Genomic DNA, 70,196 nt, shown 5'->3' with positions numbered 1-70,196 from the left:
CGGGGCGAGCACCCCACATCTGAGCCCAGGAAGGCCTCGGCCCCCCGGGCCATGGGCTGGAGCTGGAGTACGAGATGGTGCTGAGCACCGGGGATTCCTGCCGGGCGCGGCACCTCTCGGCTGATGAGTTCGGTGCGGCCGCGGCTGGGGAAAGGCCGTGCAAGGGGGACTGGTGTGCATCCAGATCGGGGGGTATATTGGGGGTTATGGGGGTCTGAGGAGGCTTATTGGGCTCTGGAGGGGATGAGGGATTGGTGTACATCAGGGTCTGGGGCTACATGGGGAGTTATGGTGGTCTGGGGGGCTGCAGGGATTGGGGCACTTTGAGATGGCGATGTGTATGAGGGTCTGGAGGACTGTTTAGGGGTTTGGGGGGGTTGGAAGGATTGGGGTGCATCAGTATGGGGGATATATTTGAGGTTATTGAGGTGAGAGGAAGCTAAAGGGCTTGGGGTACATGGGGAATTGTGGTGGGGCTGCAATGCAGGGGTCATCTGTGGATACCCTGGTGGGTATTGGGGGCTTCATGGAGTGAAGCCCTTCTCACCCTGCCCCCCACCTTCCCCAGGTGTTCTGGAGACAGACATCACCCTCATCCCCATCATCATCCTCACGTTACTCATCAGTGAGCAGCTGGGGGAGATCTGAGCTTCAAGGGGGCCTGGGGGAGGCAGTGCTCTGAGAGATCCTGTGCTCCCCCCTCGAGTCCCCCCAGACCTGTCTAGGGTGGCAGCCGCTCCACACCACCTGAAGAGGCTCATGGTGGCTGCCAGCATGGAGCATGAAGGGGGAGCCTGTGGGGCTATGGGCAGGTTTGTGGGGTCCAGCAGCAGCTGCAGGGACTGGAGAGCATCGGGCTCTGGGGAAGTTACATTGGGATTTGGGGGATCTTCAGAGACTGGGAGATTCAAGGTCCAAGTGGCATATTGATATTTGATGGGGCTGGGGGTTCTGGGTGGGTTTGGGGGCCTTTCCCAGCAAAGTATAGGGGGTATGGGGGAGCACAGGGGCACTTTGAAGTCATGGGAGTTAATGAGGGGCTTGGGGGAGTACAGGAGGTGTAGGGGTGCACAGACCCTCATGTCGGGGATATGATGAAGGGGGGTGCCCAGCCCTCCCCATACCCCCATGCTGGCTGCTTCCTCCACCCCATCAGCTTCCTCATCTTCCTCCTTGTGCTCATCCTGCTGGGCAAGTGCTTTTCCATCACAGGTACCACGGAGGGTATGGGGAGGTGACTGGGGAGCACGGGGGCAGCTGTGGGTCACTATGGGGCAGTCAGGGGTCCCTATAGAACATTTGCAGGGGGTCTGTGGGGTAGTTTGGGGGTCTCTATGGGGCACCCAGAGGGTTGGTGCTTTCAGAGACCTCATTAGACTGGGGAACTCCATCCAGCTCTCCATGAACGTCACCCTGTACAGTGTCACCTATATCACCCTGCTCACCTACAAGGCCCAGGTGAGACCCCTACACCCACCTGTATTTTTGCTGTATATATAGGGTTTGTGGGTTATTTGGGGGGTATTTTGGGATGCAGGGGCAGTTCTTTGCCCACAAGGAGGTACATTTTGGGGGGCAGTTCTTTGACCACCATGAAGTGCTTTATAATTGAGGTTCAGGTGAGACCCATGTGCCCAGCTGTATTTGGGGAATATGGGAGGCATTTGAAGGGATATGGGGTATTTGGATGGTGTTTGCTTTGTGGAGTTTGTCTTTGGGGGGAGAGGCAGTTTTTTGACCCTGGTCAGGTGATGTACCCCTACAAGTTACCTGTGGGGCACAGGCTCATTGTGCTGCAGTTCAGGGCCTTCAGCTGGTTGTGCAGTGCCATTTCCATCACTGTCACCATTGTCCTTGAGCACCGCTACTTCTACCTGCCCTTCCTGGGGGCTTATGCCCTCTGGTGACTCCTGGAGTACCTGGAGGACACCTGAGGTCTCTCACACAAGGGTCTCTCAAGGGGGTCTCATGAGGGTCTCACAGGGGTGTCACAAGGTTCAGTCTCATAGAAGTCTCAAAGTGTTCTTGCAGTCAGAAAACTCTTTAAGGAAAAATGCCACTCAGTTTCCACTTGGCAAGTCCTCAGGCAGAATTGAAGGGCTGATGTTACTTCAGACCCTCTGGAAGGGACCTCCAGGTCATATTTACAAGAGGCGAGCAACAAGTACCATGATCAGAGCTGGAGGGGCCCTGGCTCCAGCCAGGTGTGGGAAAAGGACAATGGGGTCTGTTGGATTGTGTGGATCCATGGCCTGGCACAGCAGAGCCACAGGAGCACAAGGCCTTAGTTGACATGGGTGGATAATGTACCCTGATGCCATCATGCAGGGGCAGAATCCATCTCTGTTTCTGGGATGACAGGGGGTCCCAACAGGGACTATACTGGGGGCTGAAGTGCTCCTGACTGGGCATGAGTGGCAGAAAAATGCAGTTGTTACTGGATTAGAGGCTCCATGTATCCTTGGCATAGATCACCTCAGGAGAGGTATTTCAAAAACCCAAAAGGACACCGCCAGGCTTTGGGAGAGCTGCTGTGGAGAACGAAGAAATTAAGACAGCTGAATCCCTTGTTTGGTCTTTCAGAGGACCCTTCTGCTGTGGGACTGCTGAGGGTTGAAGAACAGCAGGTACTGATGGCCAGCCCAGCAGTGTCCCGTCGGCAACATGGCACCAAGTGGAACTTCAGGAGGCTGTCCATGAGCTGATCCGGGCGCTGGAGAGCTGGGCGTGCTCAGCAAGACTCGTTCACCCCTCAATAGCCCCACATGGCCCCTGCCTGAGTCCCGTGGAGAGTGGACACTGGCAGCGGACTGTCATGGCCTGAATGAAGTCCCACCATCACTGAGTGCTGCCATGCTGGACGTGTTGGAACTTCAGCGTGAGCTGGAGTCCAAGGCAGCAAAGTGGTGCCACAGCAGAGAAAGCTTTTGAGAAAGAGGATAAGATAATTCAGATCCTCCTGAAGGCTGGTTTTGCCATAAAACAGGGTAAAGTCAAGTGACCTGCCCAAGAAATTCAGTTTTTAGAAGTAAAATAGCAAGATGGACATTGTCAGATTCCAGCAGATGTGGTCAACAAAATAGCAGCCATATTCCCACTGACCCACAGGAAGGAAACACAGGCTTTCCTGGCACTGTGGTATTTTGGAATGTGCATATTCCAGGTTACAGTCAGATTGTAAACCCTCTCTATCATATGACAGACAAGGAAGAAGATTGATTTCAAGTGGGGTCCTTCACAGCAACAAGCTTTTGAACAAATTAAAGAGGAGATTCTTCCTTACAGTAGCCGTTGGAGCAGTCAGGAGAGGACAAGGTGTGGAAAAAATGCTCCACACTGCAGCCAGGGAGAATGGTCCACCCTGGAGCCTCCAGCAGAAGGGACCTGGGGAAGTTGGAGGACCACCCTATGGTTCTTGAGTCTGGGATACAAAGGATCTGAGGCCAGCTATACCCATACAGCACTCTGCAGCTTATGAGGAGGTTCCATCTGTTTCAGAAGGGACTGGCACTGAAGCACAGCTCCCACTGGCACCTGACTGCCAGTGCTGGGACGGGATGTTCAAAGGGAATGATATCTTGGAAGTCATTACAAACTGGCCCTGTGGCAAAATTTTCAGATTATCATCAGAAGGGGAAGAGGTGAAGGTGGCACGTGCTAGGGAGGCCCTGACTACCAGGAAATGAAAAGCGTCACTCTCTCTTTCCTGATGGTTCCTGCCATATTGTAGGGATGCATCAAAAATGGAAAGCTGCTGTATGGAGTCCTACTCCATTAACCCCTTTGCCTCCTAAGTGATAAAAAAAAGGGAAAACAATACAAAAAGGTGACTGTCACTAGGCTATACTCGCCACCTTGGTGTGTCAGAAAAAACTCTTCAGAGGAGGTTTCGCTGATTAGACTGGTCCTCAAAGCTTCGAGGGTTGACGGCCACCCCCAGAGAAATCCCCCAGAAAATTGGGGTTTTTCTCTCTGATAGTGATTTAGAATCCAGAGGAGATCCAATGGAGACACTTCCAAAAGGCTCAGTAAAGCCTCAAGGTCAGGGCCTAGTTGTGCATCAATTGAAAATGTGCGTGTTAGAGTAGTGGTTGCTGCTGCCTATAATCTGTCTCCTGCGGAAAAGCAAGTTGAGATAACCTTCAGGCAATGCAGTCAGACCCTCACTTAGCACCTACCACAGCTGGCTCAGTGACAGAGGCAAGAAAGGCTCTTTTTGCTCTTTTTGCAGGGTTTTATTCCAGTGGAGGATATCACATGTGGCTGAAGGGAGCTCAGCGAGATAAAAGAGGGGGACCACGTGGAAGAGACAGCTTGAGAAGGGGAAGGGGTGGGGGACAGGGCTAAGGGCTGGGCAGAGGGGTTTGGTCTCCAGGGAAAGGGGGGTGGCCACCAGGGCTACCGATCCTGTGAGGGGACAGGGAAAGGAGAAACCAGGGGAAGTTGCACAGGGGAAGTTGACACAGAGGCCCAAATGCGAGACTGCTTTTCCCCCCAGGAGGACTGGCTCTGTGGTGAGCAGTTACTGCTGTTGCCAAGGCTGAGGACTTGGGAGTGAGGTGGGAGAGTTCATGGGATGCTACATGGCAACTTACGGAAGCCACTGAAGGACAAGGTGGCTCCAGGCACGTTACAGAGCTTAAAGCCTAAAGCCGTCTAGCTAGCTTTGGACATGGCTGAATGAGAGAAATGGCCAACTCTGCCTAGGCACTGACTCATGGATGGTGGCAAGTGCTCTGTGGGGTGGTTGGAAGGATGGAAAAAGGACAATTGGCAGCACAAGGGAAACCCATTGGAGCTGCTGGGCTGGGGCAGGACATCACTGCCCAGGGGACAAGCTGGTTGTGAAAGTCCCTCCTGTGGGTGCTCACGTACCCAGGAGTCGGGCACTGAAGAGCATCACAGCAATGGACAGAGGGATGGGGCTGCCAGGATTAAAGTGTCCCAGGTGGGTCTGGACTGGCTACACTTGGCTGAGTTATTTCTGGCTCAGTGGGCCCACGATGCCTCAGGTAGCCAGTGTTTCAGGGGCAGATGAGAGGCTGTCCGGGCGAAGTAAAGACCTTCCTGTCCTGGAACATTTTGTGTGGGAGCAATCCGTGGATGGATCCAAATTTTGTGCTTAGTGCCAAATTTAGGAGGTTGGGCTCAGAAAGTGAATGAAAGCACATTTCCTTGGGAGGAGAAACACCTAGTCTTACTGTTAGTGCTGCAGATGATTGTTGGCCCAGGAAAGGAAAAGGCAAACAAGACCTATCTCTCAAGACACCTATTCTGTTGGAGAAATCCTTGGACATATTCGTTAGTAGAGATGGTTTCCAAATTCCTCATATGTGCTCCTGAAAGGGAATGACAATATTTTTCCTTGGAAAATAAAGCACTAGTCACAGTGTTTTAGGATGAAAACGTTTTGCTGGCCTTCACCTCCACCTGGCAGATGATCATCTGCAGCACCGTCAGTCAGACAAGGTGTTTCCCTTCACAAGAATAGGTGCTGTTATTCACGTTGAAGAACCTAGCTGCAGCATTTGGAGCTGAGTTCCAGTATTGAATACATCTAGGGCTCTAGACATTGCTCTCACACCAAACAGACTAGGGCAGGAAACTCTCACTGGCATTTTTCTCCCCTCTCCAGTTTATAATCTGAGGCTAACTGCTTTCCTTCCCATGTAAAAGCACTGTCATTCCATTTCAGGAGTCAAAACTTTTGTAAACCACCTCCAATATCAAATATGTCCAAGGATTGCTGCCAAACAAAGACTCCAGGACAGAAAGGTTTTGCTGACTTGTCTCTCTACTAGGCAATGATCATCTGTGGCACCAACATTAGGACTGGGAGTTTCATTTTCTAGGAAAGGTACTGTCATTCACTTGGAGGGCCTGGGTTCTGACATTTGGATTCAAGCTCCAATATTGAATGTCTAAGGATTGCTGCCACACAAAGCATGTGAGAACAGAAAGCTGTTGCTGGCTTTTACCTTTACTTTGCAGTCATGTGAACACCACCAGCAGGACTATGTGTTTGCCTTCCCAAAGAAAGGTACTGTCATTCATGTCCAGGAGCACAGTTACAGCATTTGGAGCCACATGCCAATACTAAATACTTCCAGTGGATGTCTAACACAGGACGATCCAGAGCAGAAAGGTCTTTGTGGCCTTTACCTCCCCTGAGAAGCATATCTGCGCTAGAAACAGTGGGTTAGGTCCTTTCCTTCCCGTGGAAAATCACTTTATTCCTCTTCAGGAGTCCACCATCTTACTTTGGATACAACTTTCCAACATGACATATATCCAAGGATTGCTCTCACACAATATGTGCCAGGTCAGAAAATTATTACTGAATTCTACCTCCCTGGGCAGCATGTAATCTGCACATTGAACCCTAGGCCTAGGGGCTTTCCTTCCCCTGTAAAAGTGTTTCAATCATCTTTAAGGAGCTCATCCACTGAAATCTGGATACCACCTCCAGCACTGAAAACATCCAAGGATTGCTCCCACACAAAATGTGGACAGACAGTGTGTTAGCATTCAGGAACACACATAATCACAGGATATGATCATCTGCAGGTGCTTTTATTGAGAACTCTGGCAATCAGGGGTACAGACCCAAATCTGACTCAGACATAGATTTCGAGCTGAATGTATTTTATATTCTATCGTTATATAACCTACATATTAATTATTAAACTTATATTGTTCCACTGTATACATTGAAATGAGTTTCTTGTGATCTTTCTGAGGCCCCTGACCACGGTTTCTCATGATTATTCTTACGATTAAACAGTAATTATATTTAATTACTAAACAATCATCACATCTAACAGTCATATCATTTATCATGTACTAGCTACACAGGTGCGGTTCTAGCAAGGTACAAGGCTTTCATGTACCTATTTATTTTTTTTCAGGGCCCACTAAGCTTAATTTTCCTTTTAACCCTAAATCCCCATGATTTTAAAACCCTTTTACTATCAAGATCAGTGAAAGCTTTCTGATCTGGCAGTTTTTGTATGAGAGTCATCTCTGGGCACATATAATATGGGAGGTGGTATCCACATTTGAATAATCGCTTCTGGATGAGAATGAGAGTTCTTTTCTGTAGGAAGGAAAGCACGTGGCCCCAGTGTTTGTGGTGCTGATGAGAGGCTGCACAGGGGAGCCAGGGAACGCCAGCCAAGACCTCTCTATCGTGGCACCTTTTTGGTGGGATCCATCCTTGGACATAATAATGGAAGTGTTACCTAATTTGGGTAATGGGTCAAATCCCTGGTCATACTCAATTAATTGCACTTACAACTGACAAGCACGTGTGGTGTAGAATGCATGTACTAAGTTACCTTACTTCCTAGCTTAAATAAAGAAGTAATTCTACCCTGTGGGTTGAACGTGTTAATTTAAACTTGTTAAATTTGTTTCCTGCTGGCAGGGATTGCTCCTGCAATAAGGATAAGCTGTCCTTCGATGGTTAGCTTGATCTTCAGTGGGGGTGTGCTGGAATTGTTACCGATACCATTCCTGGTTAGAAACAGTATGTGTCTCCTGGACAGGTTACCCCTTAGTGGCTCAAGTTGTTTAATCACTCAGAATAATGACAAAAGTCCTTTTCCCAACTCAGAATCCCTCTGTTCCATCTCTTTAAATGCAGTTGAGTTGAATGCTGAATCTTTCTTTGGTCTTTGTCCTGGTTTGTAAGATAAGCTTGTATTCTATCTGCCATCTGTTGGAGGTTGGGCAGGTTTCTTATCTCTTCCAAGAAGGATGGTTTGCTCGGAAGAGGTAATGGTTTGTTAATGGGCCATTGACTGACTCACTGCAGGGCTGGTAACGTAACATCATCCCATTGTGAGATGCTCCACCCAGAGGGGGAAGCCAAGCACTCTTTTATTGTATGAAGGGGTACCTTTTGGGGAGACAGAGCAGCTCTCTTTTTGCGGGATTTCCCAGAGAAGCAGCTCCTTCGGCAGGACACCTGAGAGAAGCGGCCGGAGCGCAGTGAGGCGGCGGCGGCGGAGCTCAGAGGCATCCCCGGCGCACAGGAAGACCGGCCCCACTGCCACCAGATCTTCAGAGAAAACTATACCCTTCTAAAGATCACCACTTCAGCTGCAATTCATCAGCCACTGCAAGGGGAGCAGCTATCATTTCAACCAGACTGCTACCAACACCCCGAATCCTCAGGTTGTGGACTTTTTCACTAGTTTTGTTTGTACCAATTGCATTTGCCTTTTTTTTAAATTGTTATCTAGTTTTCTCCTAGTAAAGAATTGTTACTCTCATTCCCACATCTTTGCCTGAGAGCCTTTTAATTTAAAAATCCTGGTAATTTGGAGGGAGGGGGTTTACCTTCTCCATTGCACAGGAGGCTTTTGCCCTCCTTCACAGACTCCTGTCTTGTCAAACCAAGACAGTCTTTCATGGTGCTAGGCCTTGATATCCTTCAGGAGGAATCTCAACCTCTATTTTATGAATTGCTTGTCCACTGCTGTTGCTGCTTCCAGTGTTTTCAGCAGGGTCTTCTGCAATGGCAATGTCAACAGCAAACACTGGCTAAACACTGGCAAGTTCTATGAGACTGGAGTGTGTTAAAATGATCACTGGCCCCTGTCTCAGACAGGAGAGATAGAAGTGGGACTGAGTGATAGTTCCTTTCTTCTCTTAACCTGTCACCACCCCATCAATGCCCAGGCACTTGGGTGCCATAATGTAGTTATAAAAACATTTTTATTCTCCTTCACAGAAGTGGCCTGGTTAAGTCCTAATTGACCTTTCACCGCTCTAATTTGCTTTCTGCATGACCTAATAACATCCTTAAACACGTCCTGAGTTTCCTGGTCCTCCCTCCCAAAGTGATGCATCCTAATTTTTCCCCTGAGTTCCTGGAAAAAGCCCCAAGCTCTGCCAATGCTGGTGCCTGTCACCTGCCACAGAGACCTGTGGCCCCGGGGGACTTGTGTGCCAGAGGACAGCCAAAGCCAACGTACCTTGCTGTCTATGTGATCCTTTCTGCAGGTGGCTGCAGGCAGGAGCACCTGGAGCAGCACTTGGTAGCCGCACTTGGTATCTGTCAAAAGCTGTTGCTCCTTCCTAGAATGATTTTTGCTTGGAAGTGATAATCTGCAACACAAAAACACCATCCACTGTTGACTTCCAGAGGACAATGACATTCTTACAGAGATACTGTCAAGTTTCCTTGTGTCCTTTTGTTTTTTCTTGCTTTCTGGGAAAGAACATCAGCCCAGCATCTGATGCCCAATGCTCCGGTTGCTGCCTGTCTGGCTGTGGCCAGCAGCTCATATCCAAAGACAAGTGGGTGCTGCCTTCTGAGCAAGGGAATGGACAGGCACGAGCAGAGAATTTCCCTGCTGAAGCTGGGAGGAACCTGGGGAAGTGCAGAAGATTGGGATAACGCTGGCATGAGAGAAGCCATTCCGTGTCTCTGATGATGGTGCCAGCAGTGTGAGGGAAGAGCCAAGCGCTGGAAGCAGACACATCCTGCTGCTTTCTGCTGTTCCCTGGACACGGAACACACTTGTTCCCATAGTTCCCGAAGGCTTGATGCAGGAAGAAAAACATTCAACAGGAGCACCAAAGGCCAGGGGGTTATTGGCCACTTTCCCTTGCCCACTGCACGCTTGGGCAACTAGCCAAGTGCAAGCGCCCTTTTTCCCTTCCTCCCCATTGGCCTGAAGAATCTGGGCACCAAGAGAAAGCTCCTGGACCTCCGGGTATGACAACAACCATTTATTAATGCTACTCTGGGGTGAAAGGAAGTGCTTGCAGAGGGCAGTTGTTCCTCACAGGCTCAGGTGGCCCCAGCAGACGCAGCCTGGCAGATCAGTTCTCCACAGCGCTGCAGCAGGACAGCCAGCCACGGCGGCACGGGAAAGGCCGTGACTTCCAGAGCCAGCGGAGTTGATCCTGCACATTCTGGAGTCGGGAGGAGGGAATGGCTTGTACAGCTAAATTGATGTACAGGGTTTGAAGGGCCAGGCATGAGATGGCAGGGCTGACGTCATCCGCCAGGTCCTGAAGGGCTGCGAGAGAGAGGAACAGAGCCACCGTCACAGCCTGCGTCTGCAGAAACATGGGGAGACCCTCCTGCCACGTCCATGCCAGGCAGCTCTTGCCATGGCCTGGAGGAAGCAGGAGACAAGAAGGGCTAGCTGGAAGGTGTTGGCCACGAATGTGCCACAGGCCCCCGAAAGGTCTGTGTGCTGTGCCCACGCTGCCCTTGGTGCGTGCCGGGCCAGGGAAGGCAGCTGCCAGCGGCAGCCCCCGCTGAGAGCCCGCTGGCCTCACTCACCCCTGCAGAGGATGCGGAACTCTTGCTGCTGTCCTCTGAGGCAGCGCCCGGCCATCCCTTGGGAACAGAGAGCGTGAGCTGGCTCCAGAGCCACAGCTGCCGCCCGCGGGCGCTGCCCGGCCCGAGGCCACACGGGCTCCTGGCCCAGCAGGGCTCAGCCCGGGCCCCTGGCGCATCCTGCCGCCCCAGGGCACGGCTGCCAGAGGGCGGCGGCAGCGCCGAGGCCAGGCGGGGCTCCAGATGGCCGCGCGCGGATGCTGCTGCCGGGGCAGCAGGCGGGGCTGGGGCCGAGCTGCGGCGGGGCGGGGAAGGAGCCGGGCTCGTGGCTCACCCATGAACCTGACGGCCGCCTCTCGCAGGGGCTCCTGTGGGCTCTGCACGTAGGGCAGGGCCCGGCGCAGGTGCTCGGCCGCTCGGCTCCTGTCCTCTGCCAGCTGCAGAGAGCGGTGGGGCACGAAGGGAAGGGTTGGTGCGGGCCCTGCCCCTCGGCCGGGCGCTCCCTCCGCCCGGCGCCGCTCCCCCTGCCCACACAGCGCCGAGGCCCGGCCAGCAGCCGCCGGCGCCGGGCTCTGCAGGGAGCAGAGGGCCCGGCGAGCCGCGGTGCCGCCCCGCGGCAGAGCCTGGCTGCCTCGGGGCTCCCTCAGCACCGGCCTTGGGGCCAGAGGAGCCTGGAGCAGAGCCCGCGCGGCCCAGGGAAGGCAGCGGCGTGTGGGGCGCCGGCCGGTGCCCCTGCGGGCAGCACTGGGCAGGGGCCGCAGCTGCCAGGGCACAGACTGGGCACCGTGGGCAGGCGGCTTCTCCAGGCCGGGGCTGGGGCTTCCGGGCTGTGCTTACCAAGCGCTCGGCAAAGCTCCACATCTGATCCGTTTTCAGCAGCTGCTGAAGATCCCTTCTCTTCAGGAACCTTACTGCAGAAAGCAGCGTTTCCCGAGAGGCCTGCAGAGCGGCAGAGACACGGACATGGCACCGCAGCCCAGGGCACAGGAGCCATGTGCCCGTGCCAAGGCCAGGAGGGAGCTGGAGCCCATGAGGAGGAGCCAGGCTGTGGGGAGACAGATGAGCCCCCTGCCATGGGGACCCCGGCGCCCAGGAGCCCTCACCTGTGCCACATGCCAGTTCTCATCGTGGCAGTTGAAGAAGAGTGGGAGCAGGCTCTGGCTCACAGGCTTCTTCAGGGGCTTTTTTCCCTTGGCCACCACCAAGTTCATCACCTCTTGGAAGAGGCGAACAGAGAGCAGCTTTACAAGGCTGTTGTCCTGTTGGAAAGGAAGCAAAACCCCTCCACACCAGCTGCTTCAGGCCCCCCTGTGCACAGGCACAAGGCACCGGGCTTCCAGGCGGCGCCCGGTGCCCGTGGCTGGGGGCACAGAGCCTTACATTGTCAAAGAGTTGCCAGAGCGCCTCAGCCAGCTGCAGAGCGATGGGGCTGGATATTGCAAGGTCTTTGTTGCAAAGCACAGAGCTGAGAACAACGATGGTCATCTCAACAATGTCTTCATCCACGGCCTGCAGGAGGTTGCCGAGGCTTTCAGTCAGGCTGTACATTCTTCCGTTCTGTGTGGAAAACAAGGCTGGGCAACCCCACGCTGCTGCTGCTGCTGCAGGGCTCAGAGGCTGAAGGCCTGTTCCAGAGTGCTCAGGAAGCTGAACAGCCACCCTGGAGAGCTGGGAGCAGCTGCCACAGCTCCCAAAGCCCAGCCAAGCCCAAGGAGCTGCTTTCCCCAGCCCCACGCTGCCAGCACAGCTTCAGCTGCTGCCTCCTTCTCACCATCGAGGGGTCCTGGCTGAGCACCACGAGGCCTCTGAGCGCCACACGATGCATCTCTCTGGACTTGCTCTGCAGGTGCCTTGTCATGATCTGCAGGACGTTTTCAGCGCATTCACTCAAGTCCAGGCAGTCCAGGACCTGAAAGGCACAGAGCAGTGACAGGAGTGCCCAGCTGGCAGGAGCTCAGAACTGCACAGGGCTGAGCCAAGGCAGCAGCACAGGGCACCATCCCAGGCAGCTGCGGCTACCAGAGGGCAGAGGCGTGGGAGGCAGCTGAGCGAGGCAGCGCTGGCCATCGGGCTCACCTCCACCAGGAAGGCCAGGGCGGGCAGTTCCCAGTCTGAACTGTCTTGGCTTAGTAAGTCAAAGAGGCAGGATGCCATGCTGCAACACCAGATGATGGAGACACGGCGCATCTCCCTGGGAGGGAGAAAAAGGCACCGTTGCTCCTGAGCTGAGTGGCCAAACCTCTCCCAGGGCTGACTCACAGAAGTCTGGTCTTCTCCCGAGCACTCCCGAGCACGGGTGCTTTGGGAGGCAGCTGCTCCAGGGCACCCTCCTCTCCCAGCCCATTCCAGTCTGCTCATCCCTCCCTTGAGGGCAAGGCCCTGCCGCCCATGAGCACAGGGACTGCGTGGGGTGATCTGGGCACAAAGGAGAGGGGCGGTGGGGAGAATGAGGTCTCACCTGGCCAGCAGACCCACTGCATAGTGGTGGGTGTCGGCACAGAGCAGTGTGTCCCAGGCACACCTGCGTTCCATTGCTAGCACCACGTCCTCGTACTGCATTTGGCAGAGCAGGGCCTTCAGGGTCTGCAGTGCAAAGCTGTGTGCAGAGCAAAGCCCAGGTCACGCTGGGAGGCCCAGCTCCTGCCCTGGGAGCATGGCAGGGATGGGGAGACTGGGAAGACTGGCATGGAGCACCTGTTGGGGTGGGCGGCAAGGCCGTGTTGCTCCTGGCATCTCTTCCAGAAGGTATCCACCTCTTCTGGCATATTCAGAGTGCTGATGTAAGCTTGGAAGAGCAGACGCAGAAAGAGGTTGGGGAAATACTCCAGCACTACAGGTGGGCACCAGGTCAGATTGAAGAGCCTCCACAGTGTCAAGGTTGCCTGCAAGAAATAAAACAGCCAGAGACAGTAATCAGTGCCAAGACATGCATGTGGCATGGCCCCAGCCTGCGAGGGAGAGGCCAAGGGAGACACATGGGGAGCAGCCGGCCTGGTGCCCCAGAACCTTGCCCCCAAGCCAGGTTTCAGCCCAGCGCCTGAGGCAGGGAGATGCAGCTGGGCTCAGGGCAGAGAGCTAGCTGCTGGAGAGGTGGCCTGGGGGATGGCAAAGGCTGCTTCCAGAAACTCACAGCCAGGGCAAAGACCCCTGTGCTGTCCCCATCGGAGGTGTACACGCTGTCCTCTGGCCAGGCGCTCAGCACATCGAGGAGTATCTGCAGCGCCGGCTCCGTGGTCCTGCTCGAGGACATGATGGTCCCCCACATGATCATGGCAGCTCTGTGGGGCCAGAGCTCTGTGTCAGGGGGGTCTCAGCCACAGCAGCGTGGCCTGGGCAGCTGCAGGGGCCTGCACTGGCCCTCAGCCCTGCCTCTGACTCCTGGCCCTGGCTGGCAGCAGCCAGCCAACCCACGTGGGTCCAGGCCCTGAGGGGCAGGGAGGGAGCATGGCAGCAGGCTCCGGAGTTGACATGCCAGGACTGGAAAACAGAGGGGCCAGAGGCTCCTGGAACTCTCCACCTGTCTGTCAGGGACAGGCTCTACGGGGTGGGGGGGCCGGTGAAGCCTAAGGCCTCAAGGCAGGTGGGGATGCCATGCCTGTCACACGATGGGGCCCAGCGCAAGAGAGTGATCAGCACGTCACAGGGGTATTCCTTGGTCAGCTCCAGAAGGGCCTTGTCCAGCCTGTGCTCAGCAGATTTGTTGGCCGTGAGCCACTGGTGGATGTACCTCACCATGGCTGGCACCTACAGAAGGCACAGGGAGACTTGGAGAGCTGCCAGGGCAGCAACTTGCCCAGCTTCCCCTGAGAAGTGCTTCCCTTTCCACCACATTGGGCTGGACCTCACAGGCTGAGGGAGCCCAGCAGACCCAGCAAGATGTGCCACACCATTCCTGGGGCAATCAAGCTCTTGCCCCTGACTGCTTACTTGCTTTGCATTGGAGACACCCTTCTCCACCAGCAAATCCAGCATGGCAGCACTGGTCTCGGCACTGAAGAGGTGAAAGCTTGCCAAGATCCCGGTGCCCACACCTGTGGTCTCTTCCTGCCTAATGCACGTGATGAATTGACAGATGGTCTGCAGGAGAAGAGCAGGAAGAGAGGGAGAATGCATGGTGTGCTGCAACCACTCGGTGCTGGGCTGAGCAGTGCCAGCAGGCCCAGCCCAGGTGGGGATGGCCGCAGGTACCTGCGCTGTTCTCCGGAAACGGCCATGGGCGGGTTCCTGTTCTTGTGTCCGGTCCAGGGCTGCATCTGGTAAAGAGCGAGCGCGGCCAGAGCTGCTGAGGGGCTGCAGGAGAGGCCAGAGAACACAGCCCAGCCCTGTTCTCGCCCGGCAGGGAGAGCCTTGCGATGCCCCAGGGATGGAGCTGCCATGTGGTCCAGCCCCAGCCCAGCTTCTGTCCTATCTATGGGCATGTCCGAAGGGATGGGATGGGATGGGATGGGATGGGATGGGATGGGATGGGATGGGATGGGATGGGATGGGATGTGGCCAAGCTGGCTGCAGCCACCAGCCATGCAGCCCAGCAACCCAGCTCTGCCACTCACCCTCCTGCAGCTGCTTGAATGGCACCATCTCTTCAGTCTCGTGCACTGGGGCAGCTCCAGGGCCTTCTTCCTCTTCCTCCACCCAGGCCAGCTTGGGCACTCTTGGGGGTCTCTGCTCCATGTCAGTGACTGGAACTGTGGCTACTTGCAGGAGAGATGCCTCGGAAAACTCCGAGTCAGCAAGTCCCGCTTTTGTGCCTGCACGGCACCTTCAAGAGAGAAGCCTCAGGAAGGCTCAGGACAGCAAGTCCTGCACTCTGGTCTCGAGGGCCCCTGCCACAAGGACAGGAGACTCCTGTCAAGGATTGTGCTCTGGCCTCAAGGGCACTGGTGGCAGGGATGGGAGATGCCTCCAGGGCACCAAGTCCCACGCTCTGCCCTTGAGGGCACCTGCAGAATTGAAGCCTAGGAAGGCCACGGGTCAGCAAGTCCTGTGGTCTGGCCTCGACGTCAGCTGCAGGAATAACGCCTCAGAAATCTCTGGGTCAGACACGAACGAGTGCGCTGTGTGGGGGCTCCTCACAGCACTGCTCTGTCCTGTCCTGTCCCGTCGCGTGCTCGGAGCACTGTGGCATGGTCCTGTCACTGTCAGCTCCTATGTCACCACGTGTCACAAAGGTCCCTTTGACACACTGTTCCATGCCATAGTGACCATGCTGCAGCGTGTCACAAAGGGACCCTGCACACACTGCCCCCTGCGCTACGGCCGCCCCTGGCTCACCCAAAGTGGCTCAGGTTGGAAGGAATCCCTCACCCCAACTGTCTAAGACAGCCCAACAGGGTCTTCAGGAATGGCTCAAACCATCAGCAAACGCTGCCCTGCTCTGCGGGCTCAGGGCAGCAGAAGGAGCCCCCAGGGCTGCCGATGCAGCCGTGCTGGGAAGGGCACGGGGCCTTCCACAGAAGCTGGCGCGGCCTCCTTGGGACTCATCCCAGCCTGTGGCCATCCCAAACCCGCAGGTGTGGCACGCACAAGGAACTGTGGGCCAGGGCAGGAATGCTGGTCTGAGCCCTGGGGCCTGGGGAGCGCTGACACCAGCAGGTGAGGCAGAGTCCCTGCCCAAGCAGACCTGCCACCCCCGAGCCCTGGCAGCGCTGGTGCCGTGTCCTGCCCCAGAGACCTGTGCCCCTGGGGGCTTCTGTGCCAGAGGAAGCCAAACCCACGTGCACTGGGCCTGTGTTCCTGCCTGCAGGGGCTGTTGGCAGGAGCACCTGGAGCAACTGTTGACAGCGCTTGCTCTCTGTCAGAAGCTCTTACTCCATGCTGAAATTATTTTTTCATTGAAGTTACTGCCTTCAGCACAAAAACACCTTAGCGGCAAAGGCACAGAAAAATCTGGCAAGGAAGAATCCTCAATTCAGGAAAGCTTTACATACCATTGCTCAACTCAAGTAGTTCCAAAACACTGCAAACTTCCCAAAATATTTTGGATGGCCTGAGGAGGTGAAGATTTGGAATTTTGCTTCCCATCTCAAAGCAGCAACTCATTTGCCTTAACCTCATCCATTGAGGGTCACTTTACCGAACATAACACTACACAAAAAAGGGCAAAACCAAGGATCATTCTTTGGTTTGCAAATGGTTTTCTATGAAGGGATGATAATATCCTAGGTCTCTTAAGGATTAAAAGCTCTCAAGAAATGAAAGTCCACAGAGTGGTACAAAAGTAGCTCAAACAAATGAGTAGATGGCAAAAGGGTTAATCCTCCCTCTGCTGCAGATATCTAAATGCCCAGTAAAGTACAGCTCTCCCGTCTTGTTCCCTGCAGGAGAATCAGGACCATGAAAAGGAAAAGTCACAAATATTCTTTCTGCCCTCTGTAACCATAGCTGTGCCAAAGCACAGATGCTGCCTTCAAAGTGACTCTAATTCCAGCCTAGAGCTCTCACCTCCCAGACAACTCCTCCCCCAACACCCCACTAACACCAACCCCCCCAAACTCCTGCACAGAAGCCCTCAACACCCAGTCAGGGGCCCCAGCTGTCCCCATCCCTCTGCAGAGCTTTCCCACCCTCCAGCAGATGCCCTGGTTCCCTGCACATGCCGTGGGATGGCACTCGGGAGGATCTGCTCCAAGGCCTTCCCCTGGAGCAAGCTCAGGCTGCCAGGCCTATGGATCCTGGATCATCCTTCCCACCGAGCCTTCCTGTGCACGGCTGTTCCATCTGCACCTCAGGGCTCAGCTCAGACTTCTCCACTAAACCAGGAGTGCTGGTAAAGGATGGAGAGCAGCCTGGCAAGCTCTTTCTCCAGCTCCCTCTTTACTCTTGGGGAGGTAGAACATTCCACAGGAAAGCAACTGATGCCACAAGGAGAGGGGTGGCCTCAAGCACCTTTGGCAATGAAACAAAGCCTTTGTTTGACATAAGTAAGCCAAAGCAATTCCCAAAAGTAAACAGGTAATTAGCACAGCCATACATAAGTACTCAGCACCAGTTAGCATAAGAAAAACCTGGCAGGCCTAACTTGACCTGAGAGTGACTTGACAAAAAGCTTTAGACAGTGTACCAGAAGAACTAAGGGCAAGTGTGGAGTCAGCCCTGTGCAGGGAAGCCATGAGGAAGACTTTGTGCTGCTTTAGGGCATCGAGACCGCTCCTGGCCAGTGCCTGGACATCAGCTTCAAGGATAGGAATCTGACCCAATGTATATCCAACCCCCTGCCTATCGAATCGCCTCAGCAGTGTAATGATGGACGGTACGTTTGGTACAGGTCCTGCATCAACCCACTGAAATTTATACGTGGCGGGGGAATATTTGAGTGGGGTGCAGACCCCCGCCCTCCCGCCAGGTCAATAAAAGAGCTTTTGGTGGACAGTGCATTTGCCTGCCAATTTCTTTGAATGAGGGAGACCCCTCAGGACTGCTATATCCTGAGGGAACACCATTGGCCTTGACCTGTAGGCAGCTGCACAAGCTTAAAATCTGCTGCCTCAGCTTCCAGGACCTCTCTTGGCCAGCATCCTGACATGGATGCAGAACTGCTGTGAGGCACTGCCAGGACCCAGCAGGACAGGACTGCCTGTGTCATGTCCACATAGCACCCCTCACACAGCCAGGGCCATCCCGAAACCAGACAAATACTCAGGTGTCAGCAGAGGGGAGCAAGGAGCACTGGGCTCCTCTCAGGGTATCTCAGCTGGGGTCGCTCCACAACACGCCCCCATTTTGAGGCCTGCTGATGCCCAGCTGCCAGAAAGGCCTACCTTGTTCTCTCCAAGATGCACAGGGAGAGCCAAGGAGCAGGACACCTTGGGAAGCAATCCTTCCAAGCCTTTTCTGTGGCCAGACACACACCAAGATCAGGCAAGACTCTCCACGCTGCCTGGCCCACACAGCCCAGCTCTGTGCTGGCCCTGGGCCACAGCAGCTTCCACCAAGCAAGGGCAAATGCATGTAGCCAAGAGTTGAAACACAGCAGACAGGGACGATGTGAAAGATGTGTGTGTAAAGGCCTGTTAATTCACAGCTCTCAGAGAGAGCTTTGGGGCTTGCAGCTGGACAGAGATGCTGCTGCTCACACCTCTGTCCAAAGCGGGGGATCACACCTTGCTGCAGGTGCTTGGGTCGGTCTCCGCAGGTCGAGGCGGATGATAAACCTGCTCTTCACAGCCTTCTCACTTGCCCTGCCCCTCTGCCAAGCTCAACATGCCTCAAGGACTGAAAGGACCCCAGAGAGCCAAAGGGGGACCCTTGCACCTGCATCACTGGGAGCTCCCTGGGAAGCACTGTCCTTGAGAAGCAAGCCCCTTTCCTCCAAAGGCATTTCCCCAAATGTGTAGCTTTCCTGGGGAACACCAACACACTCTTAAGAAAAGCTGGCGAGGCTGAACGATTTCCAGTCCTCTCAGGACAGGCGCTCCAGCTGTAGCCCATATTCCCCCAAGTGTGTTTCCAGGTGGAGGCTCAGAGGTGCAGCCCCAGGCCCTCTACAAGCACAAGCTGCCCACTGCCTCTTCACCTGCCTCAACTCCAGCCTGTGGTCACGGCAGCAAAACCAGGCTGTTCCCAGCCAGAGCCCAGAGCCCTGTTCCTGCAGGATGCTCTTGCCAGCACCTTCCAGGACTCTCCGCTGTGTACGCAGCGCTTTTCATGCCCACTCTCAACAGGCCTTGGAAGGCAGAGCACAACCTGGCTGGCTCTGCCACCAGCACATCCCAAAGACAGGCAGAGGAAGAAGCAGCAGGTGTTGTTTTGCAGCCATACCCAGGAGAAACTGGAAGGTGCCCTCCCTCTGGTCTCACTTGGTTGGCTTTCTGACTGGCTCTGAGGCTGGGGCTGCCATTCCTTGGTTCTGGGGACCAGAACCACACCTGGGATCCCAGCACTGCCTGACAGCGCTCCAGGCTCTGGCACAGTCTGAGTTTCGGGCACCGTGCTGCTGCTTCATTTGCTCTTAGGCACACCCAAAGCTCTCGGTTAAGCCCAGATGGTCTCTGGTTCTGCCCTCTCCAGGGATTGCAGCTCCCTGCCCAGGCATTGCAGCTCGCCCGGCCAGCCCCTGCTGACTGCCCACTGCCCTCATTCACACTCAAGGAGGTCTGAGATGAAATCAGAGCACCCAGACAAGGATAAGAAAGGAGGGCCCTCCCCACCCACAGGGGAGCCAATGAATCATCAACAAGTCCCTGACGTACAAAAGTCTCCGTAATCTGCACAAAGACATTGTACGTCAGGGACGTGAGGCTTATACAACCTGGTTACTGCGGGTCTGGGACCTTATGGGAACAGGCATGCACCTGGATGGTGGTGAGGCAAGAAATTTGGGACCCTTGACCCAGGAGCCAGGTATGAATCAGATTTTTGTAAGAGAGCCAGGCTCCCTTTTCCTCTGGGAGCAGCTTTTAATGAGTGTCAGAGAGAGGTTTGTCCACAAGGAGAGAATGCAGGAGCACCACCATAGAATGAGCTGGAAGACCCTTGAGGAAGGGATCCAACAGCTGAGAAAAGTGGCAGCATTGGAGGTACTCTTTGGGAGGGATGGACAGCATGATAATGACCCTGGCAAGATCAGGTGCACAGGGCAAATGCTGTGGAGTCTGGCAAATCTAGGGCCATGTCAATGCACCACCTTCATTGCAACGATTACTGCTGATACCAACCGAGAGACAGTGGGTTCTGCTGCCAACAAGTTTAGAAATTGTGAGAGTATGGTCAATGGCCTGATGCAGGCTCATGGCTCTGCTGTGATCAAGGAACTCAAAGAGGAGTTTAAAGAGGAGATGAGGAAGATTGGAGATTGATTGCATTATTGTGCCTTGAATTAAGTGACTCCACCACTGAGCGCTGCTGTGGCGGACATGCTGGAACTCCAGCACAAGCTGGAGTCCAAGGCAGCAAAGTGGTACACCACTATTAACATTGCTAAGGCGTTTTTCTACATTCCTCTGGCAGCAGAATGCAGGCCTCAGTTTGCTTTCACCTGGAGGGGCGTGCAGTGCACCTGGAAACGACTGCCCCAGGGGTGGAAGCACAGCCCCACCATCTGCCATGGACTGATCCAGGCTGCACTGGAAAATGGTGAAGCTCCAAAACACCTGCAGTACATCGATGACATCATTGTGTGGGGGAACACAGCAATGGAAGTATTTGAGAAAGAACAGCGCATCATCCAGATTCTGCTGGAAGTCAGCTTCGCCATCAAGAAGAGCAAAGTCAAGGGACCTGCCCAAGAGATCCAGTTCCTGGGAGCAAAGTTGCAAGACGGACAGCGTCACATTCCCACTGAGGTCACAAATAAGATCACTGCAATGTCATCACCAAGCAGCAAGTAGGAAACACAAGCTTTCCTATGCACCATTGGCTTTTGGAGAATGCACATCCCCGAGTACAACCAGATTGTGAGCCTTCTTTACCTGGTCACCCACAAGAAGAACAATTTTCACTGGGGCGCTGTGCAGCTGCAAGCCTTTGCCCAGATCAAGCAGGAGATCGCTCATGCTGTAGCCCTTGGCCCACTCAGGACAGGACCAGAGGTGAAGAATGTGCTCTACTCTGCAGCCAGGAGCAATGGTTTGTCCTGGAGCCTTTGGCAGAAGGTGTCTGGGGAGACTCGAGGCTGACCACTGGGATTCTGCAGCCGAAGTTACAGACGGTCTGAAGCCAACTACACTCCTACAGAGAAGGAAATCTTGGCTGCCCATGAAAGAGTTCAAGCCACCTTGGAGGTGATTGTCATGGAAACACAGCTCCTCCTGGCACCCCGATTGCTGGTGCTGGGGTGGATGTTTAAAGGAAAAGTTTCCTCTGCCACCATGCCACTGACACCACATGGAACAAAAGGATTGTTCTGCTGTCCTTCATAAGAGTAAATGTTGTTCTGTTCTCCTGTCCTTGTCACAGTGCTCACCCTGCATGAGATGTGTCTGCAAGCCCTTGTCTAGGTTCGACAAGACAGGAATCTGCGAAGGAGGGCTAAAGCCTCCTGTGCAATGGAGAAGATAAACCCCCCCCCCCTCCGAATTACTAGGAGTTTTAAATCAAAAGGCTCTCAGGCAAAGATATGGGAATGGGAGTAACAATTCTTTACTAGGAGAAAAACTAGACAACAATTTAAAAAGGCAAATGCAATCGGTACAAACAAAACCAGTGAAAAAAAAAAAGTCCAGAACCTGAGGAACCTGCCAGTAGCAGTCCTGCTGGGCGATTGCTCCCCTTGCAGTGGTTGATGAACTGCAGCTGCAGTGGTGATCTTTTGAAGGGTATAGTTTTCCTCTGAAGATCTGGTGGCAGTGGGGCCGGTCTTCCTCTGCACCGGGGTTGCCTCCGAGCTCCGCCGCCGCCACCTCCCCGGCTGTTTCGCTGCGAGATCCCGCGAAAAAAAGAGAGCGCTGCTTCTCTGGGAATCCCGCGAAGAGAGAGAGCGAGCTGCTTCTCTCGGAGTGCCGCCCAGAGAGCTGCCTCGTCTCCCCAAAAAGCTACCCCTTTAAACAATAATAGAGTGCTTGGCTTCCCCCTCTGGGTGGGACCCCTCACGGTGTTACATTTACCAGCCCGGCAGTGAGTCAGTCAATAGTGTATAAACAAACCATTGCCTCTACGGGGCAAACCATTGTCTTTGGGAGAGATAACAAAACCTGCCCAACAGGTTTGCCTTCAACAGATGGCAAATAGAATACAAGCTTATCTTACAACCCAGGACAGCCCTCCAACCTGTTGGCTTGGGGAGGGCAAGTGTTCCTGAGGAAACAGGGATGGGGCAGCTGGGCTGGACTGACCCAAGGGATGCTCCATTCCATGTGACACCATGATCAGCAATCAACTGAGAGAACTGGGTGACAAAGGGGGTAGAGGATTAATTTCTGTTTGAAGATATTTTTCTTTCAAAGCAGCACCTACACATACAGAATCTTATCCTGCCACAAGGTTGTCAGACATTTTCTGCTGGTAGGCAATTTCCTGTGGATTTGCTTTTCTTCTGTTAGTGTGTCTTGCTGTGCTTTTTTTCAGTTGGGTTTGGAGGGTTTTTTTGGTCGGCTTTGTTTTTTTCCCTGTTGAACTGCCTTTCTTCCCATGTATACATTTTTCTCCCTTTCCTTGTGGCTTGCTTGGCACCTGATGGCAAGACAAGTTTACCCAACTCAGTCATCTTGCCCAGTTATGTTTAGCAGTCACCATTAACTAGATGAGTTCAGTCACAGACTCCCTGCCATTTGGCAGCATCCACAAAGAATTGAAAGTGCATTTCATGTCCTTGTAGAGATAATAGAAATAATCCACAGTGGTGGTCAAGGGCTGGTCACTGAGGGATGTCACCAGGGCCTGGCTGCCAAGAGGACTCTGTACCATGGATGACATTTGACCCTCATTGTTCAGCCACATTCCCACCCACCCCATGTTCCACTCCTTCAGCCCAGCTCTCTCCAGTCTGGCTCTGAGGAGACCACAGCAGACCCTGTCACAGGCCTGCTGAAGCCTGGGCACACAACATCCCCTTCTCTTCCCTCCCACGTGGGTTCTGCAGTCCCTGCCTTGTCCTGCCAGTGCCTGGAATGGCTGCAGGAGGATTTGCCACATTCCCTTCCCTGCTGAGCCTGACCAGTCCGTGACTCTCCCAGTGCCCCTCCCTGCCCAGACTGGTTCCATGGCTGCCCTTCCCAAGGGCCCAGGACCCTCTGGGATGGCTCTGGCCTTTCCAGGGGGTTTGAGAGAGGTCCCACAGTGACACTGCCCAGCCTTCTCAACAGGCCTGACACCAAAGGCCTTTTCCACATCCCTCAGTCCCAGATCAGTGCCCAGAACACAGCACAGCCTATCCAGGTCCTCAGGGTGGTTCAGAAGGGAGGCAGCAGGGTTTTCTCCCCACACACCCTCACTCCATCCAATGTCTCTCTGTGCAGTCCATGGCTGCCCTGAGCATTTTGTCCTGGAGCCTCCCTGCCCAGGATGTTTGTCTCTATGCTGTCCTAACCACAGCCCAGCAAAGAATTCAGGTGGTTTCCCCGAAGACATTACTCTCAGAGTAATATGGCCTCAAGGTACTGTTTGTGCCACTGGAATTGTGCCACCCCGAAGTGCTGCTGATGGTGTGTGTGCTCACTCAGGTTCATCTCCCCACACACACAGGATGCACTGCTGAAATCTCCCCAGTACAGAGCAAACATGGCCTGCTGGCCTGGTCACTTGGTGTCCCTCCATGCAGGGACAAACAACCTCCTGCAGGTGGGGGAGAGGCCAGTGCTGGCAGTGGTGGTTGCAGGGGCTGGTGTGGGACAATTGTCGTGGGGCACCTTCCCAGGCTGTCCCCAGAACAAAGACACAGCCCAGGCCCTGCTCTGCTCCTCCATCAGGGCCATGCCAGGAGCTCTGGCTGTGCCAGGACACTGCTGTGTGCCCTCCCTGCACACTCCCCCTCTGCCCAGGCACTGGGCTTTGCTGTGCCAGGGCATTCCTGGAGCACATTGCTGACAGCATCTCTGGAGGAGAGCAAAGCCTTCCTGCCCTGCCCTCAGGAGATGCCCTTGGCTGATGGAGCTGCTGTGCTGGAGCCCAGCTGTGTCCCAGCAGTGCCCACGGCCTGTCCCTGCCTGTGGTCACAGCACGGACACGCAGCAGGACAGTGACCAAGCTGCCAGAGCACTGCGGCCTCACAGCCACAGCAGGGCTGGCAAGGAGAGGGTGGAGTGGGAAGGGCAGCTCCAAAAGGACCGATCCCTGCTGCTCCCTGGCAGTGCTGCTCTGCTGGAGCTCTCTTCCCCTTCTCCCCTCTAACTTCATGCAGGCCTCAGAGCTGGGATCCCAGATAAAACAGGCACTGCAGGGTACTTTATTTTGTTCAAATGTAGCAATAGCACAAACCTGGTTAACAGAGCTTATGGGTCATATTCAAGAGGCAGACAGTGAATTAGATGGTGGGGGTTAAAAAAATGTTATTGAGGATACTTTTATGAGCTAAAAACCCACTGAACATTACCCAAGGATCTGGGCAGGCCTGTTGGGCATGTCATGAGTTCCATTCCAAAAGTTTGGCAGAAGAAAACAGGCAATAGGTAGCTTCAGAGAAGCAGACAGTCATCATTTTCCTCAGGGCATCCTTGAGCTCCTGGTTCCTCAGGCTGTAGATGAGAGGGTTCAGGGCTGGGGGCACCACCGAGTACAGAACTGACACTGCCAGATCCAGGGATGGGAAGGAGAGGGAGTGGGGCTTCAGGTAGGCAAAGGCTGCAGTGCAGAGAAACAGGGAGACCACGGCCAGGTGAGGGAGGCAGGTGAGAAAGGCTTTGTGCCGTCCCTGCTCAGAGGGGATCCTTAGCACAGCCCTAAAGATCTGCACATAGGAGAAAACCATGAACACAAAACAGGCAAATGACAAAAAGGCACTAACAGCAAGGAGCTCAAGTTCCCTGAGTTTAGAGTGTGAGCAGGAGAGTTTGAGGACCTGTGGGTTTCACAGAAGAACTGGCCCAGGGCATTGCCCTGGCACAGGGGCATGGAAAATGTATTGGCCGTGAGCAGCAGAGCATTGAGAATGGCACTGGCCCAGGCAGCTGCTGCTATGTGGGCACAAGCTCTGCTGCCCAGGAGGGTCCCGTAGTGCAGGGGTTTGCAGATGGACATGTAGCTCTTGTATCACATGAAAGTGAGAAGGGAAACCTCTGCTGAAATGAAAAAGACAAACAGAAGCAGCTGTGCAGCACACCCTGAGTAGGAGATGTCCCTGGTGTCCCAGAGGGAATTGTGCATGGCTTAGGGGACAATGGTGCAGATGGAGCCCAGGTCGCTGGGGGCCAGGTTGAGCAGGAAGAAGAACATGGGCGTGTGCAGGTGGTGGCCGCAGGCTCCGGCGCTGATGGTGAGGCCGTTGCCCAGGAGGGCAGCCAGGGAGATGCTCAGGAAGAGGCAGAAGTGCAGGAGCTGCAGCTGCCGCATGTCTGCCAGTGCCAGCAGGAGGAAGGGGATGATGGAGCTGCTATTGGACATTTCTGCCTCAGGAAATTATTGTCTCCTGAGGAGAAAACTACAGCACTGAGTCAGGCCACACTTCCGTGAGCAAAATCTATTGCATATCTCATAGCAATGGAACATTTAGGGTCTCTCCTTTTAAGAACACTTCTCTACATTCCCCTCACCTGGGCTCTTGGTTTTGCAGGAATTCAGAGCAGGGCTCAGGAGGATTCCTTCTTCTTGAGCAGTGAGAGGTAACTGAGAATGCTGGGTGATCTCCAATTAAATGAACTTGGAAACACCAAAAATCTTTTCAGCTCTGCTGTTTGCATTTTGCCCATCTGAAGAACTGAGGTGAGGGAATTCCTTGTATTTGTTCACCCAGCTGCAGCTGACACAGTCAGGAGTGGTTGTGGCTTTTTGAAATCCCTGACATTTCTAATTAACTGCAGGTGAAATCGTGTGGGTCTGAGAGGCACAGGGATGGTCTCTCAGTGCAGGGACAATGGAGCAGCTCTGGCCATCAGGGCTGTTCTCAGCTGCCCTTGGCTGGCAGCTTCGAGCTACAGGAGAGGCACGCAGAGGAGTTCCCCTAGAGAGAACCAGGGCAGTGCTGAGAGCAGAGGCTCTGGGGTGAGACAGCACATGGACAGAGCCCTCGCCTTCCCTCAGGGTGCCTCACTGGGATCTCAGCTGTCTCCTGCCAGGCTGCTGGACAGAGGGATCACTGCAGCTGCCCAGGTGCAGGTGCCCAGCAGCATTTCCCTGGCCCTAACACTGAGCTGTCTCCTCCATGAGGATCCCACGCAGCCCAGAGGCACCACGGGAGAGCTGTGCCCTTCTGGAGGGCACCTGCAGCCCTGCAGGACACCCAGGGAATCAGCTGAAGGGCCCCTGAGGGCACCTGGGCACTCTGCTCCCACAGACACATGTCCACAGCAGGGTCCCAAGGCTCCCTGCCTGGACGGGCACCTGCCACCTCCAGACCCTGGCACTGCCTCAGAAAACCCAATGGTGGCAATGGGGACAACACAGGCATCTGGGCATGGCAGTGAAATGTCACAATGCTCCTGCCAGGGGAAGAGGGACAGAGAGACTGATGGAAACCGAGGCCTTGTCCTTCCCTGCCTGGGCTCTGGCTGCTGCAGGGGCCCTGCACAGCCGAGCCCGTGTGGGATGAGGGCAGGGGCTCTGCTTGGGATGGGAAAGGAGCCTGGGCAGGAGCTGCTGGGGGAAGGTGTCTGAGCCACAGGGACAGTAGGGAGGTGGCACATCTCCCTGCCCGGCATTTGTGGCAGCAGCTCCCTGTCCCTCCCTGCCCGTGTCTCTGCTGAGGGGGCTGTTCCTGCCAGCAGCGTCTCCCTGTGCCCAGCTCCACTCCCTGCCAGCGCTCACTGAGCCCATCCCCACCCCACGGCCCCGGGGCAGCTCTGCCTGTGCAGGGACCTGTCCTGTGCCTCTGAGGGAGCAGCAGGGAAGCCCCACTCTGGAGCTTGTTCTGCTCCACGCCAGGACATCCAGGAGAGCCACCCTGACAGGTCCTGTCAGTGCTGGCATTGTCAGAGACACTTCCAGGAACTCACCTGCATTGCTCTGCAGCCAGAGACTCAGCGTGTCCAGGGGCTGTGCAGATTTCTCCCCTGATGGGGTCTCTCCTGTCCTGCCACCCCAGGCTGCCTTTGACCTCTTTGGCACTGCTGCTGCCTGCCCTCGCTGCCTGCAGGCACTGCCCTGTCTGCCTGATGGCCACGTCCTCTGCCCCAGAGGAACTGGGAGAGCCCTTGCAAAAGATCATGGAAAGTGGGGCACGGGCCAGCCTTTGGAGAAGCCTCCAGGAATGGAAGTGGAATTTTCCTAGAGGCAGAGAATGATTCATTCAAACGCTGTGAAGATTTCTCCCCTAGCGAGAGCTCAGACCCTTCCAGCCCAGGCTGCCTCTCTTCTCTCTGTGCCTCTGTGCTGTGCTCGGGCTGGCTGCAGGCAGTGCCCCAGCCCTGCTGGGCTGTGCCCAGGAGCTGCTCCTGGCCAGAGCTGTCTCTCTGCAGCGCTGCCCTGGCCAGGAGCTGCCTCTGTGCCAGGAGCCCGGCCCAGCTCAGCAGCACAGACACAGCATCAGGACTTCTCCTGTGGGTTGGCTGCTGAGTCCCTGGCCATCAGTCCCTGAAAGGGAGTGGCAGAAATCTCTCAAGAATTCAAAGTTACAATCAAACTCCAAAGTTTCCTGAAGTTTTAATGGGTCCCACTGAGGGACAGGACTGAGAAAGTGTCCCCAGGTTCCAATCAGAGCAGAGCACTGGAGGCACTGATGTCAGCTGGGGACAGGCAAGGCAAAGGTGTCTATGATGCTGAGCAAATCTGGATGTGTTTCAGGAATGCAAAGGGCCCAAGCCTGAGCCCCAGCCCCTGGCAAGGCAGATCCTGTCCCTCCCTCATTGCTCAGGGCTCTTCCCGGGATGGGCACTGGGTTGTGGGGATGTGCAATGCCAAGGGCAGGACCATGGGGCGGCCCCTGCCAGGCTGCTGAGCAGGAACAAGGAGGCACTGAGGCCCCAGGGCTGCAAGGGTCACTTGTCCCCTCGTGGCCTCAGGCCCAGGGCCAGCAGCCACGGCCAAAGGGCTGCACAGGTTGGCTCTGTCAGGGCCTTGCAGCTGCTGCACATCCCTGTGCCCTCTGCAGCCCAGGCTGTCCCACGGTGTCCCTGTCCTGCGCCTCTGTCCCTGCAGGCTGTTGTCACCCCCGGCTGCCCCAGCTCGCTGGCCCTTCCTTTGCTGGCAGCTCTGCCTCCTGCTGCCCCTGCCTGGCCACACAAAGCCTTGGGCTGATACCCAAAGGGTTAATTCCATTTTTACCCTGCCTGTGAACTTCCAGCACAGGAACAAGGCATGCAGGGGCTGCTTTCCCAGCAGGGATGGCTGGAAGAGAAGAAGAAGACATCTGGCCATCTGGCTCAAGGGTGCAGTGACAGAGAAAACAAGGACTGAATCTGGGAACTTGGGGTGGGTTTAATGGAAATGGGTAAATCGTAATTGGCATTTAGGAACTGTATGGAAGCAACACACTGGTAAAATTACATGTCCGCATCAGATCAGGAGTTATCCCTCACTAGGCCTCAGGCCTGAATAAATTATACCCTCTGAAAAGCAAATTAGTGTTAAGGAGACTCATTCTGATATTTCCGTGATTTGGTGACAGTGGGGCCTCACAGAACCCAGAACTCAGCTGCGACACTGCCAAACTCATGGAACAAAGGGTCCATGGTGACACAGCAGAACCCCATGGAACCAAAATCCATTTTGGCACATTGGGGCCACATTGAACCAGTGGTCCATTGTGATAGTGCAGATCCAAGGAGATCATTTTGACACTGAGAAACCTCTGGGAACCAAGGGGCCATTGTGACAGAGCAAGGCCTCGTGGAACCAAGGGTCCCTTGTTAAACTGTGTGGCCTCATGGAACCATGAGCCATTGTGACACAGCGTGGCCACATGGAGCCAAGGGGCCACTGTGACACTGCAGATCCAGGGAGACCATTGTGACTGAGGAACCTCATGGAACCAAGAGTCCATTGTTCCACTGTGGGGCTCTGTGGAACCAAGGGGAGCACAGTGACATTGCGTGGCCTCATGTAACAATGGAGACTATCCTGACACTTTGGGACACACTGGAACCAAGGGACCATTAGAGCATGGCAGGCCCTCATGGAATCAAGGGGACTACAGTGAACATGGTGGGTGTCCATGGGATGAAGGGTCCATTCTGACTCCATGGGACAAAGGATGCCATTGTGACACTATGAGGCATCATGGAACCAAAGGTCCCTTGTGACGCAGCAGGGCCTCATGGAACCATGGAGGCCATTTTGACACTTTGAGGCCTGTGAAACCAAAGGGCCATTGTGGCACTTCAGGGCCTCTTGGAGCCAAAGGGACCATAGTGACACTGTGGGGCTCAGTGAAACCAATGGTCTCTAGGGACACTGCAGGGCCTTATGGCATCATGGAGACCACTGTGACACTTTGGGCCTCATGGAACCAAGGGGCCATTGTGACACTACAAGGCCTCATGGAAGCAAGGGGCCATTGTGACACCATGGGGGCATGGCAGGCCAAGGGGCACTTGTCACACTGTGTGGCACCATGGAACCAAGGAGTCTATTGTGACACTCCAGGGCCTCATGGAACTAAGGATCCATGGAACAGTGCAGGACTGCATGGAACCAAAGGTCCACTGGGACATTGTGGGTCCCATTGGAAGCCTGGAGGCCATCGTGACACCTTGAGGCCTTGTTGAATCAAGGGGCTCTGCAGGGCCTCATGGAACCAAGGAGACCCTTCTGACATTGTGACTCCCCATGGAACCAAGGGTCCATTGTGATACTGCGGCACCAAGGAGATCCCTGTGACATTGCAAGGCCTGATGGAAGCAAGGGACCATTGTGACACTATGGAGCCCCATGGAAACAAGAGGCCAGTGTGACACATCTGGGCCTCATGGAACCAAGGATCCAATATGACACCACCATTGTGACACTGCAGGGCCCCGTGGAAACAAGGGGCCGGTGTGACATTGCAGTGCCCCATGGAAATGAGGCCAGTATGACAAAGCTGCCAGGACAGACAGACAGGCATGGCCTTGGCCTCTGGTGGCTGCAGTTCATCAGCCTCCGAAACACTGGGGCTCCTTGGTTTTCTTCCTGGGGATAGCATTGTGACATGGTGGGGACCCTATGGATCCAAGGGACCACTGTGACACTGCAGGGCCTCGTGGCACCAAGGACATCACTGTGGCACTGCTGGGCCACATGGTTCCAAGGGGCCAGTGAGAAGCAGCAGGGCTTGGTGGATCCAAGAGTCCATCGCAGGTATTTAAGGGTCTCGTGGAACCAAAGGGCTGTTGTGATCCTGTGGGGCATTGTGGATCCATGGAGAGCATTGTGGCATTGCAAGGCCCCATGGAATCATGGAGACCATTGTGACACTTTGGGCCCCATGGAACCAAAAAACCATTGTGACCCTGCAGGGCCTCTTGGAAGCGCAGGGCCGTTGGGACATTGAGAAGCAAGGAGAACATTGTGACATTACAGGGCCTGGTGGAACCAAGGGAACATGGAATGGGTCTGGCCGGTTGGGCCTCCCAGGGACCACCTGACAGGTCCAGCTGATCTTGGAATGCCTAGGGCTGCCTCTCATCCGTCTCTGGAGACCTGGAGCCCTGTGACTTCCTTCCTACTAAAATGAACCATCCATCTTTCCAGGTGTCCATGGCCAAAATTGATACTCCTCCTGAAAAGTTGCTTATATGCAAGGGTTCTCCCAGACAAAAGTTGCCAGGACAGAGAGCTCTGGCTGGCCTTGGCCTCTGGTGGTCACCTCTTATCTCAAGGAAGCCCTGAAGAAAGAATTTGAACAGGTTTGACTACTGAGACATCAGTGAGTCTCTCTTCCTCTGAAAAACTCAGATGCTCTTCTGATCATATGTGTCTTTTCTTTCTCATTGTGTGTTATGCATGAAATATTATTTTCAGCTAAAAAATAGTATTCTTCTTACTTTACCAGGGTTTTCAGACACAAAACAGCTTGTCTACATATGGATCCAGGTCACCTGTACAAGCAAACACAATGAAGAATGCAGCAGGAATGATTTGTCTCTGCTCCCATCTGTCACCTCTCTGGAGCTGGAGGTGCAGCCCCAGCACTTGGGAGGGCTCAAGGGCTCACCAGCTCAGCTCCCACACAGAGAACTTGCCGACCATCTTCTGCTGTCCTTGGCCCCTGCCCGCTCAGCCAGGCTGCGATGGACACTGATGGTTCCTGTGCCAGGCTCTCCCAGCCCAGCCCAGCTCCCTGCCAGCTCTGCCAGCTGCCTTGAGCTCTGGGCAGCACCAAGGGCCTCTCCCCAGCACAGCCCAGCTGGCTCTGGCCCCACAGCTCTGCTCAGCCCAGGCTGCTCTGGGCACTGCCCCACGGCCTCAGCCCCTGCCAAGGGCACAGCAGCAGCTGCAGCTCAGCCAGGACTCAGCCCCACCATGGGGGAAGGGGCCTGGCCAAGGCCAAAGGAGCTCCCTGGCTGTCCTGCTCCCCTCTGCCTGAGGTGCTGAGAGCTCTGCAGCCCCTCCTGCCATCCCATCTGCCCAGGCCAGCACAAGAGCCCCGGCCCTGGGGCCCTCCAGAGCTGCTCCTGCTCCAGGCCCAGGGCCCATCCCAGAGCTGGGGCAGCCCCAAAGCTGTGCCCATTTCTGCTCATTCCTGCTCTGATGGGGATGGATCCTCAGCACCTTGGAGGTTGGTGATGAACTTTACTACTCCAGAGGCCTCTTCTTTCTTGAGCTCTTCAGTGTAGAAATTCAGTGATAAAGGCTCATTCATATTTCTTCCAAACACCCAAACAAAACAAGCCCATGGAAATAATTCAAGTCTTCAATTCTTCAGTGGTTAATTAGACAGATTGCACAAGTGTATTCAAAGTCAACCAACTATATTGAAAACAGTGCAGAGGGAATTGTTTTGTCCTGTTTACTTTTCCTATTTATACATTGATATCATCAAACCCCAGTTGATATGGATCCCCAGCATCTCCTAATCCATTTTTACTAGGTATGAAAATCAAGATCCCTTTTTCCTGACAATCTGAAGAGGGTCCCACAGAGAGCCATCTGGAGTAATGACACCCAAACCAATATGGCTTGATGTCATCCTCCTTTATTGTCTAATTTTTTCATGTTTTATGCCTTTATCACCTTACATAATACAATAGCAAATTAACATTCGTTGGTTAACGTAATCAATGTAATCATATTATGTTAATCAATGAATATTTATTTGCTATTGTCACTTATTGATTGGCTTTTATTCTACAAGCATCTAATCAGGTTATAGTACGTGACAGTTTTCATATACTACTCAGCACCCAGCATTGGCTATTGTGTTTGTGCAAGGCCTATTGTCTTTCCAAGGATGTCCTAAGTACTTTAAAGTAACTAAAGTAACTCTGTAATATGCAGGCCAGGCTTGTCCAGCTCCTGCAAAGGAACAGCATCAAGGATAGCATGTCCTTGTTCCACGAGAAACTCCTCAACACCTTGTGGATCCAAGGATCCTTTGTGATCCTCCAGATCCTCATGGAACCAAGGGTGCATTGAGGCACAGCCGGGCCTTGTTGCAAGCAAAGAAACCTCTGTAAAATGCAGGGTAACTCACAGAACCAAGGAATCCATTGTTAGAGGATAAAACCTATGGAACCAAGGGTCCATGTTGACAAAGTGGGGCCTCATGGAAACAAGGGGTCACTGCGACACTGTGGGACTGCATGGTAGGAATTGTCCATTATGACAATGTGGATCCACAGAGACCATGGTGACACGAAGGAACCTCATGGATCCAAAGGGCCATTGTGATGCTGAAGAACTTCATGGAACCCAGGGTCCATTATGACACAGTGGGCCAGCATTGGAAGAGAGGAACCATTGCTGACAGTAGAGAAACTCATGGAACCAAGGGACATGGACTCATGGGACCATTGTGACACAGCAGGGCCACATGGAACCAAGGAGACCAGTGACATTTAGGAAGCTCATGGAACCAAGGGTCCATTTTGACACTGCAGAAACAAGGAGACCATGGCTGACACTATGGAAGCTCATGGAACCAAGCAGCCATTGTGACACTGCAAGGTGTCGTTGAACCGGGAAGACCATTGTGACCCTAGAAAACCTGATGGCACTAAGGGCTTATTGTGACACAGCAGGGTCCCATGGAACCAGTTGTCCATTGTGACAATGCAGATCCGAGGAGACCATGGTGACACTACGGAAGCTCATGGAACCATGGGTCCATTGTGACAAAGCAAGGCCTCATGGAACCAAGGAGATCATTGTGACATCATGGAATCTCATGGAACCAAGGATCCATTATTAGAATCCAGAGCCACGGAGACCATTGTGACACCATAGAACCTAGTGGACCCAAGTAGATCACTGTGACATCATGGAATCTCATGGAACCAGGGTTCCATTGTTACAGTCCAGAACCAAGGTGACCATTGTGACATCGTGGAAACTCATGGAACCAAGGGTCAATAGTTACAGTCCGTAACCAAGGAGACCATTGTGGCATTGCGGAACCTTGTGGAACCAAGGGTCCATTGTTACAGTCCAGAACCACAGAGACCATTGTGATATCATGGAACCTCGTGGAACCGAGGGTCCATTGTTGCAGTCTGGAACCAAGGAGATCATTGTGGCATCATGGAATCTCATGGAACCAAGGATCCATTGTTACAGACTGGAACCAAGGAGACCATTGTGACATCATGGAACCTTGTGGAACCAAGGGTCTCCAGAATCAGGGACACTACTGTGACTGCACAGAACCTCACAGAACCAAGATTCCATTGCTATGCAGTGGGGCTTCATGGAACCAAGGAACCACTGTGACACAGCAGGGCCGCATGGAACCAATGGTCCATAGAGATATTGCGTATCCAAGGAAACCATGGTGATGCTGTGGAACCTCACGGAATCAGGGGGCCATAGTGACACAGCAGAATCCCTTGGAATCATGGCAACCATGTTACGCTATGGAACCTCATGGAAACAAGAGGCCATTATGTCATTGTGTGGTCTCATTGAAACAAAGGACATGGCTGATGGGACAGAGGCTCCTGGAAACTATGGGACATTGTGTCACTGCAGGGCCTCATGGAACCAAGGAGACCACTGTGACACTGAGAACCTTCTGGAACCAGGCAGCCATTTTCACCCTAAAGAACCAAGGAGACCATTTCTGACAGCACAAACCTCATGGAACTGAGGGGCTGTTGGTATACAGCTGTCAGAACCCCGGCCTGGTTCAGGGGTTCCATGTGGTGGTAAAGTCTCTCCTCCAACCCGTGCTTTTAAAGAAAACTCTGCAGCCTCTTGTTGTTTGGTCTCAAGGCAGTTTATTGCAAGCTATCTGAAAGATTGTCTTCTCTGGCTACTGCGGTTTGGTCAGCAGCTCAGGCAGAGGCACACACACCTCTGACACCCTCTCTGACCGCTGTCTTCTTCTTCTCTCTCCGCCGCCCAGGGCTCCTGCTATCATTCCCCAATACCTACTACCTATATTAAATGGTGCTTTTCTACTTTAAGACAATCCATAGCTGCCAACATAATCAAGAACATGGAGGTGAGGAAGAAGAAAGAGGAGGAACAGGACTGGCCTACATTCCTCCATCTAAAAACATCTGACCCCCCATGTACAAAGTAAAAACCCCACTGTACAGGTGTTAAAACCCCCTTGTACAATACTAAAAATTCTTCCCTCTGCTTGGTAACTACTTCTACTATAATATCTAAACTTTTGTGACTGCTTGTTCCACCTTCAAAGTTGCTAACTCATTCCATGGCTCAAACTCAAAATCACAGCTGTTTGCAGCTGCCTGCTAAGGTCTCAAATGCCTCCGACCAGGGCCTGGAACCTCCAAAAACTTCTGAGGGACATTTTGAATTCCAACATCTTTCCTTCCTGTTTGAACCAGAAACACCTGTTTGGTCACTTTGTTCATGGCCCTACGAATACACAGAAAATGCATGGCAGAACAAGCAGAAGAACTAGAAGCCCTATAAAAATATAAGATGCTATTTTCAAAAGCTCCCTTCGCAATGGTGAGAGATTAAAGAAGTTAATGAAATCATCCCACCAGGATCCTGTAACTTCTTTCAATTTTCTGATGCTGCTTTGTATTTTCTTTATATTTTCATGGATAGATTTTGAGTAATCAGACAAGTTCATGCAGCACATCCCCTCAAATTCTTCACACCCATGCCCATGTGACAGCAACAAATAATCAATTGCCGCCCTGTTCTGAAGTGTTGCTTGTCTTGCACTGCTGATATCTGTTAACATGTCGCTCAGTGCAGATGAAATGGCTCGAGTGTGTTTACTCCACCAACATGCCATGTGGTCCAATTGTGTCAAGGCCACCCCTGATGCTGTTTGTGGTGAGAAAATTGCTACTGCAATTCTCCGAGCCTTGTCCCAGGTATAAACTTCATCATCACAATTGGGACTATATTGTTCAAGGGATCTTTTTTCCCTGTGTGTCTGCTCCCTTAAAATTTCTAAATCAGGTGTTATCAATGAGAGTTCCCCAATGCTGCATGGGCCACCCTTGATTTTTGCAGGGATAGCAGGCCAAAATCTGTCCCCACAGAATAAAAACACTCCATTTGGTAAAAAGCTGGATGCTGGAGGGATGGTTTGCTCATCATTTTGGTGTAATTACACCAGGATGATGCATTTCTATAAAAGAGTTGGTTTGGAGTGACATCTATTATGTGGTTATCTGTTTCTGCCACTCCCAATGGGTTAAATTTAATACAGAATTTCATTTTTGTTGACCCAAAAATGTCCAATTCCGGAGGTTCAAAGTGAGCCACAGGAAGGTACTGTGTCCAAACAGGCTATCCTTCCACAGGATCCAAAAAAGATTTCAGAACCTTTGGAGGGATGCTTTTTGGGATTGGCCATTCCTCTGATAGTAAAATGGTTTTAAAATCATAGGGAGCAAGGGTTAAAAGGAAAAATAAGCTTAGTAGGCCCTGGAAAAACAAACACTCTAAGCACATGGAGAACTCGTACTTGCAAGAACTGCACCGTGTAGCTAGTACATGATAATTGATATAAGTGTTAGATGTGATGATTGTTTAGTAATTAAATATAATTGCTGTTTAAATATTAGAATGATCATGAGAAACTCTGATCAGTGACATTAGAAAGATCACAACCAACTTACGTCAATGCATACAATAGAACAATGTAAGTTTAATAATAAATATGTAAGTTGTGTAACGATAGAATATAAAATACGTTCAGCTCGAAAGCCGTGTCGGAGTCAGATTTGGGTCTGTACCCCTGATTCCCCTGACTCTCAACAAAAGCAGCTGCAGATAATCATATCCCGGGATTATTTGTTTTTCCGAACGCTAACGATGGTTGCCATGGAAACGGACCATAGCAACAGGGGCTGCTGATGGTTGCCATGGAAACTGACCATAGCAACAGAGGCAGGGGATGGTTGCCATGGAAACTGACCATAGCAACTGAGGCTGGGGATGGTTGCCACGGAAAAGGACCATAGATCCAAGGGGTGGTGATGGTTCCCATGGAAACTGAGCATAGCAACAGGGGCTGGTGATGGTTGCCATGGGAACTGACCATAGAAACAGGGGGCATGAGATGGTCGCCATGGAAACTGACAATAGCAACAGTGTCTTCCGATGGTTGCCATGGAAACTGACCATAGGAACAGGAGGCTTGCCATGGTTGCCATGAAAACTGATCGTAGCAACAGCAGCTGGGGAGGTTGCCATGGAAAAAGTACCATAGCAATAGGGGCTAATGATGGTTGCTATGCAAACTGACCATACCAACATGGGTGGGTGACGGTTGCCATGGAAATTGACCATAGAAACATGGGATTTTGGATGGTTGCCATGGATATTGACCATAGGAGCAATGTCTCTCGACGGTTGCCATGGAAACTGACCACAGGAACAGCAGCTGGTGATGGTTGCCATAGAAACTGATCATAGCAACAGGGGGTTTGTGATGGCCGCCATGGATACTGACCAGAGGAAAAGGGGCTGGTGATGATTGCCATGGAAACTGACCATAGCAAATGGGTCTGGTGATGGTTGCCATGGAAACTGACCATAGCAAATGGGTCTGGTGATGGTTGCCATGGAAACTGACCATAGGAACAGCGGCTGGTGATGGTTGCCATGGGAACTGACCATAGGAACAGCGGCTGGTGATGGTTGCTATGGAAAAAAACCATAGCAACAGGGTCTTCTAATGGTTGACAAGGTAAAGGGCCATAGATCCAAGGGGTGGTGATGGTTGCCATAGAAACTGACCATAGCAACAGGGGTTGAGGATGGTTGCCATGGAAACTGACCATAGCAAATGGGTCTGGTGATGGTTGCCATGGAAACTGACCATAGGAACAGAGGCTAGTGATGATCGCCATGGGAACTGACCTTAGCAACATGGGCTGGTGATGGTTGCCATGGAAACTGACCATAGCAACAGGAGCTCGTGATGCTTGCCATGAAAATGGACAATAGCAACTGGTGGTGGTGATGGTTGCCATGGATACTGACCATAGTAAAAAAGAGTGGTGATGGTTGCCATGGAAACTGACCATAGAAACATGGGCAGGAGATGCTTGCAATGGAAAAGGACCATGGCAACAAGGGGATTGGGATGGTTGCCATGGATACTGACCACAGGAACCGGGGCTGGTGATGGTTGGCATGGAAACTGATCATAGCAACAGCGGCTGGTGATGTTCATTATGAGAACTGACCATAACCACAGCAGCTGGGGATCGTTATCATGGATACTGACCAGAGGAACAGGGGCTGGAGGTGGTTGCCATGGAAAAAATCCATAGCAACAAGGGAATTGGGATGGTTGCCATGGAAACTGACTATAAAACAGGGCCACGGGATGGTTGCCAGGGAAACTGACCATAGCAACAGGGGGCTTGTGATGGTCCCCATGAGAACTGACGATAGCAACTGGGGCTGTTGATGGTTGCCATGGAAACTGATCATAGCAAATGGGTCTGGTGATGGTTGCCATGGAAACTGACCATAGCAAATGGGTCTGGTGATGTTTGCCATGGGAACTGACCATAGGAACAGCGGCTGTTGATGGTTGCTATGGAAACTTACCATAGGAACAGTTCCTGTTGATGGTTGCCATGGAAACTAACCATAGCAGCAAGGGAATTGGGATGGTTGCCATGGAAACTGACCATAAAACAGGGCCACGGGATGGTTGCTATGGAAACTTACCATAGCAACAGGGGCTAGACATGGTTGCCATGGGAAAAAACCATAGCAACAGTGTCTTGTAATGGTTGACATGGAAAAGGACCATAGATCCAAGGGGTGATGATGGTTGCCGTAGAAACTGACCATAGCAACAGGGGTTCAGGATGGTTGCCATGGAAACTGACCATAGGAACAGGGGCTCGTGATGTTTGCCATGGAAACTGACCATAGCAACAGGAGCTTGGGATCGTTGCCATGGATACTGACCAAAGAAACAAGCGCTGGTGTTGGTTGCCAGGGAAACTGACCATAGCAACAGGGGCTGGGGATGGTTTCCATGGAAACTGACCATAGAAACATGGGTGGGAGGTGGTTGCCAGTGAAACTGACCATAGCAACAGGGGCAGGTGATGGTTGCTATGGAAACTGACCATAGGAACAGGGGCTGGATTTGGTTGCCATGGAAAAAAATCCATAGCAACAAGGGAATTGGGATGGTTACCATGGATACTGACCAAAGAAACAAGCGCTGGTGTTGGTTGTCAGGGAAACTGACGATAGCAACAGGGGGCTTGTGATGGTCCGCATAAGAACTGACCATAGCAACTGGGAGATTGTGATGGCCGCCATGGATACTGACCATAGCAAAAGGGGCTGGTGATGATTGCCATGGAAACTGACCATAGCAAATGAGTCTGGTGATGGTTGCCATGGAAGCTGACCATAGCAAATGGGTCTGGTGATGGTTGCCATGGAAACTGACCATAACAACAGGCATTGGTGTTGGTTGCCATGGATACTAACCATGCCAACAGGGGCTGGTTATGGTTTCCATGAAAACTGACCATAGCAAATGGGGTCTTGGGATGGTTTCCATGGAAACTGATCATAGCAACAGAGGCTGGTGATGGTTGGCTTGGAATCTGATCATAGCAACAGCGGCTGGTGATGTTCACTATGAGAACTGACCATAGAACCGGGGCTGGGGATGGTTGCCATGGTAACTGACCATAGCAACAAGGGCTGGTGATGGTTGCTATGGAAACTGACCATAGTAACAGTGGCCTGGAAATGGTTTCCATGGAAACTGACCACAGCAACCGGGGCTTGTGATGGTTGCCATGGAAAAAAGCCATAGCAACAAGGGAATTGGGATGGTTATCATGGATACTGACCATAGCAACTGGGGCTGGGGATGGTTGCCATGGTAACTGACCATAGTAAATATGTCTGGTGATGGTTGCCATGGATACTGACCATAGCAACTGGAGCTGGGGTGGTTGCCATGGAAACTCACCATAGCAAAAGGCATCTTGGGACGATTGCCATGGATACTGATCATAGCAACAGGGGCTCGTGATGGCTGCCATGGAAAAAAGCCATAGCAACAGGGGAATTTGCATGTTGCCATGGATACTGACCACAGAAACAGGCGATGGTGTTGGTTGCCATGGAAAACTGACCACAGCAACAGGGGGCTTGTGATGGTAATCATGAGAACTGACCATAGCAACAGAGGCTAGTGATGGTTGCCATGGAAACTGACCATAGCAACAGGGGGCTTGTGATCTTTGCCATGGAAACTGACCATAGCACCCGGGGTTTGTGATGGTTGCCATGGAAACTGACCATAGCAACAGAGGCTGGTGATGGTTGCATGGATCATAGCAATGGGTCTTGATGAGGTTTGCTAGGGTAATCCAGGGAATCCCTATTGCTGCTCTGGCAGGTCTGGGATCCTGGTAGGGGGTCAGGAACCCCCCATACAGATCCCCGAGAGACACTCTCTCCGATCTCTGTCCATGGAAAAGACTTTTCAATCTTACAGGTTGAATTAGAAGATCTGAGTGTTTGAGATAAGTAATAATTAGTGTGGCATGGGTGCAAAAGTAGAATTTAAGTATTCTAGATAAGCAGTTCAAAGGAGGCAAGATGGAAGATATTGGGTGTGTCTTGTCCTTTTTCTTCTTCATGCTTTCCATGTTTCACTGTAGTGTTGGCATTTTTCTATTGCTTTAGGCTGGGGACACACTGTTCAACGTAGGTGATAGGTATTGGCACGTTATTGTAAAAATAGCACACATAGTTTCTGGTATATAATGTTTGTAACATCCCACTGAGTTGCTGAGCCCCACACGCTGCCCTGCAGGACAGTCCTGCGGAACGGCAGCAGAACATGTTAGACATAAACAAGAATAAACAACCTTGAAAACCAGCACAGATTAATTATGGCTTCTTCTTTGGCAGCGAGGCTGAGAGGGGTCTGCCAAGCAGAGCTGAGCCCCCAGGGCACAGGGAAGCAGCTGCTGGCAGGGACAGCTCCAGGCAGCAGAGCCCTGGGCAGGCAGTGGGGGAAACTCCCTCCAAGCTGTGCTGAGATGTTTAAAGTCCTCTCCAACCCAACCATTCCATGTTTGGTTTTTTTTTTTACAGATCCGCATGCGAAGGCACCACAAATGTCCAACAGCAGCTCCATCAGCCCCTTCCTCCTGCTGGCACTGGCAGACACGTGGCAGCTGCAGCTCCTGCACTTCTGCCTGTTCCTGGGCATCTCCCTGGCTGCCCTCCTGGGCAACGGCCTCATCATCAGCTCCGTAGCCTGTGGCCACCACCTGCACATGCCCATGTTCTTCTTCCTGCTCAACCTGGCCCTCAGGGACCTGGGCTCCATCCGCACCACTGTCCCCAAAGCCATGCACAATTCCCTCTTGGACACCAGAGACATCTCCTACACAGGATGTGCTGCACAGCTCTTTTTTTTTTGTCTTTTTCATCTCAGCACAGCTTTCCCTCCTGACCATCATGTGTTACGACCGCTACGTGTCCATCTGCAAACCCCTGCACTACGGGACCCTCCTGGGCAGCAGAGCTTGTGCCCACATGGCAGCAGCTGCCTGGGCCAGTGCCTTTCTCAATGCTCTCATGCACACAGCCAATACATTTTCCATGCCCCTGTGCCGTGGCTATGCCCTGGGCCAGTTCTTCTGTGAAATCCCACACATCCTAAAACTCTCCTGCTCACAGTGCCTGTTTAGCATTTGGCTGTTTTGTGTTCATTGTTTTTTCAAATGTGCAGATCTTTAGGGCCCTGCTGAGGATCCCCTGTGAGCAGGGACGGCTCAAAGCCTTTTCCACCTGCCTCCCTCACCTGGCCATGGGCTCCCTGTTTGTCAGCACTGCCGCATTTGCCTACCAGAAGCCCCACTCCATCTCCTCCCCATCCCTGGATCTGGCCCTGTCAGTTCTGTATTCGGTGGTGCCTCCAGCCCTGAACCCCCTCATCTACAGCCGGAGGAACCAGGAGCTCAAGGCTGCAGTGAGGAGACTGATGACCGGATGTTTCAGGAACACTAAACTGCTGGTCAATTTCTGCAAATCACTTGTAATAAAAGAAATCTTTGATACTTCTTGGTTTCATTTGGAAGGATCTTTTTCTTTGTAGCACTCATTTAATATTATTCTCAAAGAAATGCCATTTTTGGTGCCAATTCTCATTCTGAATCTTTCCACCTTCACTGTGCCCACAGACTGTGTCAATGAGGGGCTGCACTCACAGTGGCTTTAAAAGAACTAAAGGATGTCCCAGCACAGTTTTCTGCAGAGATGCTCTTTTGTTGCCTTCTCTGGAGCTGTAGCAGCAATGTCTGTGTGCAGAGCTGGGGCAGATCAGGGCTGGCACAGCAGCTGTGCCCAGGAGCAGCAGCACTTGGTGGTGCCAGTGCTGTTCCATGGCCCTGCCCCGCTGCCCTGGTGGCCCTGGTGTTGCTGCAGGGCCTGAGTGCTCTCGGGGCCGGGCACAGTCCTGGGGGTGGCAGTGCCGGGGCTGCAGCAGGGACAGGCCATGGGCACTGCTGGGGCAGTGCTGACGCCTCAGGCCAGGGCCTGGGGGCTCCAGGCTCCTTGCCCAGGCTCTCTCAAGAACACGGCCAGGCCAATGCTCAGCACAGAAAACTCCCGTGAGCAGCCCCAGGCTGGCTGTGGGCAAGCTGGGGACAAACAGCATGGCTGGTGCTCTGCTAGGGCCCTGGGGGAGACGGGAAGGAGCAGCAGAGCAGGGGCTGATCCATCCCCAGTGTGCTGCACAGCCCAGGGCAGCGTCCCAGAGCGTCCTCATGGAGCTGCCAACAACATTCCTCCTCTGCAGCCCTGGCCTCTCCCCCAGCTCACAGAGGTGCCACATCCTTGCAGGCACAGACACGGCAGCACTGGCTCAGCAGCCCCTGTTTGCATTGCACACAGCAGGCGGGAGCACCCCCATGCTGGTGCTGTGGGGACATGAACCTGAGGCAGCACAAATGCCATCAGCCCCTGGGGCCAGGAAGGGCTGGGGGATGCCAGGGAAACCACTCAGCTTTGTCCTGGCCTCTGCAGTCAACCAGAAAGTTTGTTCCCATCAGCTGGGAGTTTCCTGTCCCACTGCAGACGCTGCTGCTCAGAGCCAGGGCTGCCTGGCAGCCACCCCCAAACTGCCCTGAGCATTTCCTCAGCTTCACCTTTGCTTTCTTTACGCTTCCTGCTACAAATTTCTTCCTGTTGCCCACCCCTCTTCCCTCCCCTGCACACATCCCATGCCTGTTTGCCCTTTCCTCTCTGGCCCCACTCCCCATTGCAGTTCCTGACTTGGCACCACGGAACATCCCTTGGGGAGCAGGATCATCCCACAAGTGCTGCAGGAATTATCTGCAGGCTCCTGCAGTGCCTGGTGCTGCTCCCTTTGCCAGGGGCACCCCAGGCCAGGGGGGCACATCTGGGCTGCTGTGTCTGGCTGTGGGGCTCCCTGTTCTGGGCAGTGAGGAGGAGCTGCAGAGGCTCTGCAGGACTGACAGGATGGGCTTTGGGGCTGTGAGGTGAAGCTGAGGGACCTGGGCTTCTGGAGATTCTGAAGAGGAGGCCCAGGGCTCCTCCTGCAACTTCTCCAAGGGTGGTTTCAGGGAATCCCAGAATCAGCAAGTTTGGAAAAGACCCTGGAGATCATCACGTCCAACCTGTGCCCTGACACCACCTTGTGCCCTCTGAGCCTCCTCCAGGATCAACAACCCCAGCTCCTTCAGCTGCTCCTCACAGGATTTGTGCTCCATACCCCTCCCCAGCCTTGTTTCCCTTCTCTGAACACGCTCCAGCCCCTCCATGTCCTTCCTAAATTGGGGGGCCCAGAACTGGACACAGCACTCAAGGTGCTTCCCAACCAGTGCCAAGCACAGGGGAAGAATCACAGCCCTGGTCCTGCTGGCCACACCATTCCTGATCCAGGCAAGGAGCCCCAAGGAGGGTTTATCAGGGTCTGAAGCTCCAGGGGTCTGCGGGTTAAAGACAAAGACAAAGGCTGGTTTAGGGTATAAATACAGGAACAGAGGCGGTGGAGGAGAGCGTCAGGGATCTCAGGGTTTAGGGGTGGTACACAGGGAAAGGGACTAATAGGGAATACCAGGGTGGACAGGGAATGGAGAACTTGCTAGAACATGAACATATCAGGGTAAAAAGGTTAGGAAAGGCCAACGGGCCAATAGGGAGGACAGAACTGGGACAAATTAACACAGTGCTGCTGAGCACCATGGGCGAAGCTTCTGTCCTCACCCTGAGCTGTGAGGAATGCCCGGAACCTAAAGCGCATTTCTCCAGGGCATTGCTGTTGCCCTCTCCCCAGTAAGCTCACAGGCCTCCACAAACACACACTGGAGATGTCTGGGGCCGTGCATAATTTCTCCACTCTCAGCACTGAGGCAATGGACTCTGGCACAGCTCTGAGCTCATGCCCGTGGCAAACACCCCTGGCCATGGGGCTCCGTGGAGCTGCTCTCAGGAAACCCCCCAAGAGCTGGGGAGTGCTCCAAAACTGCCTCAGGAATGTGAGATAACCCAGCATCTCCTCATGAATGTAGACTATTCAAAAACTCACTAAGTAACGGGTTTCCCTGTTGCAGAGGATAGATAGATATGATTGTTCTCTTAGCTAGCCGAATGTCACTTCTGCCCTTGGATAAATCCTGGAGTGAAATGGACTGTTCCATCCCACCCCCCAAAAGATTGTGGCTCATCCCGCACCTCTGTACCTGCCCCTAAAACATCAGAGTCTGTAACCCCATTGGCCCATGCCTTGTCCCAGCCCACCTAGGAGCCCCTGATAAGGGGGCTCCGAGGGGCCATGCGGTCTCTTGTACCTCTCCCCCTCTCTTGGACTTCCTCCCTCTCTTGGACTTCCTCCCCTCTTCTCCTCCTGGGGCTTCCCCTCTCCTGAACCCTTCTCCTTTTGTCTCTCCCCTCCATCCCACCTCACCCAATTCCCATCCTGACCTGCATACCACTTTGCCCAATCCCCTTCCAACCCAATTTCACCCTGAGAAGTGGTGGAATTGAGTTATTTTGGGGTGGGATTGAGTAGTTTTCAGTGGCATTGAGTGGTTTTGAGGTGACAGATCAATCCTTCTCATCATTTGGAGTGCCAAGATGTGGTGTCCGGGACCTGGGTCCTGCTGGGAACGCCACAGAGGGCAGGGTCTGCCGGAGCTGGACAGTGATAGCGAGGCTTCCGCCGAGGCGGGATGGCGCTCAGGCTGCTGTAGCTTCCAGAGAGTTTTATTGAGGGGAAGAGAAGTCGGAGGTGCAGGGAGACAACCACTCAGGAAGGGAGCGAGCTCTGAGCGCCCCGTCCCAAGGCGGGGTAAGGTGTATAACAGCAATGGGATCGGAGGGTCAGGGTACAAATCAGCCAAAAATGGACAGGTACAGGGGAGGAGCAGGGGATGACTGACAGGGTGAGAACCGATGGGACAAGGGGAAGGGGTGGCTAACAAGGGGGAACCAATGAAGGCACAAAGAACAAGGAACATTCTAGAACAAAGGGATAGCTAAAACAATGATGGACATGAACAGGGATAACAAATGATTGGCCTCAGGGGAGGCAGGAAATTACACAGAAGTGGTCTCCCAGGGCATCCCAGGTGGACTGTCCCCAGGACCCCCTCCCACACTGGGAAGTAAAGACAACAAATAGCCCCCAACCCACCCCCCCCCCCCCATATACTCCCAGCTATCTCCTGGAATCCAAGATTCCCCAAAAAACACAAGTAAAATGTGAGGTTTTAGATGCCTTTGATGAATTTATTGATTTTTATGCCAATTTTCCATGTTTTGAAGGGAAGAATATAAAATATAATAAGAGGCAAAATAAAAGAGACACCAGCCACTTCCCTCTGTGTATCACAGGAAATGTGATACAGGGAATGTGATAGCCACAGGGAATGTGGTCACCAGGGCCTGACCAGGGTGGGTCCTCTGATGGGGATGGAGCTGGAGCAGCGCACGAAGCTCTTCCTGCGGGCGGGGTTGTCACAGGGCTTCCCTTACCGGTGCCTCTGCTGGTGCCGGGTAAAGAATGAGCGGTCTGAGAAGCTCTTCCCACACCGGGGACACTCGTAGGGCCTCTCCCCGGTGTGGATGCGCCGGTGGGTGACGAGGGTGGAGTTGTGCTTGAAGCCCATCCCACAGTCGGGGCAGTGGAAGGGCCTCTCCTGTCTGTGGATCCGCTGATGCACAAGGAGATGGGAACTGGTGTGAAACCTCTTCCCACACTCAGGACACTCATAGGGCCTCTCCCCAGTGTGGAACCTCTGGTGGACAATCAGGTCAGACCTGTGGCTGAAGCCCTTCCCACACTCCCCACACTCATAAGGCCGTTCCCCAGTGTGGATCCTCTGGTGGCAGACCAGGTTGAAACTCTTCCTGAAGCTCTTCCCACACTCCAAGCACTCGTAGGGCCTCTCCCTGTCATGAGGCTGCTCAAGGACCACCAGCTCTGAGCCCTGGCTGAAACTCTGCCCACCTTCCTGGCACAGAGTGGGTCTTTCCTCCTCAGATCCCTGTGATCTGTGTTTGCAGCCCCTCCTCCTGTGGGACCTCAAGGGATTTTCTTCCCCATTGGATTCCTGTGCCATGGAGGTGCTCAAAACAGCCTCTTCCATGAGGTTCTGCCGTGGGGATTTGTTCTCCCTTGTCTCCATCCTCAGCTCCTGCTCTGGGGGAGGAAGGACAAGGAGAGGATGGGATTTGCCTCCGTGCCACAGGGAAGGGCAAGGAGATCCCCCCAGTGTGTCCCTGGCAGGAGGGCACCGGCAGCGGGGCTGTCCTGCAGCTGGGGGCTGTGCTGGGATGGGAGATGGAGCAGGAGAGAGGGGGAAAGGGGCACTGACTTCCTCCTCACCTGCCTCGGTGTCCCAGGGCATCTTCCTCACAGCCTCCTCCTCCATCCAGCCAAAGTTTGAGAATGGGAAATCCTGATGTGGGGAAAAACAAGGTGTCAGTGCCTTGGGCTGGGGTGCTCTTCTGAGTGTTCAGTCCAGAGCAGGTTTAAACAGCTCCAAAGAAAAAGAAAAACCAGAGCCGGGGGAACTTCTCTGCCTCAGTGAGCTAAAAACTAACTAAAAGCAAAGGAGAGCTCTGTCCTGCTGTCTGTCTGTTGGCAGACAACTGATACCTCAGGTTTAAGTTTTTCTGTTCTGTTTTGGTGTGCAGCTTCTAGCTCTATATTAGGGGTTACTGGCATCTTTTCACAGGGTGGTGAAGACAAAACAGTCCTGCTCTAGCTGGAGAGTCAAGGACAATCTCTTCAAACTTCAGGCCCAAAGCACAAACAACGTGAAAAGAGGAGGGCAGGCAAGCAAGCAAGGAAGGAGGAGGAAACTTCATCATTTGAACCTATTAACTGGGCAGTTAAATCCTGTATGGAAATGGACTAACACCTATAAAAATGTCAGATCTCATGACCAAGCCCTCTTTTGCTTCCATCTTGGAGCCATCCGGGCAGAGACCCGAGTGTGGCTCCAGTACTGCCAGGGTGTGGCCTTTGAAGGCACTTCAATAAATATCCTCTTTGTTCCTCTTGGCTCCCTCTGGCCTCTGTTCCAGCTCCTTAAGGCATCACAGCAGCCCAGGAGCCGGAATGTGGAGGGGTGATGCAGTTCCTGAAAACAAACTGTGCTCTTCTTCCCCCCCCTCTTTGCTCTCAGAACCAGCCCTGAAGGTGCAGAACTCATTTCGGGGCTAAACGGACCAATGGGGGTACGAGCATCGTGAGCTCACCCCAGGACAGGTCCTGCCAGGGTCAGGGGTCCCGTCCCCGCCTCATCTCCGGGCTGCCGGGGGTCCCCCAGCTCCGGGATCGCCCCTTCCCCTCTGCCGCCTCGGGGGCCCCACGTTCCGCAGCCCCGGCTCTCACGGGATCCCCAAAACCAATGTCCCGCCCTGTCAGCACCGGGCCAGCCCCGCGTGGTCCCCCGGGACCCTCCGAGGGGCGATCAAAGCTCCTGTCCCCCCGAAAAGCTCCTCTCAGGGAGCCCGGAGGGATGCGGGGCTCGGCATCTGCCGGCTCCGAGCACTCTCCAGAAAAATCCCCCCGGAGACCCCTCGATAGAGCCGGGGCGAGCTCGGCCTCCCCCTCCCCTGCTGCTCGGGGCTGGGGCGACGCTGGCGGGGCAGGGGTGCTGCAGCCCCGGCGTGCGGGCGGTGCGAGCGGCGGGATTCTCCCGCTCCTGCCGCTCCTGCCGCTCCTCCTGTCCCTGCTCCTCCTGCCGCAGCCCCTCCGCTCCAGCCCGGAGCTCCCTTTCCCCCTCTGCCCGCCGCCCCGCAGCCCCGGTGCTGGGTGGGGGAGCCCCCGGCCGGCCCCGGGGCGGGCAGGGGGCTCGGGGACCCCCCCGGGGCGGATCCGTCCCCCCGGGCCGAGCCCCGAGCTCCGCTCCGGGGCCGCGGGGCGCTGCGGGGCCGCCCGGCAACTGGTGACGCATCGGCGAGAACGGCTCTGGTTGGCTGGAAATTGTCCAGCGCCTTCGCTGATTGGCTGGAATTGTGAGGGCCGCTGCGCCCGGCGGGTGTCCCGGGGAGCTGCGGAGGCCGGGCCGGAGCCTTTTCCGATTTCTTTCTGTCCCTCTGAGACCTTTTCCCATTTCTTTATCTCTCTATGAGATCCCTTTACTATTTCTTTCTCTCCCTTTCTCCTTCCCATTTCTTGTTCCGTTCAGTCCGTGTTCAGTCAAATCCGCAGGCTGCGCTCCCATGGCTTCATTTGCACCTTCGCTGGGGCAGAGGCGTCTCTCCCTCCCGGGATCGTAACCCGCGGGCCGGCTCCGTTCCCACCGCGATCCTTCCGGGATTCTGTCAGGGACTCGCTTCCCTTTCCTCCCTCTGCCTGCAGCCGGGAATGTGCTGGGAAATGTCCAGCAAAGCCACCTTTGCTGCGTAAAAACATTCAATGAAAGGTTTTCATTTTGGATTTTCTGTGTTTTTCTTTCTTTTTCCTTTCATAGTAGTAGCTTAATAAAGGTTTGTTTTTTTGTTTTTTTCCCTTGTTATTAAGCTTTGGCCTGCTTTGCTCTGTTCTCGATCACATTTCACAGAATTCAATTGAGAGGTTGCATTTTCATGGGGGCGCTGGCATTGTGCCCGTGTCAAACCATGACAGCCTCCCAAGTGTCCTGCTCACTGGCTCTCCCTGTGCATCTTGGACAGCACAAGGTGGGCATTTCTGGCAGCTGGGCATCAGCAGGCCTTCCAATGGGGGCGTGTTGTGGAGTGAGCCCAGCTGAGATACCCTGAGAGGAGCCCAGGGCTCCTTGCTCCTCTCTGCTGGCCCGTGAGCGTCTGTCTGCTCTCGGGATGGCCCTGGCTGTGTCAGGGCTGCTGTGTGGACACGAGACAGCCGGTCCTGTCCCGCTGGAGCCCAGCAGTGCCTGGCAGCCGTCCTGCATCCACGTCAGGATGCCGGCCAAGAGAGGCCCTGGAAGCTGAGGCAGCTGATTTCAAGCTTTTGCAGGTGCCAACAGGTCAAGGCAAACAGTGTTCCCTCTGAATTCCAGAGGGTCTTCCCCAGAGCTGCCTGATGCCACCCACTCCTTGTGGCACCACTTGCTTTCCTGTGGAAGGTTCTACCTTCCCCAAGAGCACAGAGGGAGCTGGAGATAGACCTTGCCAGGCTGCTCTCTCTCCTTTACCAGCAGCCCTGGGTGGGCAGAGTAGTCCCAGCTGAGACCAGATGTGCCAATGGAAGAGCCATGCACGGGAAGGCTCGGTGGGAAGGATGATCCAGGATCCATAGGCCTGGCAGCCTGAGCTTGCTGCCGGGGAAGGCCTTGGAGCAGATCCTCCTGAGTGCCATCCCACAGCACGTGCAGGGAACCAGGGGGTCTGCTGGAGGGTGGGAAAGCTCTGCAGAGAGACAGGGACAGCTGGGGGCCCTGGCGGGTTGTTGAGGCCTTCTGTGTGGTGTTTGCAGGGTGTTGGTGTTGGAGGTGTGTTGGGGAAGGAGCTGTCTGGGAGGTGAGAGGTCTAGGCTGGAATTTGAGTCAGTTTGAAGGCAGCATCTGTAGTCTGGCATAGCTTTGCTTAGAGAGTGCAGAAAGAATATCTGTGACTGTTTCTGTTCATGGTCCTGATTCTGCTGCAGGGAACAAGAGGGGAGAGCTGTACTTTATTGGCCACTTAGATCTCTATAACAGGGCAGGGTTAACCATTTTGCCATCTACTAATGGTTGCCAGCAGTTGCTCCAGGTGCTCCTGCCAACAGCCCCTGCAGGCAGGAACACATCCCCCAGTGCCCGTGGGTTTGGCTCCCTCTGGCACAGAAGCCCCCGGGGGCACAGGTCTCTGGGGCAGGACACGGCACCAGCCCTGCCAGGGCTCGGGGGTGGCAGGTCTGCTTGGGCAGGGACTCTGCCTCACCTGCTGGTGTCAGCGCTCCCCGGGCCCCAGGGCTGAGAGCAGCATTCCTGCCCTGACCCACAGTTCCTTGTGTGTGCCACACCCACGGGTTTACGATGGCCAAGGGCCAGGACGTGTCCCAAGGAGGCCGTGCCAGCTTCCATGGAAGGCCCCGTGACCTTCCCAGTGAGGCTGCATTGGCAGCCCTGGGGGCTCCTTCTGCTGCCCTGAGCCCGCAAAGCAGGGCAGCGTTTGCTGATGGTTTGAGCCATTCCTGAAGATCCTGTTGGGCTGTCTCAGACACTTGGGGCCAGGGATTCCTTCCAACCTGGGCCACTTTGGGTGGGCAGGGGGCAGCCCCAGGGCAGGTGGCAGTGTTTCCAAGGGCCCTTTGTGACACATGAAGCATGGAATGGAGCCAGGTGTCCAAGGGCCCTTTGTGACACGTGGTGACATAGGAGCTGGAAGTGGCAAAAGCACGCCACAGCGCTCGGAGCAGGTGACGGGACAGGACGGGACAGAGCGGAGCCGTGAGGAGCCTCCACACAGTGCGCTCGTTCCTGTCCGACCCGGAGCTTTTCTGAGGCATTGTTCCTGCAGCTGACCTCGAGGCCAGACCACAGGACTCGGTGACCTGTGGCCTTCCGAGACTTCAATTCTGCAGGTGCCCTTGAGGGCAGACCGTGGGACTTGGTGCCCCAGAGTTTTCCAAGGCATCTCTCCTGAGGGTAGCCAGACATCCGGTCAGTGAGATGGGGCAGGGAGTCCTGAGCTTGCCCAGTCTGGCCTGGATGGAGGAGGAATACGGCGGGGCAGCAGCTGCCGCAGCACAGGAGACTGAAGAGGTCATGCCGTTCCATCCACCGCAGGAGGGTGAGTGGCAGAGCCAGGCCTCAGGGCTGGTGCCTTCAGCCAGCTTGGCCCCATCCCATCCCATCCCAACCCAACCCATCCCATCCCATCCCATCCCATCCCATCCCATCCCATCCCATCCCATCCCATCCCATCCCATCCCATGGGGACGTGCCCACAGACAGGACGGAAGAGGGGCCCGGGCAGACACCCCGCAGTGGCCATGCTCCATCCACCTGGGGCATCCCGGGGCTGTCCCTGCCTGGGGACCGCAGGGCTGGGCTGTGTTCTCTGGCCTCTCCCGCAGCCCCTCAGCCCTGGCTGCGCTCGCTCTTTGCCAGATGCAGCCCTGGACCAGACACAAGAGCAGAAACCCGCCCATGGCCGCTTCTGCAGAACAGCGCAGGTACCTGCAGCCATCCCCACCTGGGCTGGGCCTGCTGGCACTGCTCAGCCCAGCAGCACGCCTGGAGCTCTCCATGGCTTCTTGCCCTTCTCCTACAGCTCGTTTGCAAATTCATCAAGAGAATTCGGCAGGAAGAAACCACCATGGGCACAGGCCTCAGCATATTCACGCATCTTCAAAACTAAGACCTGTGCTGGCCTGCTGAATATGCTGGTAGAGGAGGGGTTTTTCAATCCAAAGCAAGTAAGCAGCCTGTGGCCAGGGTTTGAGCCTCCCAGGAATTACTTGGCCTCCCAAGCCACTGGTGCTGTCCCCTGTGAGCCTCTGAGGCCATGCCAGTGTGGTGACAACAGAAGCACTTGTCTGGGGAAGCTGGGGACATTCCTCCCTCTGGCAGCTTTCCAAGTCTCCCTGTGCCTTCTCCAGGTGCCTGCCATGGTGAGGTACATCCACCAGTGGCTCGAGGCCAACCAGTTTGCTGAGCGCAAGCTGAACAGGACCCTGCTGAACCTCACCTTAGACCAGCCCGCTGATGTAGTAATGACGCTCCTGCGTGTGGCCCCATCCTGTGACAGGTATGGGGCCCACCTGTCCAGAGGGCTCAGGGCTCACCCCAACCCATCGCCCTGTACAGCCTGTGCCATGTGTCTGACCAACAGAGATTTCCAGGGCCCTCTGGATGCTCCCTCTGCCAGCCCTGGCACATTAGGCCTGAGCCTGCTGCCATGATCCCTCACTGCCCATCAGGGCCTGTCCCCACAGGGCTGGGCTGCTTGTGGCCCACAGGGCTGCAGAGCCGGCAGCCAGCTCAGGTCCCCACTGCTGCCCAGACCACAGTGCTGTGTCCTAGACTCCCCTGAGACAGAGCCCTAACCCCGCAGAGCTGCTTTGACCATGTGGAAGACCATCATGTGCCCGTCCTGGACTGCGGAGCTGGTGCAGCAGATACTCCTGGATGTGCTGGGGAGCTGGCCAGAGCACAGCACGTGCACCTCCGATGGGGACAAAACGGATGTCTTTGCCCTGGCTGTGAGTTTCTGCCTCTGCTAGCCCCAAGGCCACCTCTCCATCCTCCCTCCCCCACTGCGTCTCCCTGCCTCAGGCGCTGGGCTGAAACCTGGCCTCAGGGCAGCTTCAGTGCCACCAGGCCTGGTGCTCCCCCTGTGTCTCTCTGGGCCTCTCCCTGCCACGCTCGGGCCCTGTCACACGGACACCTTGGCACTGAGCGCTGTATTGGGGGGCTTTGTCCTTTGCAGGCAACTGTGGTGATGTGGAAGATCCTCCAGCGGCCCTGCGTCCCACGTATGGTGATCGTGTATTTCCCCCGCCTACTTGTCCATCTGCTCTTCCAAGTGTTCTTCAGCACTCTGGATATGCCAGAGGAGGTCGATACGTTCTGGAAGGGATGTCAGCAGCAATATGGCCTTGACATCAGCCCCAACAGGTGCTCCATCCCAGTTCTCCTGTCCTTGCCAAATCCCTGGGCAGGAGCCAGTGCTCCCAGTGTGACCCGGGCTTTGCTCTGCACTCAGGTTTGCAGTGAGGACCCTGAAGTCCCTGCTCTGCCAAATGCAGCACGAGGATGTGGTGGTGGCAATGGAACGCAAGTGTGGCTGGGACACGCTGCTCTGTGCTGACACCCACCATTATGCCGTGGGTCTGCTGGCCAGGTGAGACCCCCTTCACACTGCTGCCTCTGACATTTGTGCTCTGTTCCTGGGGTGCCCCACACAGTCCCCGTGGTCACAGGCCAGAAGGCCTTGTCACCAAGGGACAGCCAAGCAGACTGGAAAAGGCTGGGAGAAGCGGGTGCCCACAAGGAGCCGCCTCCCAAATAGCCCAGGGGCCCTTGCAGGATGCTGGGGTAAGACCAGACCTCTGTGAGTAAGTCCTGGGAGAGGTTTGTCCCCCTGGCCCACAGTCTTGGTTACTTTGTCTCCTGCCAGGGAGATGTCCTGTGTCTCCATCCCCTTGTACGCTGAGATCGCTCACTACCTGCTCCAGCTGCTCAGCACACAAGAGCCACGCTGGGAGCTGGCCTCCCTGGCGTTCCTTGTGGAGGTGAGCCTGTTGGCCAGCGCTGCCTCGCTCAGCTGCCTCCCAGCTCTCTGCCCTCTCATAGCCGCAGCTGCCTGGGACGGTGCCCACGCCCTGTGCTGCTGCCTGGGCTCAGCCCTGTGCAGTTCTGGGCTCCTGCCGGCTGGTCCCCTGTCACTGCCCTGTGCCTTTCAGGTCCTCAAGTACCTGAACTTGAGTGCATGCAGTGCTAACAGAGTCCTGCAAATCTTGTCAAGGCACCTGCGGAGTGAGTGCAAGGAGAGGCGTCACCTGGCACTCAGGGCCCTTCTCCAGCTCATCAACGATCCCTTGATGGTGAGAAGGGGGCAGGGGCTGAGGCTGTGCTCCAAAATGCAGTCTCTTGGGCTTGGCTGGGCTTTGGGTACTGGGCCAGGAGCTCCCAGCTCTCCTGCCTCCCGCTTCAGCTGCCCAAGTGCTTCGGAACAGCCCTTTGGCCTCTAGGCCCTGCGGCAGCAGGATGGCGTTTCACAAACTTGTGTTCCTCACAGAGAGAAAAAATGTGGAGCCTGACTGAAAGTCTTGTGGAGCTCCTGTGGGATGCGGATGGAGAGATAGTTAGCATGACAGCCATGCTCCTCAACTTTATCATCTTGGACAAGGACATGCTCATACCCAGCCCCATCGCACTGCAGCTGGCTAAGGTGCTCCTACCACTCCTTGACCACGTAAGGCTCACTGCCCCCAGACACGGCCACTGGCTGCTGCCCAGACACTTTGTGCCCTCTGGATTTGCAGGCCTGCACCAAGCTGAGCCTCATGCAGCCGATGCTGAGGTCTTTTTTTCTTCCCTTCATACAGGACAATAGCCAGGTGCAGCTGCTCTCATTACTGCTCTTTCAAACAGTGGTGACACTTCCACAGGAAAAGGAAAACGAATCCCTGAAGGCACACGTGCTGCAGAGCCTGCTGCCACTCTTTTTCCACTGCCATGATGAGAACCAGCGAGTGGCAGAGGTGAGGACTCACGGGCGGCTGCTGTTCCCCTGGGAGGGGGCTCGGCTGCCTCCTGCCCTGGCGCCTGGTGGGCTGCAGCCTCCTCCAGCTTTGGCACAGGAACACAGGTCCTGTGTCCTGGGCTGTGGGGCCATCTCCGCATCTCTGCTGCTCTCCAGGCTTCTCAGGAAACACTGCTTTGTGTGGCCAAGTTCCTGAAGAGGAGGCATCTTGAAAAATGTGTAAAGAAGGAGAAACTGTGGAGGTTCATTGAGATCCTGGTAAGGAGGGCCGGGAAGCCGCAGCCCCAGCCTGGAGCAGCCCCTGAGCGCGGTGCTCGGTGTGCGGGCTGGCAGCTGTGCCCCTGCCCGCTGCTGCAGCCCGAGGCCGCGCGGGCTCTGCTCCAGGCTCCTGCGGCCCCAGCCAGGTGCCCATGGAGCCCCGGCCTGGGGGGCTGCGGGGCCAACCCTTCCCTCCTGCTGCTCTCTCCAGCTGGCAGAGGACAGCAGCAGCGTGGCCGAGCACCTGCGCCGGGCCCTGCCCTACCTGCAGAGCCCACAGGAGCCCCTGCGAGAGGCGGCCGTCAGGTTCATGGGTGAGCCACAAGCCGGGCCAGGAGGGCGTGTGGGCACAGGGCTGGCGGCGCCGCTGGCAGGGAGCTGTGCCCTGGGCCTGACAGGCTCTGTGTTCCCAGGGACGGCCGGGCGGCACCTGAGAGGGAGGAAGGAAGAGCTCCAGCTCATCTGTGAGGGTGAGTGAGGGCAGCGGGCTGCCAGCGAGGGCTGGCAGGGGAGCTGCGAGCCCTGCCCCGGCTGCGGAGGGCTCTGCTCCCTGTGCGGACCAGGGCCGGCGTGGGCAGAGCACACAGAGCTTTCAGGGCACCTGGGGGATTCGTGGCCAGCAGCTTTGGGCTGATCCAGCTGGTCCCTGTTCCCTGCTGGCCATGGCCAGAGCCGGCTGGGATGGCCCTGGCACAGAATCCCCGCAGGTCCCCTCAGATGCGGGAACTGACCCTGGCTCTGTTCCTCTCTCTTTCAGCCCTTGAAGGCATGGCCAATGACATCAGTGTTACCGTCGCAAGCCTGGCAATTCAAACATTGTATGTCCTCCAGGAAGCAGAGAGAGCTCCATATTCCATCTTTGATAACCTGCAGGATCGGCTCCGCAGGGCATGGAGGAGACGGCCTCGTCTGTCGGGGCTCGGCTGGCGGTGCTGCTGGAGCCCTGCAGAGAGCTGATCCCAGAGGCTCTGTCTGCTGGGGCCATCCGAGCCAGCAGGAATGTTTCATTTCTTCAAGATTGTTCTTTCCTTCTTTTTGTTTTTCTTTAGCATATAAATATAGGATGTGTTGTAATAGACAGATTCCCAGGATCTTTCTTTGGCTGCCCAGGCTCTGCAGGGCCTAGGGGAAGAGGGAGAAAAGGGTTCCTGGGCTCAGCAAGCTCCCCAGGCATGCAGGGTTGCAGGGAAAATGGCCAGAAGCCCCTTGGCCTTTGGTGGCTCTGCTGAAGCCTTTGTGCTGTCCACAGAGCAGATGGGCAGGGGCTGGAGCTGTGGGGATCTCTGTGAGAGCGGTGCCTGGAGATGGCCACAAGCCCTGTCCCAGGCAGGAAGCGCCATCTGTGTCCTCCTGCCCGTGTGTTGCTGGCTGGATTGCTGAGGGCTCCCAGGTGCCTCTTGGTGGGGCTCCTCTGGAGCTCCTGTGGGGCTGCGGCGCTGCTGCCGGGCAGGTTGGCCGGGCTGGGGAGATCCTGAGGGGACGGGGCCACGAAGGGATGAGGGGCTGCGGAAGCCCTGACAGGATGAGGCAGTGGGAAGGCACGGGGGGAATGTGTAAGGGAGTGGGTAACATTGGCTTGGGGAGGAAAGTGGTTGGAGCCAAAGAGACCACTCACCCCGATGTTCATGTGGCAAACAGAGCACGTTTATTCTCAAGACCTTTCTTCTAAAGGGCCTTTGAAAACCCAGTCTGGATGATTTCACTGGTCTGATCTCTGTGCCCCTTCAGATTCTGGGCTGGGCAATGCCTGCAGCCTTGGGAGAGATATGAAGGGCCAGGCCCCTGTCAGTCAAACCAGGGCTGGTACATTCACCCCGTACAAGCCAGCCTGCATAGTGACACACGGCAACAGAGTGCGAGGCACAGCTCCGGGAGCTCCCCGTGAACCTCAGCTCTGGGACCACTGTCTGCCCCAAGCTTCAGGGGCTGCAGTGGGAGCCCAGCTGGGCTCTGCCCTGGGGCCATCCTGCAGGGACAGCTGCAAACCGCCTGCAGCTTTGGGAATGTCATTAGTGCCTATGGTGGGGGGGAAGCTGCAAGTCCTTGACTGCTGTTTTGTGTTGCTGAGAAGAGAAGGACATCTCGGAACTGGGGATGCTGTATTTGAGGTCAAGCGAGCAACTTTGTGGTGGGGGAGCTGCGTGGGCCAAAAGGACCCAGGGGTGCTGGTTAAGAGCAGCTGAAGTTGGGCCAGCGACTGCCCAGGTGGCCAAGAAGGCCAAGGATGCCCTGGCCTGTGTCAGCAGCAGTGGGGCTGCAGGAGCAGGGCAGTGACCATCTCCCTGGGCTGGGCAGCTCTGCGGCCATAGCTGGGAGTGCTGTGTCCACTTGTGGGCCCCTCTGAAACAGAAAGTCCTTGAGGGGCTGAAGCGTGTGCAGAGAAGGACACGGGAGCTGGGGAAGGCTGTGGAGCGCAAGGCCAAGGAGGAGGTGCTGAGGGAGCTTTAGCCTGGACAACGGGAGGCTCATGAGGGACCTTCAGATCCACAGATCCATACATGACAGTGCTCACCACAAGGGCTGTTTCCCTGCCAAACATGCCTCACTGCATCCAAGTGCTTTAGCCACCTGAGGAGGGGACACTTCCAACTTGTAGATTGTTGGTTTGCTAGGAGGAGAAGCCCCACTCATTTTCTCTCTTTCCAGCAAGTAGAGTCTCCTGCACAAACTTTCCTGCCCTTTTCGTGCACTGCATGTGATTCTGATCCAGTTTGAGTTTTCCTTTTCTGCCACAGCAATAACAAAGTCCGTGCTGGCTATCTCCTGCTTTTCCATTTCAGAGTTTTCAAGAGCTAAAAGCTGCATTGTGCAGAGGCACCGTTGCTTGCTGATGGTAGCCAGGGAGGACTATCAAATTCATAGAGTGAATCAAATAGAGTTCTGTTGAGTTAGCCCATTTTAATATGGTCGGAGAGACTTAGAGTCCCATCGCTAACAAAGTCACTGATTTCTCCTTGGAAGTGGTGTTTGTGGATGCGAGGAGGAACGAGGTTATAAATGAGAGGTAACAGCCTGTCCCTCATGCTTCTCTCTTGCCGCAGATGGCAGAAGGAACAGCAGTTTCTGCCCCAGCTCCCTCTGCTCCTGGAGAAGAGGCCAAAGAGGGGCAAAATGAGCAAGATGACCACAAGCTGGCAGCTGTGGCAGCAGCAGAGCCAGATGGTTCCAAGACAGTTGTGGAAAAAATGACGGGAGACAAGTCCATTCTATAATGTCAACAAGTCTCAGTTTATTCCAAGCACACATGTAGTTATACCCGTTATAATGAAGCTCATGCATATTACAAAACTTAGGCTCATCGTTGGTGTATCAAAAACAGGTCAACCCTGCCTTTGGCGCTTTCTAAGCTTGCTTTGTTTTCCCTTACATCTATCTTTTTGCTGACCATTCTACTGTTGGGGACCAGCTTACCCAAGGACATAAGATATTGTTGCTACATCTGCTATTGCTGCACTGTGCAATTTTCAGCTACTGCTTCACTAACTGCACGTAGTCATGTCCTTTCTCACGAAGCCATTCATCCACAAAACTCTCCACACTGCACCAATGGTGGTGGGTTGTTTTCACTTCAGAACCAATGGATTTGGTCCTTGCAGAGCTCTGTATAAAAGAGCAATGCATTTTGAATTAACCGGAGTTTACTCTCAACAGCCTTCTGAGTCAGAACCTCTTAATTCCCGTCCTGCCTCAACAGCGACAAAGACCCTTCAGGGCTGGGGCCAGGTCAGTGAAATCTCTTTATTGCTGATCTCAACAAGGCCATCGAGGGCACCCTCAGTCAGTTCCAGGTGAGCCCAGGCTGGGTGGAGTGTGGCTGTGCTGGAGGGCAGGAAGCTCTGCAGAGGGATCTGGACAGGCTGGAGCCATGGGCCCAGGACAATGGGTTCAGGTTCACCAAGGCCAAGGGCCGGGTCCTGCCCTGGGCTCACAACCACCCAAAATCCCTGTCTGTGCCCTGCCCCTGATCCCTACAGCCTGTCCTGTTTCCTTCATCCCTGCATTGCCAGGGACTTTCTGGGACAAGGGAGCTCTGCTCTGGGGATGGAGGGAGCTCCAAGTGCCACCACTGGAGTGGGAACCACAACTCATCAGGTTTGTGTCCTTTGGGAGTCAGGAACTGGTGAGACTCAGAGGCACAGAAAGTTTCTCTTCATGGCCAGCAGACCATGGTAGAACAGGACACAATTTAATAACAATCACGCTCTTCCCTGAGCTATGTGCAACATCCCAGCAGCATCTGATGAGTCCACCATCCACAAGTGATTTCCATACTAAAACTGATTTTAGACTTACATGGTTCTCTGATAGATATAAACACAGTTAAGTTCTTGCATCAGGATGCTCATCCTGGAGTGGGGGCAAAAGAGCTCAAACAATTCCTGATTTGCAAAGCTGTCAGTGGTGGATGGAGAAGGGAGGTCAGGTTGCTTTTGGTGTTGAGGAAATGCTGAAACGAATCTGACTCATTTCATCTTCTCCTGTCCTGGCTGATCTTCCCTGTTTCCCCTTCCACCCATTGGCTTTTGTCTCCCACCAGGCCCCTGGTGAAGAGCCTGGCTCTGTGTTCTCCATCTCCTCCTTGCTGGCACTGCCAGGCTGGGATGAGGAGCCTCTCAGCCTTCCCTGCTCCGGGCTGGACAAGCCCAGCTCCCTCAGCCTCTGCTCACAGCCCAAGGGCTCCAGCCCCACCTTGGAGGCCCTTCCCTAGCCCTGCTCCAGCTGCCAGACATCTTTCCTGCCCTGGGGAACTCAACTCAGGCCACAGGGACTTGGATAATCCACATCCTTGATGTCCTGGTCACACAGCCCTGGCCCCTTGTCCCCATGTCAGGCTCTGGGGTGGATCCTGTGGAACATCCTTGGGTGGAGGCTGTGGCTCCAGGTGGACCAGGGGCATACCGGGGGGCAGGGACCCCGCTGGGCATGAACAGCATTGGACTTGTTGGGAGAAACTGTGAGGGGGGGCTGGGGCGGAGTGACCAATCCAGTGACCTCACAGAGCCCTCCTGGGATGTCACAAAGCCCCTCTGTGATGTCTCAGCCTGCTCTGAGATGTCACAGCCAGATCTCTAATGCCACACAGCTGGTCTCTGATGTCACTCTGTGATATCATAGTCTGCTGTTATGTCACAGCCTGTTATCTGATGTCACACAGACAGTCAATGATGCTGTAGTTGCTTGATGTCCACTCTGTGATGTCACAGTCCACTCTGTGACCTCATGTCACCAGATGATGAATTGTCTCCACCAGGTGAGCTGACAACTGGAGCTTGTTCTCCAACTCCCCAGGCCTATGGAAACCACACAATGCCAATTGTGGGAGAAGGGGAACTGGAAGTTCACCAGCCTCAGTGTCCTGCCAGCTCAGCCAGGCCCACGGGAACATTGGGGTCCACAAGCACCAGAGACCACCAGGGAAGATCCCCAGGACAGAAGACAGCATGGGTATTGGGGAGGGGAAATATGTTAATGATTCTGGAAAAATGATTATCAGATGTGTGTTTAGTCCAGGACAATCAATGAATATGTGTGCAAAATACAGAACATGAACAGAAACTTTCCTGTACTCAGCATGCTCGGCTTTGGGAGGAGCTATCCCCCGTGCACCCAGCTGAATAAAGAATGCTGCTTCTTAAAGCTGCACTGGTGTTAAGGAGTTTTCTGTTTTACCCAATTTTTGTAACACTCCACTCCCAAGGAAAGCTCTGTCTCCTGCTGCTCACAAACAGAGGGGCTGGTGGCAGATGTGGGGCTCAGAGGCTGCCTGGGGCACAGGGACCATGAAATAATCAAGTTTTCAATGACCTGTGAAAGAAGGAGGGACAGCAACAAAACTTCTACACTGGAATTAGGAAGGGCAGTCTTTGGCCTATTTAGGATGCTGACTTGAGGAGTACCAAATCAGGTACCGATATTTTTAAGGGAAAAAGCCCTTAAAAACAAAGGGGTTCAGGAACAAAGGGCACATTTTGAGAAAGTAATCTTAAGGGGGAAGGAGCAGCCTGTCCCAGTGTGGCAAAAGATGAGCTGGTGTGGAAAATGACTGCCCTGACTGCCCATGGAGCTTTTGTGGGAACTCAGGGGAAAGAAGAGGGTGCATCAACTTTGGACAGAAGGTCAGGCAACTGTCGTGGTTTGACATGGAAAGAGAATTTCTCCCGGAAGGAAGAGGTCAATTTAGATATTGACCAATTGAAAGTAGACACGCCTCTGAGAACACAGAGGGGTTGAAAGCAGAATTCCCAGGGGAACTCGCTCTCTTTGGTTCCGGTCAGCGTGCAGTGCAAACTCTCCCCTGCCCAGCCACGAGCTGGGTGGGGGAGGGGAAGCCCCATGGCCTGAGAAAGGTAGGCCGAAAGCCCCAAGGGTGGTGGAAGGACTGGAACCGGGCTGGCCCCTGCAGATGGAAGGGTGGAAGAAATCTGGGATGTCTCCATTTCCCCCCCCAGAGTTCCTCTCCCGAGAGGGAGAGAGAAAGCCGCAAGGAAGGAGGAGCGGGGGGAGCTGCTGCAAGGTGCCCAGTGCGTGGGAATTGCTGGATGTCCAGGCATCGAGCCATCCTGGGAGTTCGGACTTTTAACCCTTCCTTGAGAAGTGAAAGCTTGTGAATTTTCCTTTCCCCTCCTCAGTTTGAAAGAGAGGAAGAGGGACACCTTGGACCCTGGGATGGGATGTTGGAAGAAGGAATTCTGGATGGGAGGGGGACAAGGAGTGGCTTTTGGCTGGACTTTTCCATGTTAGCCACAACCTGAACCAATCTTCTCCTCCAAGAGGGACTGTGTTTTGGGAGGATGCCAGTGAGTCAAGAGACCTGCTTCAGCTGAGAAAAAAGACAAAAGTGGAGTGAACAGAGAAAAGGTTAGGGGGTTTGTGGTGGCGTCCCCCTGTCCTGGAAAGGAAAGAGAAGAGAAGAAGATCTCTGTTCTTGAGCCCTCAGCCCCAGGGGAAAATGGGGGGGGACTGTGGTCCCAAACAATGAAAAACTGAACTGTTGTTTTCTCCCCTCTTAGCAGGGCATCCTTGAAAGGAAAAATCCTGAAGGCAGTGACCATCCATGCATTGTGGTGAGAGCACTGTGCATGGAAAGGAGAAGGGTCACCATGGCAAACTTTTTTCTCCGGGCGGTGCCATGTGTGACATGGAAACACAGGATGTGGAGCTGTGTTTCTTGGGGGGTCTGTGGCACAGGAGAGACTCTGTTCCCTCGATGGACTGAGTATCGATTGCTTGGAGGGTGGAAACCTGATTGGGGTCCAGATTGTGTCTCACTGTGGTTTGTTGGAGTTGGGTGGTGGGGAGGAGGAATGTTTTGCAAGGTTTTCATTTGGATCTTTGTGTGGTTTTTTTTTTTCCCTTCTTTAGTTTTCTCTTTTCTTTTGTAGTGGTAGCTTAATAAAGTTTTTTTCAGTTATTAAGCTTGGGCCTGCTTTGCTCTATTCTAGATTCCACTTCACAGCATTCAAGGTAGGGATCACATTTTCATGAGGGCACTGGCATTGTGCCAGTGTCAAACCATGACAGCAACTTAGCAAGCATTTAAGGATGTTGCTAAGTCATGCAGGAAAAAAGAGGAAAGAGGTGAAATCTCAATAATAGATTAACCTGGCCACTTCTGTGAAAAATATTAGAAAACTTTTCTACAAATAACTCAGTTGCAATTTATGGGATGATGAGAACCTCCACTCTTTATTGGATGCAGTGGAAAATATAGTAGCTAAAGATAAGGAATAGGCCAAGCTCCTTAACATCTTGTTTCTTTTAATTTTCAATATTAGGATAGGCTGTTCTCAGGACAAGAGCTCTTCTGAGCTGGTAGATGGGCACAGGAAGCAGAACAGCCCCCTGTAATGCAGGAGGAAGCAGCTGGTGACCTGCTAAGCCACTCAGATGCTCACAGGTGTATGGGATCAGATGGGATCCATCCTAGGGGGATGAGGGAGCTGGTGGATGAGCTCCCCAAGCTGCTCTCCATCATTTACCATCAGTGCTGGCTCAGCAGGGAGGTCCCAGAGCACTGGAGGTGCCAGTGTGAGCCCATCCCCAAGAAGGGCTGGAAGGAGGATCTGGGGAGCTCCAGGCCTGTCAGCCTGACCTCGGTGTCTGGGACGGTTATGGAACAGATCACCTTGAGAGCCACCACAGGGCACCCACATGATGGCCGAGGGGTCAGAGCCAGCCAGCGTGGATTTAAGAGGGGCAGGTCCTGCCTGAGCAACTGATCTCCTTTTATGACCAGGTGACCCACCTGTGGTTGTGGGAGAGGCTGTGGATGTGTCCATCTGGACTTCAGCAAAGCCTTGGACACTGTCTCTGACAGCATTCCCTGGAAAAGCTGCAGCCCACAGCTTGGGCAGGTTCCCTCCTGGCTGGGAGATGGAAGAGCTGGCTGGAAGCTGGGCCCAGAGAGGGGTGGGGATGGTGCTGCACCCAGCTGGTGTCCAGTCCCTGGTGCTGTCCCCCAGGGATCTGTGTTGGGCCCAGTCCTGTTTAACATCTTCATTGATGATCTGGGTGAGGGGATCAAGCCCACCATCCCCAAATTTGCAGGTGACACCAAGCTGGGTGTGAGTGTGGATCTGCTGGAGGGCAGGACAAGAAGACACAGCCTCCAGCTGCACCAGGGGAGGTTTAGGCTGGGCAAGAGGAAGAAGTTCTTCACAGAAATGGTGAGTGGGCATTGGAATGGGCAGGCCAGGGGGGAGGTGGCAGAGTCACTGTCCCTCTCCAGTGGCATTCAGTGGCATGGTCTGGGTGACAAGGCGGTATTAGGGCATTGATTGTACTTGATGATCCCAAAGGTTTTTTCCAGCCTATTTGATTCTATCATTCTGTGATGACTGGGACACTCTGGGGCCATTGTGACACTGCAGGGCCTCGTGGAACTAAGAGGACCATGGTGACACTGTGCAGCCCCATAGAACCAGGGCTCCATTGTGGTGCTCTGGGGCCCAATGGGACCAGGGAGTCCCCGTGACACTGGGTCCTGGTGGAACCACAGAGGCCATGGTGACACTGCGGGGCCTCGTGGAAACAAGGAGTCCATTGTGACACTGAGGGAACTTGTGGAAGCACAGAGAGCATTGTGACAGTGTGGGACCTCATGTGACCATGGAGCCTTTGTGACACCCTGGGGCCCCATGGAACCAAGGGGCCCCTGTGAAACTGCAGCACCAATGAGAACATTGTGACACTGTGAAGCCCCATGGAACCAAGGAGTCCATTGTCACATTTTGGGGCCCCATGGGACCAAGGAGACCAGTGTGACAGTGTAGGGCCTGGTGTAACCAAAGGGACATTGTGACACTCAGGGGCCCCTTGGAACCGAGGACATCTTTGCAGATGACACCAAGGTGGATGTGAGTGTGGATCTGCTGGAGGGTAGGAGGGCTCTGCAGGGAGGCCTGGAATGGTTGGATGGATGGGCAAAGTCCAACAAGATGAAGTTTAATCGATCCATGTGCCAAGTCCTGTATTTTGGCCACAATAACCCCTGCACCGCTGTAGGCTGGGGATGGTGTGGCTGGACAGTGCCCAGGCAGAAAGGGACCCGGGGGCACTGGTCGACAGCAGGATGGACATGAGCCAGCAGTGTGCCCAGGTGGCCAAGAAGGCCAATGGCTCCTGGCCTGGGTCAGGAATGGTGTGGCCAGCAGGAGCAGGGAGGTCATTCTTCCCCTGTACTTGGCACTGGTGTACTTGGCATTCCTCCCCTGTCCTGGCACTGTTCCTCAAGTGCTGTGTCCAGTTCTGGGACCCCCAGTTTGGGGAGGACATGGAGGGGTTGGAGCATGTCCAGAGAAGGGCAACAAGGCTGGTGAGGGGTCTGGAACACAAGTCCTGTGAGGAACAACTGAGGGAGCTGGGGTTGTTTAGCCTGGAGAAGAGGACACTCAGAGGTGACCTTATCACTGTCTACACTCCCTGAAAGGTGGTTGCAGTCAGGTGGGTGTCGGTCTCTTTCTCCTCACAGCAAGTGACTGAACAAGAGGACACAGTCCTAAGCTACACCAAGAAAAATTTAGGTTGGATATTAGGAAAAAGTTTTTTATGGAAGGGGTGATAAAGTACTGGAATAGTCTGTCCAGGGAGGTGGTGGAGTCATCATCATGAGATGTGTTTAAAAAAAAGACTGGATGTGGCTCTCAGTGCCATAATTTTGCAAAGGTGGTGTTAGTGTGTGGGTTGGACTTATGACCTTAAAGGTCTCTTCCAACCCAGTAATTCTGTGATTCTGTGATTGTGTGACATCACAGACCAGGTTGTTGTGAGCCTGTGTGTGTCTGTATCGGCTGTATAAATCACTGTATAAAGATAAAAATGTTAATAATGATTTAATTACCAAAAATGTCTCTGAAAACAAAGAGTTGAGAAAATGTCATCTGATGGAATTTTAGTATTGAGTTTGTAATCTCTGTCTTTGGGTTTTTATAGATAATAATATAAGTAATAATGATTTTTAAGTTTTATAGATAATACGATAAATAGTGATTGTTAAGTTTTTGTAGGTAATGATAAGTAGTAATTGTTACTAATATTATATGAGTGCTTTAAAAGGATTGTCTTAAACTATTTTAAACATTTCTTGTTAATAGGTTGATCATAAAATGTGAGTTGTCTGATTTTTGTGATAAGAATTATTATTAAGGTATTAAGGTATTAAGGTGTTATAGTATTTACAGTCAGTTTTCATATGTTTTTTTGTCTCTTTAGGTGATTGATTACAAGATGTTTTTTCAGGATCCTGTGTTTTTGATTGTTTAACTACTCATGTGTTTTCTTTATCCAATCTTTTATGCAGCTGCAATTCATCTTCCTTTAAAAATTCATTATCCAAATTTTAATTCAAAATTTCAAACTTCAAATTTTCAGATTTCTGAAGAAAGGGTTTGTTGTATTTAGAGAATTTTTGTCTTGAAAGAGATTTTAAATAGGTTCAATTATTTAATAGTTTGATAAATTTTTAATAATAAGGTTTTTTACTTATAACTGTTATTTCTAGGACTTTTGTTTTATAATGTGTTAAAACATATCCTCCAATTAGAGTTTGAGCTCTGGCCAAGCTCTGGCTCTACGTGGATGGTGTGATTGACCCAGGTGTTTTCTGCATCAAAAAGTATTCAAGTCCTTTTGGCTTGACAATTTGACCATATAGGGCAGCTGAGCCTCAAAGGGAGTTTTGGAGAAACATGATCCGGACATGTTTTATCCAAATCTCTGTTGTTTTAAGGTTTATCAGCTGCTGCAGACTCTGGGATGACAATTTGATAGTGTAGCACTTGGTAACTGTGATTTTATATGTAATATTAATTGTGTATTATCTGATTGATTTTTATTTGTTGTTAGTTTCTTTACTATATGCATTGTTTTGTTCTTGATGTTTTTTCATGTTTATAACAAAGATGTTGATATTTCCATTTCTTCATGCAAATTTTAAGAAACAGAATTGAGAGAGGACACTCCAGTCCCTGTGGGGAGTATTGAGTTTGTTTGTGTTTTAGCAGGTGCAGAATCTGGATAGATTTCAGTGAAGAATGTTAAACTTATCAATTTCAAGAGAACACTAATCTCTCCACAAGTAAATCAGAGGATGCACAGCAAAAGTGGATTGTACAAAGATTCGTGTTTCACCCACAGAAGATTGTAGGCTTTTAAGTTTTTTCATAAGTGTGTTTTTAATTATGTTATAGACTTTTTTGCTAAGTTTTAATGAGTTTTAGTAATGCCTGTGATTTTTCTGTTCATTTTGCCATTGCTTTTCAATGGCAAAAGAAAAAGAGGGACAATCAATTAGGTAATCAAAAGCATAACATTAAGTTTATCATAAATATAGTTTGTATTTAGAATTAAGTTTGTTCCTTTCATGTTAAACAGAACAATCAAAAACATGAGAAATATGAAGTGGGGTGCACTTCTGTAATATAACCTCATTTTTCACCCCACGAGTTACTTCAGTGCAAGCTCTCACACAATTGAAAATCCTGGCCTACTGGACAAAAAAGTAAATTAGTATTCCATCTAAAATGTTGAGTGAGCTTGCCACAAATATAAGTAGTATCTGTCATGCAGTTCTGCAAAACAGAGCACTTACCACTAATTTGCTTCTTCTAGCCCAAGGTCATAGTTGTGAAGAATTTGAAGGAATGTGCTGTATGAACTTATCTGATCACTCTACATCTATCCATAAGCAAATACGAAAATTGACCGAGCTAACTCAACAGTTAAAAGTAGAAGATAGATTAGATTTAAAAAGATAGCTAAAAGGATTGGGGATCGGACCATGGTTAAGAGACATTATCAAATACGGCATAATAGTTCTAAGCAATTGTGATGCTTTTGCTTGTTTTGCCCTGTGTGTTTACTTGCTTGCAAGGCTTGATGCAGCAGCTTTTGCAGAAAATGCTGAATGCACACCTTCTTGTACAAAAGGAAAACGGGGGAGATGTAGAGAGCCTGACAGAGGAATGGTTGAACGACAAGGTACATGATACTGTAAAATTAATCCAAATAGGGAGGGCTACGTGACTGCTGCAAAGTTCGCATGGCCCTGAAGAGTAGATGGTGTGCAGAAAGCAGGATATTGAAACTGCTTGGTATGTAGAAGTAGATAGAGAAACACAAAGAAGTACTAAGCTGTTCTAACTGCAAGGCCAGCTGGACAGGCATGTATCGATCACACAGATACTTTTAAGATAATAGTACAAGTCACATAGCAACCAATCATGAGCTTGGCTTTTGCAATATGTATGAGCTAATTAACGAACATATATAAACTGTGTAATCTGTCACAATAAACTGAGACTTGATGATCATGATATCATGAGTCTTGTCTCCTGCGGCATCCCTCCAACACCCAAGTGCTGGGGCTGCACCTCCAGCTCCAGAGATGTGACAGATGGGAGAAGAGACAAATCATTCCTGCTGCATTCTTCATTGTGTTTGCTTGTACAGGTGACCTGGATCCATATCTAGACGAGCTGTTTTGTGTCTGAAAACACTGGTAAAATAAGAATACTATTCTTTAGCTGAAAATAATATTTCATGCATAACACACAATGAGAAAGGACACATATGATCAGAAGAGCATCTGAGTTTTTCAGAGGAAGAGAGACTCATTGATGTCTCAGTGGTCAAACCTGTTCAAATACTTTCTTCAGGGCTTCCTTGAGATAAGAGGTGACCACCAGAGGCCAAGGCCAGCCAGAGCTCTCTGTCCTGGCAACTTTTGTCTGGGAGAACCCTTGCATATAGGGAACTTTTCAGGAGGAGTATCAATTTTGGCCATGGACACCTGGAAAGATGGATGGTTCATTTTAGTAGGAAGAAAGGCACAGAGCTCCAGGTCTCCAGAGACTGATGAGAGGCAGCCCTAGGCATTCCAAGATCAGCCAGACCCGTCAGGTGGTCCCTGGGAGGCCCAACCGGCCAGACCCATTCCATGTTCCCTTGGTTCCACCAGGCCCTGTAATGTCACAATGTTCTCCTTGCTTCTCAATGTCTCAATGGCCCTGCGCTTCCATGAGGCCCTGCAGGGTCACAATGGCCCTTTGGCTCCAATGGGCCCAAAGTGTCACAATGGTCTCCATGATTCCATGGGGCCTTGCAATGCCACAATGCTCTCCACGGATCCACAATGCCCCACAGGATCACAACAGCCCTTTGGTTCCACGAGACCCTTAAATACCTGCGATGGACTCTTGGATCCACCAAGCCCTGCTGCTTCTCACTGGCCCCTTGGGACCATGTGGCCCAGCAGTGCCACAGTGATGTCCTTGGTGCCACGAGGCCCCGCAGTGTCACAGTGGTCCCTTGGATCCATAGGGTCCCCACCATGTCACAATGCTATCCACAGGTAGAAACCAAGGAGCCCCAGTGTTTCGGAGGCTGATGAACTGCAGCCACCAGAGGCCAAGGCCATGCCTGTCTGTCTGTCCTGGCAGCTTTGTCACACTGGTCTCTTCTTTCCATGGGGCACTGCAATGTCACACCGGCCCCTTGTTTCCACGGGGCCCTGCAGTGTCACAATGGTGGTGTCATATTGGATCCTTGGTTCCATGAGGCCCAGATGTGTCACACTGGCCTCTTGTTTCCATGGGGCTCCATAGTGTCACAATGGTCCCTTGCTTCCATCAGGCCTTGCAATGTCACAAGGGTCTCCTTGGTGCCGCAGTATCACAATGGACCCTTGGTTCCATGGGGAGTCACAATGTCAGAAGGGTCTCCTTGGTTCTATGGGGCCCTGCAGAGCACCTTGATTCAACAAGGCCTCAAGGTGTCACGATGGCCTCCAGGATTCCATGAGGCCCAACAATGTCCCAATGGACCTTTGGTTCCATGGAGTCCTGCACTGTTCCATGGATCCTTAGTTCCATGAGGCCCTGGAGTGTCACAATGGACTCCTTGGTTCCATGGTGCCACACAGTGTGACAAGTGCCCCTTGGCCTGCCATGCCCCCATGGTGTCACAATGGCCCCTTGCTTCCAAGAGGCCTTGTAGTGTCACAATGGCTCCTTGGTTCCATGGGGCCCAAAGTGTCACAGTGGTCTCCATGATGCCATAAAGCCCTGCAGTGTCACAACAGACCATTGGTTTCACTGAGCCCCACAGTGTCACTATGGTCCCTTTGGCCCTGAAGTGCCACAGTGGCCCTTTGGTTTCACAGGCCTCAAAGTGTCAAAAAGGCCTCCATGGTTCCATGAGGCCCTGCTGTGTCACAAGGGACCTTTGGTTCCATGATGCCCCAGAGTGTCACAATGGCATCCTTTGTCCCATGGAGTCAGAATGGACCCTTCATCCCATGGACACCCACCATGTTCACTGTAGTCCCCTTGATTCCATGAGGGCCTGCCATGCTCTAATGGTCCCTTGGTTCCAGTGTGTCCCAAAGTGTCAGAATAGTCTCCATTGTTCCATGAGGCCACGCAATGTCACTGTGCTCCCCTTGGTTCCACAGAGCCCCACAGTGGAACAATGGACTCTTGGTTCCATGAGGTTCCTCAGTCACAATGGTCTCCCTGGATCTGCAGTGTCACAGTGGCCCCTTGGCTCCGTGTGGCCACGCTGTGTCACAATGGCTCATGGTTCCATGAGGCCACACAGTTTAACAAGGGACCCTTGGTTCCACGAGGCCTTGCTGTGTCAGAGTGTCCCCTTGGTTCCCAGAGGTTTCTCAGTGTCACAATGATCTCCTTGGATCTGCGCTATACAATGGACCACTGGTTCAATGTGTCCCCAATGTGCCAAAATGGATTTTGGTTCCATGGGGTTCTGCTGTGTCACCATGGACCCTTTGATCCATGAGTTTGGGCAGTGTCACAGCTGAGTCCTGGGTTCTGTGAGGCCCCGCTGTCACCAAATCTCAGAAATATCACAATGAGGCTCCTTAACACTAATTTGCTATTTCAGAGGATATAATTTATTCAGGCCTGAGGCCTAGTGAGGGGTAACTCCTGATCTGATGCAGACATGTAATTTTACCAGTGTATTGCTCATATACAGTTCCTAAATGCCAATTACGATTTACCCATTTCCATTAAACCCACCCCAAGTTCCCAGATTCAGTCCTTGTTTTTTCTATCACTGCACCCTTGAGCCAGATGTCTTCTTCTTCTCTTCCAGCTATCCCTGCTGGGAAAGCAGCCCCTGCATGCCTTGTTCCTGTGCTGGAAGTTCACAGGCAGGGTAAAAATGGAATTAACGCTTTGGGTATCAGCCCAAGGCTTTGTGTGGCCAGGCAGGGGCAGCAGGAGGCAGAGCTGCCAGCAAAGGAAGGGGCCAGCGAGGTGGGGCAGCCGGGGGTGACAACAGCCTGCAGGGACAGAGGCGCAGGGCAGGGACACCGTGGGACAGCCTGGGCTGCAGAGGGCTCAGGGATGTGCAGCAGCTGCAAGGCCCTGACAGAGCCAAC

General features: G+C 53.5%; 1 protein-coding gene, 1 long non-coding RNA gene and 1 pseudogene across 4 annotated transcripts; 1 reads left to right on the top strand and 2 right to left on the bottom strand.

Moving 5' to 3' along the window:
- Window positions 1–31,180: 31,180 nt before the first annotated feature.
- Window positions 31,181–37,050, bottom strand: LOC146764521 (uncharacterized; annotated as a pseudogene).
- Window positions 37,051–42,969: 5,919 nt separating this feature from the next.
- Window positions 42,970–48,759, bottom strand: LOC144248014 (uncharacterized). 3 transcript variants are annotated; one of them, XM_085564610.1, is made up of 3 exons: window positions 48,117–48,759; window positions 46,254–46,326; window positions 42,970–46,067 (listed from the first exon to the last, which is right to left on the bottom strand). In XM_085564610.1, the coding sequence occupies exons 1-3, from the start codon at window positions 48,291–48,293 to the stop codon at window positions 45,397–45,399; spliced, it is 921 nt and encodes a 306-aa protein (XP_085420736.1). In that variant the 5' UTR covers window positions 48,294–48,759; the 3' UTR covers window positions 42,970–45,396. The 3 variants fall into 3 exon arrangements, with proteins under 3 accessions (XP_085420736.1, XP_077645938.1, XP_085420737.1); XM_077789812.2 differs by lacking the exon at window positions 48,117–48,759 and adding an exon at window positions 47,132–48,100; XM_085564611.1 differs by lacking the exon at window positions 48,117–48,759 and having other exon boundaries at window positions 46,254–47,112.
- A 10,608-nt stretch (window positions 48,760–59,367) lies between these two features.
- LOC144248015 (uncharacterized) lies at window positions 59,368–61,708 on the top strand. The gene is made up of 2 exons (XR_013341425.2): window positions 59,368–60,639; window positions 60,922–61,708. It is a non-coding gene; the product is annotated as an uncharacterized LOC144248015 (long non-coding RNA).
- The last annotated feature ends 8,488 nt before the right edge of the window (window positions 61,709–70,196 follow it).

This window comes from Lonchura striata, chromosome 33 (assembly GCF_050655825.1).
Source record: "Lonchura striata isolate lonStrDom1 chromosome 33, ASM5065582v1, whole genome shotgun sequence".
NCBI classification, from domain to species: domain Eukaryota; kingdom Metazoa; phylum Chordata; class Aves; order Passeriformes; family Estrildidae; genus Lonchura; species Lonchura striata.
The sequence above is the reverse complement of the archived record's forward strand: the minus strand, read 5'-3'. Positions and strand labels throughout refer to the sequence as shown.

Coding starts and splice junctions, on each gene's coding strand:
- LOC144248014 (XM_085564610.1), bottom strand. CDS start 48,293: ATGTTTTTACGCAGCAAAGGTGGCTTTGCTGGACATTTCCCAGCACAT. Junction 46,327..48,116: donor ACGCCTCTGCCCCAGCGAAG/GTGCAAATGAAG, acceptor TCCCCACATCAG/GATTTCCCATTCTCAAACTT. Junction 46,068..46,253: donor GCCCTGGGACACCGAGGCAG/GTGAGGAGGAAG, acceptor TTCCTCCCCCAG/AGCAGGAGCTGAGGATGGAG.